The sequence below is a fragment of the Schistosoma mansoni genome (assembly GCF_000237925.1).
Source record: "Schistosoma mansoni, WGS project CABG00000000 data, chromosome 1 unplaced supercontig 0094, strain Puerto Rico, whole genome shotgun sequence".
Taxonomy (NCBI): Eukaryota; Metazoa; Platyhelminthes; class Trematoda; order Strigeidida; family Schistosomatidae; genus Schistosoma; species Schistosoma mansoni.
In genome coordinates this window covers 985,978-1,058,066 of record NW_017385991.1, presented here as the reverse complement: position 1 = coordinate 1,058,066, position 72,089 = coordinate 985,978, and the positions used below count along the sequence as shown (strand labels likewise).

The 72,089-nt window shown below is 36.0% G+C and overlaps 3 protein-coding genes across 3 annotated transcripts in view; 2 read left to right on the top strand and 1 right to left on the bottom strand.

Moving 5' to 3' along the window:
* Nucleotides 1–7,353: 7,353 nt before the first annotated feature.
* Nucleotides 7,354–19,448, top strand: Smp_140980 (ectopic virus integration site, putative; the record flags this gene model as incomplete). Its single annotated transcript, XM_018791738.1, has 3 exons — nucleotides 7,354–7,640; nucleotides 8,112–8,422; nucleotides 19,234–19,448. The coding sequence occupies 3 exons, from the start codon at nucleotides 7,354–7,356 to the stop codon at nucleotides 19,446–19,448; spliced, it is 813 nt and encodes a 270-aa protein (XP_018645153.1).
* A 1,858-nt stretch (nucleotides 19,449–21,306) lies between these two features.
* Nucleotides 21,307–52,784, bottom strand: Smp_197190 (SEC23-interacting protein (p125),putative; the record flags this gene model as incomplete). Its single annotated transcript, XM_018791737.1, has 12 exons — nucleotides 21,307–21,617; nucleotides 24,160–24,793; nucleotides 25,947–26,137; nucleotides 33,119–33,360; nucleotides 33,862–34,280; nucleotides 36,629–36,923; nucleotides 38,873–39,164; nucleotides 41,308–41,402; nucleotides 43,948–44,083; nucleotides 44,153–44,275; nucleotides 48,761–49,067; nucleotides 52,512–52,784. 12 exons carry the CDS (start codon nucleotides 52,782–52,784, stop codon nucleotides 21,307–21,309), a joined length of 3,318 nt encoding a protein of 1,105 aa, XP_018645152.1.
* Nucleotides 52,785–62,560: 9,776 nt separating this feature from the next.
* Nucleotides 62,561–72,089, top strand: part of Smp_168450 (core 1 udp-galactose:n-acetylgalactosamine-alpha-r beta 1,3-galactosyltransferase, putative) — a gene marked incomplete at both ends in the record, with an annotated part of 15,052 nt that continues 5,523 nt past the window's right edge. The window contains 4 exons of the mRNA XM_018791736.1: nucleotides 62,561–62,629; nucleotides 67,899–68,088; nucleotides 68,152–68,196; nucleotides 71,076–71,249. Of these exons, the coding sequence (XP_018645151.1) occupies nucleotides 62,561–62,629; nucleotides 67,899–68,088; nucleotides 68,152–68,196; nucleotides 71,076–71,249 (478 nt within the window). The remainder of the gene's footprint in view (nucleotides 62,630–67,898; nucleotides 68,089–68,151; nucleotides 68,197–71,075; nucleotides 71,250–72,089) is intronic.

Sequence of the window (72,089 nt, the reverse complement as noted above, 5' to 3'; positions counted from 1 at the left end):
ATAAACACTTTCTTGATGTACAGTAAATTTGAAAACCTACTTTAGCTAAACAACAGTAAGTTGTTCACTTATGACTTTACCTTGAACAAAAATTTTTGAAGATCGAATGAATTCTTTCAATTGGTCACGTTTAGCCATGTATGAGAAAGGAAGGTAAAAAACAAATCATCTGTTGCACTGGCCGGTTGCCACTTTCTCTATAGAGATTAACTAAAATTGAAGAATAAGAACTATTTACTTTCAAATATGTGGTATGTATTTATCGTGTTCACCACGACATTTCACGGTTTCCTGTTCAATACTGATAATTAAATATCCATAATTGGTTTTCAATGTCTTACTTCAATTAATTGTACCGTTTTCGATCCTCAAGTATCTACGCAATGTACTCATTGACATAATTTGAAATAAGAAAATAATGAGGAAAATATTTCATAACACTAAATAGAAACAAAAATATAGTTGATAAACAATTCATTTGGCTTTTGGTGGTTTGTTTGAATATCTGGGCTACCTGTTCCTAATATACATTTCAACAAGTTACCCAATTCTGTTTGTTTCAACAAGTCATTATGTCTATTTATCGAATAACCTAATCAGATACATTTATCGAAAGTCTACGACTTTCCGCTTTACAAAGTACGAAAATGTACTATCTGAAACATCGTGTTGACTGGGAGTATGCTCCGAAAAGAATGAAACTTAATCAGATGTCGATTCCTGAACCACTAACTTTCAAATGTCGATCACCAATTGTCAAGGTAGACTAGCTTCAATTTCTACAAAGTCTAAATATATATCCTCATTGTGAATTATTCACAATTCAAAAACTCTGATTAAATGATTTACAAGAGGATTGTTTAGTATCACTACATGTCTCCATTAGGTTATCTGTCGTCACTATAGAACAAACAATAAGAATGTGGTGGCGGCGACGGTGTATCTACATTTGCAAATGTGAAATGGTGGCAATGGGATTTTGCATGTTTTAAGTCTTCGAATGACTTTATAGACTGCTTAACTTTACAATGCCTTCCAAAACACTTGAACAAATACAATCATGTACATGCTACTAAGATTTACGTGACTCCAGACTTCACGTAATCTACACTATGTTTTCATGAATGAATTCACAGGACATGCTGTTACTGTATTCTATGGTTCTTTTTCAATTATATGTGACTCTAAATTCCCTTCATCGCTTGGTCACTAAAATGTAGTAGATCTTCCCACTTGTTTGGTTGCCCATTTAGACTTAGTTTTCATCAATGAGTTGTGTACAAATGGGACTGGTGAACGTGCTCCATTGTCTAGTTTGGATCACTATACCATTCGTGTTCTACATGAAGTATATGGCTAGCTTGGAGAGAGTAAGCTCTTACATCAAACAAATAAAGTCAAATACAGAAATTACTCAGAAGAAAACATCCAAAATATATAAAAACGTGTTGCGGACGACTAAATGGGAATCACTTACACAGGACCCACTGGGAAATACTGTTGGTGTTGACACTTGTCATATTAAATTATGTTTTGATATATGCTGTACCACTAAAACCATTTTTGTAAGTTTTGATCGACCTACATCTCCACAAATAACACGATTACGGAGGGTTTTGAGAAGGTAAGAGGTATGTGCGATGGACATTTCCAAAATATACTTCCACCTTTGACCCTATTGCAAGACAATGTCTAATTAAAGAGTTAATCAGCGTGAACACTGACAGCCGGATTACCAACTGGTTATGTTCGTTTCTCTCTGGAAGGGACCAGTACACTGTGCTTGAAGGATAGTGTCAAACGCCACTACTTACTCATGATGTGCCACATGGAGCTATTCTCTCACGAATGATCTTCTCTCTATTTCTCGACATATCAGTCAGTTCTGCATGAGAAGCAATTTACTTAAGTATACGGTCGAGCTCACAATACACATATCGATTTCTACATTAAAGAATGAGTTCTTATCTCGTATTGAATGGTGGTCTGTTATTAATGGTCTCAAACTCCATCTTTCCAAATATCAAACTGTTAAGTTTGGATTGAGATATGAACAGCAATTAAACATCCAATTGGAATTTCATGAGGTTTGTACTATTGGAGATTCGTGAATAATAACAGTGTCAAATGTCAATTATTTCGGTGTAACTTTTTTCTCTGATCTCTCTTGATCTTCTAATGTTTTGTTAATGTCAACCGAAGTTTTTCGTCTGACTTACTACATGAGGAGGCTACATACTTTTGGTATTACTGTAAATTCAGTTGAATAGAGTATTAGACACTAACGGTTCAATACTATTTACCTAAGTTTTATGTCCGCTTAAATTTTTTTTCAAATTCTCATAAAATCTAGTAAATTGAAAAATGTAAATATTAAATAATATTCATTATTTTACTACCACCCACCGATAGTCAGTTTGTTATTCTGACACTGAAAACATTAAATTTTTGAACTAAACTATTTACAGAAGGATAACTCCTAAGAAATATTTTATCACTCCATTAGAGTCTGTTGACTGTACATTTGGTTTTCTTTTACTTCGACTTATATATCGATAGCTATGATCATTTAAGGTGGTAAAGGTCAATTTTGGGAAAGATGGACAATAGGAGAAAAGCGTTGTCGAAAGCTTTCTTGTTTTTCTACTCTCTCTTATCTGAAGTTAGTTAGGGGAAATTCTGAGGCTGATATCACGAGGTAAGCCCCAACTTGGAATCTTGAAGGGAAACAGAAAAGCGGAAGACCGAAGAACACTACGTCAGGATATAGAAGGAAATATGGAAAGGATGAATAACAACTGGAAAGGCTTGCCCAGAACAGGGTTGAATAAAGAGTGCTGGTGGGCGGCCTATGCTCCTCCAAGAGGGGTAATGGGAGTAATTAGTAGTAGTAGTTGAACAGAGCTTAGAGTTATCAATTTCCGATGCATAACAGTTGCTTCATTAATATTATTCAGCTATGAAAGCGAAACCTCTTTTTAGCAATCAGTCATTCCACCGATGTCTCCCTCTCATTTTCTTTGTTAAGGTCATATGAGTTAAAAACTATTTCACCAATAAACTCAAATAACCTACTAACATACTTATGATCGGTCAATGTTAACAGATACATAATAATACTATGATGGGGGGTATTAAATTTATGTTAACAGTGATTTTGGTCTAAAAGATATTATTAAATCAAGGAATACTAATGTTATATCTAGAGCTTTGGTTCTTTCTATGCCGCGTACTACTAGACTACTTGAACGATAGAACCCTCAACGTCGCAAGAGAGAAGACAGAAGACTAGTAAGTAGGAAGTTTATTCCCCAAATCAGTGTCAAAATATAGTACAGAAATCTCATGTATTTATAGCTATCGGCTGAATGTAAATCATCAACCAATAGGTACATAGGGGTCCTTCTTATTCATCCAATGGGGAAGCTACACATCGACATTCTAAAATATTCCCCTAGCAATGATTGGAGGGAATATGTTCGGCTCTTTCTGGGTTTCTTAAGGCTTCCTAGAGTTTACCAACGAGCCGTCCTTACAACTAATTTTATTAAAAGTATCTACTTTAAAATTATTTTCTTTTTTTCATGAGATGTAAATCAGAAGGAGACATTGAAAACAAAGAGGGAATGGAATGGTGTCAGAAGTGTAATAAAAATGATAAAAATGAACTTTAATTATAGTTCATTTGGTGTGTGTGGTTCGATGTACGTCCGGATATTTTAGGGAAAAAAGGCAGAAGTAACTCTGTAATAATATAATAGTTTAGAGAATTGAAACAAACGCAACAAATGAGAATTCTGAATAATAATGAGAAGAAAAACATATATTTATAGATACATATAAGAGGTGTAAGTTATGTATTCTCCTCACTACTCATACATGACTCTCAGAAAGTCTCACTACCAACATCACTTCCGTAGACAATATAAAGAAAACAACCATCCCGGATTTGATTTAACTAATTGGCGTGAATTTCATGATGAACATGCGCTTATTTATGGAGAAATTTTAAAGTGTAAAACAAACAGTAAATGAGAACAAGAGAGAAATGAAACTAAGTGATATTAAGGAGAGATCATCATTAGTGAAATTCTCATTGCTCAGTTGTTATTGTTGTGATTTTTTTCAACAGAAAATTTATTTTCAGGAAAGCAAACAAAAGAGATAACACACACTTTTCTTTCCTGTAATTACTCTTATCATTATATTATTATTGCTACTAATATCATTAATACTCTGATACTCAGTACCGGAAATGAAGAAAAAAAAATTTTCTCAAGTATTCTTTTACTTGTTCTTGAGGCATGCCAACTAATCAGACAGTAAACCACCTGAGCAATAAGTTAGTTAGGTTGGTAGACGAGTAGTAAGGTGGATAAATACAAACACACACGCACACACACACACACCAGATAAACGTATCTCAAAATGCTGGTACTTCATTTAAATATACTCCTTATTTAATATAGCCCTTATCCATCAAAGTGATAATAACAATTTTTTTTTATTACATTTAATAACTTCCTCATTGAAAAACTGCATACCGGAACCGTGATGGCTAATTTGTGTCTTAATGAGTCGGTCTGAAAATACTTGTGTATATCCTTCAGTCTTATCTCTAACATATTTGTCTACACTGTATACAATAATGATCTTCAGTCATTTACGTAAATAATTACTATCTAATCGCCTGTTGTTCAATGATCATTCTAAGTGATAGGTCAGGCTAAAATTAATAATATTTAGAAAAGAGGAAGTCGGTAAGTTTTTTCTTTTTTTGTTTTTTGTTTTAAGGGGTATGTACTGGTGAATCAGATAAACATTAAAATTTATTATTATTATTTTAAAAGTAAAGAATTTTGAATGAAATGAGTCTTATTGAAAAGACACAAAGAAAAGAACATTGTAATTACAACATTGGATGACATTTCAGGTCATTTATCACTCTGTCATTGAAGTTTACTATCTGACATTTTCAAGTAGAGAAATGGATAGATTATTTTATAAGATGGTTGTCATCATCCAGTGATGAATACATATATATACACTTACATAGACAAACATTCAGATATACACAACTATTTATCAAGTATTAGATAATGAATAATATGTGAATGATTTACATAGTACATTGGAAGATGAGATTCAGTAAAAACGGAAAACAGTAACACCTAAGTACCTTTATATATAAACATTGACCTGAATCAGTTATCAACAATTTATTCGTTAGGTGAATTCTTTTCTTCCAAAAAAAACAAAAGTTTTTTTTAATTCCGTTTGAATTATGCTTAGTTGTACATAAAACATCAAAGGGTGTTCTATTGATATCAATATTATTCTTTTCATCTTATTAAATTACGCAGAAAATCAGTGTAATCTTATTATCGTTCTGCAATGAAACAAAAAAAAAGGGAAACCCAATACAAAACCAGGAAGTAGATGATCATTTTTTTGGCAAAGAAACACGAAATTATCTTTCCCCCCCCCCAAATTGCCTAAAAATATATCAGGGTTACTATTATTGACACGACCTAAAAAGTAATTTATACATATATATATATATATGTGTAATTATTTAATCTTTTTAACCTGAGAAAATAAGTATTTTCCTTCCTTTTATCATAGTGAATGTGTAAAAATGTGTTTTTTTGGTTTTATGTTAAAGAAGAAAAAAAGAAGGTAGAAAGATTTGAGCTAGGTGTGAGAAGAATTTGGGCGGATATATAACAAAGTGTAATACAGTATTTATAGTCGGAATATCATTATAAGCAGTGACCTATTTATAAAATTTAATTTTTTTATTATAAACTTGACTAGTACACATTTTGATAATAGTGTTTATGCTTGCCTATGTATCAGTGATTCTGTTTTGGTAGAAATGAAGATAGAATTTAGACAAGAACTATTTCTGTAATGATTTTAGTTTTTCGCTAATAACTGAGTAGATCTAGTATGAGAACATGGACAAGGATTACAACATGTGACACTGAAGACATTTTGGTTCACCTTGAGAACATCAACAATCTATCACTGTTCACCTGGACACGGTGACAATTCATCTGAAAGCAGACTTCCAATAAAAAGAATTTATATTTAATCCCCTGAAACATCCATGAAATACTATATACAAAATGGTAAATATCACATCACAGTTACTTAATTAAGTTTTACGAGATAAAATAGTACTATCGAAGATACAATACTGTGAATTTATCAACCAAAAAATATACTGTAGTGACTTGTATGCGCTTAATAATAAGACCAAGAAAAAGTGCACATACTGTAATCAAGGAGTGATCAACATACTTCTGAGAAAGATAAACTGTATTAAATCACAGTGTCAGGTACGTAAATCAATGTTACAGTTTTCTAAATTCATTAGTGAATAACTCTGGAAAACAACATTAAACAAACCCATTGATTTTATGCATTTCAACGTTGATGAAATCAGTTTCTATCTAACTACATTCTTATTGTTTGACTAAGATTTAAATAACTTTTAACGTAACTAATTGTGAATAATATTTTCCAGTTAATTTAAGTGTTCAAACTGAAATTTCCCTCATAAAACTGATACTAACATTCTAATTTCCATAATTGAAATCACCAGTCAATTGAATCTAGACAACCATCGAAAACCTGGAAGCACTGGATGGCCGTTTCGTCCTATTGTGGGACTCCTCAACAGTGAGCATCCACGATTCCGCCTCTCGAACGAGATTCGAACCCAGGACCTATCAGTCTCGCGCCAGAGCACTCAGCCGATAGAAAAATGAGCCGGTATCCAACGATGTTAATGTCTAACTTCAACCAATTCACAAAGTTGAGAAACCGTTCATCAATTGCCTTCAGTGAGTTCCTATCTCACAACAGACCTGGTTGAACTCCACTGGTCACTGCTTCTCATTAGAACTCCAGAAAATAGCTCTTGAAGTCAGTCATGCGCACTGCTGAGAAGTCCCACAATATGATGAAACGGCAGTACAGTGCTTCCAGGTTTTCCACGATTGTCTAGCTTCAATTGACTAATAATTTCAACTATGAAAAAAAATACTGAAATCTTCACAAAACCCCTTCTCATTTTAATTTTATAATGTTTATATACTATTTAACTGAATATCATATATGAGAATCATTCATGTTTTTTTTCTTTCTTTTATATAACATTTATAGAATAACAATATTACTGATTTCCATTCACTTATCTTCTACATTATACAAACATTCTGAATAAAAATAGTACACATGGTTACAGAAGAAATCAATAAAACTTTAATTGATGATCAATTACTTCAACCTTTACCATTAGATTTATCTTATCATTCATCAATTTCAAATGAATCAAATTTAACCATGACAACATCGATACCAATTAAAACAACACAATTCAATAATCATAATAATAATGATAAACATTCATTCTATTTATCAAATTCATCTTTTATTGAACAAATGAAATCAAATTTAGATAAATTACAAATGTTTTATACATTTAAAAAAAATCAATTAAAATCAATAACTGATTTATATAATTTACCATTATTAACTATACCACCACCTGAACAATTATTAACATTTATTATGTTACATAATCATAAAACAATTAAATTTTCCCCAATAATTAATAATAATGATTTATTGTTACCAAGGCAACTAAATCAAAATAATAAAAATGATACATTTTTACATTATAATCAATTGATTAATTTAAATAATAATCATAATAATCAATATAATAATAATCAATATAATAATAATAATTTAATTCCATTTGAATTTATATCGATTTATTTAAAAATGTTAGAAAAATCAAAAAATTATTTAAAATTATTAAATTCAAATTTAAATTTAAACTACAAAAATAATAATAATAATAATAATAATGATAATAAATGGTTGTCATTATCCTTACGAAAGAATATTTATACAACAATAAATAAAGATTTAAATAATGTCTCTTCAAATTGTTCAATTAAAACAAAATTATCACAAACCATAGTGAACATTGATAATAATAATAATAATAATAATAATAATAATAGTAATAATAAGAATATTCATAAGAAACATAAAACACTAAAAAATGTTTATAATGTATTACCAACAGATAGTATTAATGTAGTAGAAGGATTATTATCAACATGTGTAAATCATTTAACATCAAAACATGAACGTTATACATGTCATTATTGTGGTAAATTATTTCCTAGATCAGCTAATCTTACTCGACATATACGTACACATACAGGTGAACAACCATATAAATGTATACATTGTCCAAGATCATTTAGTATTAGTTCTAATTTACAACGTCATATACGTAATATACATCAAAAAGAAAGACCATTTCATTGTAATATTTGTTTAAAACGTTTTGGACAACGAGCTAATTTAGAAAGACATATTCGAAATCATTTAATTAGTAAATATCATCATCAACAACAACAACAACATCAATATAAATCATTATTATCACCGACATGGTCATCATCATAATCATTTTTCATGTCTTCGATAGTGATAACAATTTTCCCATAGAACAATATGATATTGTATTCAGTAGAATGTCCATAATTAAAACAGAGTTTATCCTATTACACTCCATCATTCAAACAGACATTTCTCTCTCTATATATATTCTTATTTCATACTTTTATTGTTAGTTATTTTGTAACCTTTTTTCTCAAACTCAACTTTTGGTTTTTAGAAATTTCTTGAGTTATCATCCACTTATGGGAATTGAGTTTCTGGGAATGATTTGTGTTATTCCCTTTGTGTTCATCATATATATACACATACATTCACATATATATGATATAGTTTCTTATTTTCAAGTCATTTATGTTCTTTTTGATCACCATTGATCACCATGATGTTTTGATTGATTTCATCAATCAATGATGTATATCTTGTCTTCTTTTCTTTCTTTTTTTCCGTTATTGTTGTTAAAATAGTAATAATCGGATGATGTACTCACTTCCTTTAGTTGTTTTACATATAATACACCCTGTGTAGTGTATATCGTCTGTTATCTGTCATATACATGCAAATATATACACACAGTTTGAAAACGTATATACATATATATAACAAGATAAGGAAAAGACTTCACATTGTTGGTGATAAGTTGTTTTTTTTTCCTCTTTAGATAATCCTGTAGTTATTAACAACCAACCAATCAACCCAAAAAAGAAACGACAAGCCAACGAACAATCAAACAAAAGTATCCTATATTTATCACATCTTTAAATAACATGGATAAATAAATAAATAACTACCGGAAAGCAAAATTTCTTCTTTCTTTCCTTCTTTCTTTCGGCAACAATCAGTTGTATTACATTCATTCTGTTGACATGATGATAGGCTAAGTGTGTCTGTGTACGCATGTTTACATCCTAGTGAGAGCTCATTAACAATTGTGACTATCTGATTTCTCTTATGTCCTTATCATTGTTGTTGTTGTTGTTGTTAATTTGTTGGGTATTTTAAGTTGGAAAAATTTGCAAATTTAATTAAATTCTCAGAGAGGGTTATCAATTGAGATGTCAGTTGAATTGCTTGCCCTGTGAAAATTCTAAAAAAAAATGTTATTACTGTAAAGAAGGAGAGGGTAAATTTAATACTAATCTAGTTGCTTAGGAATAGGCGACTTCAATGAAATTACATTATTCGACCTCAATGGTTTGATTATCCAGATAATGTAAGTATGAGCTTAAAAACTATTGGATATAGTTCGTGATGAAAAATAAAGCTTTAGCAAAGTGAATGACTTCAGGAATAAGAATAATTAAATTTAAATTCAGTATTTTAACGACATATGTGGTGTTTGTTAAGCCCGAAGTTTGAGAATGAAATCCCATGAACACTTATGGGTACCAATTCCATTGAGTCGCCTCATACAAAAACAAACAATAACTAGTTGTGTGTGGCTCTCACTCATCATCCTAATGACACTTACTCATAGTGAAATCCCTCTTCACAGTTTCAGAAAAGTTGATCATATTTCTAAGGGAATTTGTAGCATCACAAGACTTCCGTTTTCCAAACCTATTTTTTCATAGAGGAATTAAGAATCACGCAGTTGGTGGAAAATATTTACGTTAGATTTGGAGTAAAACAGTGTTCCGTTGACTGAAGAAACTGTTATACATTAATTAAATGAATGATTCTCTATGTAATGATGAGGAAAATATTTTTCAGTTGAAAGGAAGGTTCGTCCAATCTTACAGATAGTTAACCTTACGAATTGACTATAGCTACATAATCATTGGAAACTGGGGAACTTTGGGCAACTGTTCCATCCTACTTTGTGGCTTCTCAGTATAGCAAACGCAAAACCAGTCCTCCTTCCAAATGCTCAACTTTCATACCAACGAAATGGTTCACATTTGTAACTGTCTTAAATTAGGGGCACAGCACGACTGTTATCCGGTATCATTCATGTTATCTGTCTAGTAATTGACAGGATTGAAATCTATCGACAACGCTTAAACTCACGGAATTCCCATAGTCATAGAACAAAAGATATCTTTCATCTCTCTCAACCACTAACTAACGAAGTTAAAATACATATTTATAAAATAGTCGACCTAGTTTTCAATATTGATTTATGAACTTGTAATGTTTATAGTAACTCCGCCTGTAGCTCCTCCCCGGCCCCAAGCCCAGGTAAAGGAGGAGGGTTGGGAATGAGGTTAGCGACCCCATACCGTAGAAAACCAACTCGCTAAAAAAGACGCTCACCAGAAAAAAATTAATGTTTATATCATTAAATAGTTTGGAATGTCTGGTACTATTGAAATAATCATATACTATAAGATTCAGTGAGATTCACAACTAACATGAACATTGTAAGCAGAGATGGATAGTGGTTAGCAGTGGAATCCAGAACGCGCGTTTCGTCCTATTTAGGACTCGTCAGCTGGATGTACCATCTCTGCTTACCATGCTTGTGAATTAAGGCTATATCGAAGCAATACGCACAGTATGCACATATGCCAATTAGAGACTGACCAGTTGGGAAGATTCAAACAAACAGTACTAAATGAATTTAACATGAACATTGTTATAAAAATAGCTTCAGTTGCTACTACGTTTGTCACAGTAAGCAACTATCAGTGAAAATTATAAAATGACTCAAAAAAATTTCATTTTGAATTAGTGGCTTGAATACTTTATAACGTCTATGAGATCTACAACTCCTTAATTCTATCGAATGTGTCACGGTATGTGTAGTTGTGGTTATCCACTGTTGAATTGCCTGAAATTAAAAACAACTACTCAAAATCTTCCTTGATTTCCAAATAATTTTTTAATTAATGATTATCATTTAAACTTGTGTAAAAATCCATAGAATCAAATGATTAAAACTGATTAATCAGTTCAAGAATTAATCACTACCTTCTTATGAGGTTGAATCATGATTTAAATTCAGGATTCAAATACCTGACAAGCAGTACTAAAACTAAACTTCATTGAATCTAAACAGTGAAAGTAGCCTTGAAATAAAGAAAGGAAATGTATAGTTGTTGGTACGTACACCATTTTTAAAAATTTCAGCCGGAATCAGCCTCCAACGCATTTTTAGGATTATTATTAAAAATTTTTTAAACTCCGTACATGCAGTGGAATTCAACTCTATAAACTCTTTTTCTAAATGGCTGATTCTTAAGAACACCATAAATAATCTCACAAACACTAAAGTGTTTTTTTCGGTTCCACTGTCAATTGAAGAGAGGAAAGAATTGCGTTCTTTTGCCCTTCCAATTGTTGTGATCTGGTTAAGAAGTCTTTGGGGATGTAGTTAAAGTTCGACTGAAAGCTATTTTACGTTTGCTGTCGCTTTTGCATTTAGTATTTAGGTGTCCCTGAGAAATACGTAGCTTGACATGTATTATAAAAATGATATGATGGATTATATTCTGTTGATTTGACCTTGCGTTACGAACTGCCAAATGGTTCACTGAATGGGACAATTTATCTCAACCAACCTACGAGAAAACAGGTTCCATCTATAGTTTACAAAGATTTTCGGAGTGACTTCAGGATATAACTGGTCTAAATCATACACCCACGGACAGGTCTGGTACTAAGAATATTAACTAATGATGATTACTTCTTTAATAAATTTCGGTTAAGATGATCAACTTGTTCATATCTGGCCTCTTTATTCCTCAGCACGTTGAATACAGAATGTAGAATTTTTAATGCCAGTTAGTTTGAGACAATCGTCATAAACCTATAGATCTCGGATATGTGATAGTCAGTACTCGTCAGTGAACGAATTTGGAGCTTCTAGTTAACTGGTGCCTCCACAACACAACTTTACAGTAAATACGATCCCTGATATAGGCAGTTTGGTAAATTTGTATTGATTTATTTGTCTACTTGTGAGTAGCTTAATTGTTGGTAAATAAATTTAGGTTATAAGCAAAGTTTATTTTATTGTAGAAGCGGACATCTACAGAGGAAATAAGGTCAGACTTTTTCTACGTCTATAGATGGCTGAGATCTGAGCTTAAATTACCCAGTCCAGAACTTTCTCAGCTATATATATTCACCAACAGAATTAACTCATAAAAGTATTCTATCTATTCAGTAAGTCACGTTCCGAAACGTCAAACTTAGAGGAAATCAGGTAATCGAACCTAACACTTGTCCCTCCATTTTCAACATTTTCTTTATTTTCTAACTATACCCCACAATAGTTGGTTTGCAGTGATTTTCCAAGTAGTCTTTCCTTCAAATGAAAGAGGTTTTGTCATATTAGACTTTCTTCATGAGAATATTTCAAGTATTGTTTGAACAATTTGAATGTCCTTACAGTGGTAATCAATCATTATACAATATTATAACTACAGAAAACATCCTGCTTTTAATCTCATCTAGGATCATGTATGAACACCACCGAAGAGCAAGATTAAAAAGAAACCTAGTTTTCCCTCGTTTCCGCTGGTTTCACAGTTCCTATGAGTTACTGATGACAATGACTTTTTGTCTTTCTTGTAACGGTAGATTAAAGTGTCTTGACCATCCACAGCTGTCAAGATAAAGTATACGTGAAATTTGGCCAGCTGTCGAACCCAGGATGCATCTGCTGTCCTGATTGGGAATTATCAGTCGTATGTAACTGAATCTAAGTAGCAATATTTAAACATAGGATAGTAAGTGATCCTATACTCAATTTTCCTGTCTTGGCACCATCGTCTTAGCTTCTGCTCCCGTAGAAGCGATAGCACATTAAAACGAACCGAAGGCATGCAACCAAACAGCATTCTGATTGCGTGTAACACAAAGAACTTAATAGTGCCTCTATACGTTTCTTAGAACTCCCACTTTTGGATATTTACCTCTTCATATAAATCTATCACCCCCAGATCAGTGCTGTCTTGTTTCTGTCAATTATAGGTTAGAATAACGTATAAGCGAACAATATTGTTTTCAACTAGATCCTCATCAGGCTTCATTTGAATATACATGAATATTTATATGCATAGATGAAATTATTAAACCGATTAAGGCAGTTTATAAGTCATTGATGACAGTGGAATAGATTACATTGATAAACAATAAATAAAAATTACCAACTGAATGTGTATTCATAAGAAATTCTTAACGTAGTCATTTCTTCCTCAACTGATTTAGCCTCAACAAACGGTTTGTTATTAAGCAGAGATGGACAGTGGCTAGCAGTGGAATCCAGGATGCAGGTTTCGTCCTATTTGGTATTCGTCAGCTGGATATACCTGCACAAGCGAGTGGCTATCAGAACTCAGTAGCTAAGTGGATAACGCAATGGCGTTTGAAGTGAAAGGTACTGGGTTCAAGTCCAAGAGCGGACATCAACTCTGTGATGCAGTTGTAGTGACCGGCCAGTCTCGATAAGAACACGATTGGAATAACAGAAACAATTATTATTATTGTAACCAATTGTACCAGAGATTGTTTTACTATATTTGTTTAACTGTATCAGTTTCACTTCTTGTTTCGCTCTCCGCCTTGTCTGGTTCGAACTTGCTCACGCACTGCTCATTTTGCCTGTACTCTTTGGCACGTCTCGGTATTATTTCGATACCACGAGATCGCCAATAAATATACTTGATCTGGATTAATAAAGCCTTCTGATTTACGAGCTATCAAAGGAACCAAGTCGTTTTTGGGCGCGTAATCGAATTGTAGTGGTGATCATAGTCCGTCCTCGACTCGACATCGCACTACACAGTTACATCCAACTGACGTATCACAAATAAGACGAAACGAGCGTCCTGGAATTCCACTGCTAGCCACTATCCATCTTTGCTTATAATGCTTGTGAATTAAGGCCATATAGAGCAATACGCACAGTATGCACATATGCCAATAAGAGACTGACCAGTTTCAGTCCTAAAACATCAATGGGAAGATTCAAACAAACAACACCAAGTGAATTCAAACGATTTGTTTATTATTTCCCACGCTATTTATTCATTTATTTTTTAAACCTATTTTCTTCACTGTCCAATTATCTGAGGACCTCTGATTGCGTAATTTCATAATTTTTAATGAATCTCAATTCAGTGTCTATTTTTTAAAGTCGTTAACCTATTTCCCATTGTGTAACATTGATTCAAGCCCTTATTATTGTTATCACAACTAGTACACCTATCATCACACCACCGATTTGAACTTTCTACTTACTGTTTATTACTTATGTAATCTATTCCACTGTTATCAATGACTTATAAACTGCCTTAATCGGTTTAACGATTTTATCAATGCATATAAATATTCATGTATATTCAAATGAAGCCTGACGAGGATCTAGTTGAAAACAATATTGTTCGCACTTCAAAATTGTTTTAATTAACAATATAAAAATTTTTGAAACTGCAGCTTGATCATAAAACGAAACTGTGGGTACATGGGGCAGAAGACTTAGTATCACTGTAGTTAGACCCTAACACAGTCGTCTTTTGAAATTGCTGATTTGACGAAAACTGTGAATAAGTTTAATGTATAATATACAATTTTGTATATTATTTCACACTCACAGGACAACGGGCGTTTGATACAGCATGCTGATGAGCACTATAAACGCAGAGAACTCAGAAAAACGAAACCAAGAATATAGTCTCCTAAGGAATTATGCAAACCTTAAACAATTTGTGAGAATCTCTCTTACAAATGATTTCCTAACAAGCGATGATCTGTGTTCAACTGAAAACGCCGTCAATACAACCTTTTACAAGGGTTTTATGCAAATGAAAAACAAATCAAATTCAACGATTTGGTTAAGGTTGATCATGATAACATTTACGAAACAGTTGCTAAAGAAATGTTACCCGTAGGCTATAACTCAGTATAAACATCTCATGGTATACTGATCAGATAGAGAAATCTGATTCATCTTATACTAATGAGTAAATAAATTCTGACAGTAACAAGGGTTCTTAGAATTTGTTACTATATATATAGCTTCAACACAATCTTCTACTTTTTACTTATCAACCACGGTGAATGTATTCAGTAAAAGACAACAAATTTTAGGCACGACAAAACAAGACCAATAGGGTTAATATGTAAACTCCACGGACAGGGTGATTATCTGAAGACATCACCACAAGAGATATAAAGAGTAGATTCTTGAAATTTTGGTCGGTGCAATAAATAATTGAGAAATAGTGCACCCATGAAACTGTTAGCAATTTAAAGTATCGTGTATTCCATGAGTGAATGTTTTAAAAACTTGAAATACTTACAACTTTAGTTCATTTCAAAACAAAATTACCAATTTTAATGCAGGGAAACAACAATCATTGTTTTCCACTTGTCCGTTGGTCATCTTGAAATTGAAAGGTAAATTAACTAAACTAGCTATCTCTTTCTGTATCTATCAACTCTAATGTTCTTGTGGAACAAGTTATATTGGCAGGTGTTCTAGGAATTTATATTTTTGTGATCGCGAGCACCCCCCAGTGCGTTCAAGCATAGATGTAGGTAGATTTGTTAACAGTTCATTTCTAGCTCATTTAGTGTAAATGGTTCATACAGCAAGCATAGACCAGTCATTTAAAGTAATATATCGTATTAACAGCAAATCCATCAGACTGAAAGTCCTTCAAGCGACTGAATTATTAGCTATTCGGATCAAAAGGCCGTAGCTTTACGTCCAGAAGAATTATATTCATCCATTCCTTTTACCTTGATCAACTTCTGACTTAATTAGTCAGTGATTATTCGATGATATGGTGAGGTATTACTACATTACTATTCATACAACGTTACTCACATCTAATGTATATTATTTCACATATTATTTGAATACTGATCTTTATTTTATTTATTTATTTAAACACATAAATATTGGTACAAAGGGGTACCAGATATATATGCACCACACAAATCTCATTCGATTTGTGTGAGGGCTGTGATACTGCCCAGGTGCCCAGACTGAAGCAGGTGGTTTTCTTAGGGGGCCACACCCGTAGCCTTTGACCTAAAGGTCTGATCCACAAGGCAGTGGAGCATCGTGAGGAGATGCAGTCCCATGGTAGCCGGTGAGCAACGATTGATTCATACGTCATTTGTTCCATCAGGATCCTGGAGCGCATGTGCACCATAGGTTAAGAATCAGGGTTTTCCAACTCCCCCAGGTGGACTTTCCGTGTCCACGAACCCGGTTAAAGCACCGGACATTCGCTTTTCGTCCTCTCAATTTCGTAAACAACACCCGTGGTGTGAGAAGGCAGTGAGTAGGACTTCCCTGGCAGAGGCTATATCTTTATTTACACTATTATTAATGGCCTAATTCAGTATTATATCTTTGGTACAAGGTATTTCACAAAAAAGGAGTGGAAGAAACTGATGACCGCATACATAGATACATAAATCAATTAAATAAACTACATGTAATTTGATATTTTTCTAAGATTTAAATTTTTAAAACTTTTTTTCAATTAAAAACATATTAGAGAATAAAAAATTATTGACTAAGTCAACTTTAACAACCTGTTCTTCATATAATATATTTCCTAGGTAAGAGGTATTATACAACTTTTATAGATTTGCTTGTGTACATAGACTTTAATGTATTGACGTCTAGCTCAACCAGAAGATATACAAAAAATAAGAAATGGATGAAGTGGATGGTTAGCATTGCACAACATAACACCTACAAAAGGGTTTGCAAGACTTTAGATGTATATCTGAATCACATTATTAATGACCTAGACAGATTTTCCACACACCCTGCTAACCGCCTTCAGTACTCTCTGCAACACAGTAAAGTATTTTCTCAAAATTACGGTAAAAGAATAATGAAAAACAGTTTGACATTTGGAAAGATGGAGTTTGAGACCATTAATAACAGACCACCATTCAATACGAGATAAGAACTCATTCTTTAAAGTAGAAATCGATATGTATATTGTGAGATCATCTATATACTTAATAAAAGTGCTTTTTATGGAGAATAACAGATAATGTAGAGAAATAAAGAGAAAATAATAGGTGAGAGAATAGCTCCATGTGGCACATCATGAGTAAGTAGTGGCGTTGAACACTATCCTCCAAGCACAGTGTACTGGTCCCTTCCAGAGAGAAACGAACATAACCAGTTGGTAATCCGGCTGTCAGTGTTCACGCTGATTAACTCTTTAATTAGACATTGTCTTGCAATAGAGTCAAAAGTGGAAGTATATTCTGAAAATGTCCATCGCACATACCTCTTACCTTCTCAAAACCCTCCGTAATCGTGTTATTTGTGGAGATGTAGGTCGATCAAAACTTACAAAAATGGTTTTAGTGGTACAGTATATATCAAAACATAATTTAATATGACAAGTGTCAACACCAAAAGTATTTCCCAATGAGTCATCTGTAAGTGACTCCCATATAGTCGTACGCAACACGTTTTTATATATTTTGGATGTTTTCCCATATGTACACACCTCATTGATGAAAACTAAGTCTAAATGGGCAACCAAACGAGTGGGAAGATCTACTGCATTTTAGTGACCAAGCGGTGAAGGAAATTTAGAGTCACATATAATTGAAAAAGAACCATAAAATACAGTAACAGCATGTCCTGTGAATTCATTCATGAAAATATAGTGTAGATTACGTGAAGTCTGTAGTCACGTAAATCTTAGTAGCATGTACATGATTGTATTTGTTCAAGTATTTTGGACGGCATCTTGAAGTTAGGCAGTCGATAATGTTAGCATCATTACCAAGTTTTGATTTGATAATCTCGAATAAATTGAGCATTGGTAGATTGTTATAAATAAATAATGTATTTGTAATATCCCAATGAGTAGAAAAATTAAATTTCCTGACGTTTCATTACTCAGTGTAACCCACTTATTCAGAGAATAAATAACCAAAAGAAATAGCTCACACCGAGTCACGAAACGTCAGAAAACTTCGATAAAGTTATTTGAAAACTTAAAACATGCAAAATTTCATGGCCACCATTTCACATTTGCAAATGTAGATACACCGTCGCCGCCACCACATTCTTATTGTTTGTTCTATAGTGACGACAGATAACCTAATGGAGACATGTAGTGACACTAAACAATCTTTCTGTAAATCATTTCATCAGGATTCCTGAATTGTGAATAATCCACAATGAGGTTTATGTTTAGACTTAGTAGGAATTGAAGTTAGTCTACCTTGCCAATTAGTGATCGACATTTGAAAGTTAGTGGTTCAGGAATCGACATCTGATTAAGTTTCATTCTTTTCGGAGCATACTCCCAGTCAACACGATGTTTCAGATAGTACATTTTTGTACTTTGTAAAGCGGAAAGTCGTAGACTTTCGATAAATGTATCTGATTAGGTTATTCGATAAATAGACATAATGACTTGTCGAAACAAACAGAATTGGGTAACTTATTGAAATGTATATTAGGAACAGGTAGTCCAGATATTTAAGCACGCCAAAGAGAAGAGACCTACCACCTCCGTCAACTGATGCTAACCAGATTTATTCTTACATATACTTCCCGTTATAGTCTTGAAGAAATTAAAAACAAAGATTCGAGTGGAACAGTATGAATTCGCTTTTGTTCAGTTGGTTATGGTTAGCTGCTCACAACCTGTGATATTTAAAATTCCCGATCACAAAATGGGTTTATATTACTTACATGAAAGTTCTTTTTATGACACCAGTATAATATAGCTAGGGCATAATCAAATTTAATACACTATAGGAGGCAAATTTCGGCTAACACATCCACTTCGCGCCTAGTGAACAATGAGACTCAGTCTTGTGAATCAACGCAAGCGGCATATCGGGTGGTAGTTATCAAGCAAATATCCAACTCAACTGATACTCCCAAAATGACTACAGAGTATACACAGAAGCGCAGTACAATCATAAAATGTGGAGATAGTGCACAGAGAAAGTCACCACCTGTCCTTATTACACCCACTAAGTCTGTAAAACAACAAAAAATGTTGTAAAATCTAAAAAAATCTTAAATATGGCCTCTGGAATGTCTGGTTGCCCTAAAGAAAGCAAACTCCATCGGATTGTAGAACATATAGTTGAACGTATCACATGATAGTTATCACAGAAACGCGTATGACCCGTAAAGCCACTGATAAAGATAATAATACTATATTCTACAATTCAAATCCTTATATTAACGACTACCGAAACGATGAAGTGGGATTCATCATCAACAGACAAACAGTAATAGGAGCAACAGACTTCACTGAGATAAGTGGCAGAATAGCTACAATTAAAGTGTATCGTACAACCACCAAGTAAACCATTATTCTAGTAGGATATTATGCCCCAACTGAATCCTCCAATCGCGACAATAAGAAAGAACAGTTCTATTTAACTTTCAAACAAACAATCAAAGACCTAAACATACATAAAACCACTAAAGTAATATTAGGTAACTTTAACTGTAGGTTACTCCAAGATCTACATATTTCTTACCCTCACATTATAGAAAATCCTTTAGAATTTGAACCTGATACATCACCAAGTGACTTAAGACTAATAAACTTATGCGAAATACGAAACTTACATATTATGGACATCTTTATTGCTGAACTGAAAGACAAAACCATCACCTGGACACATCTAAACACCTGGACTAACCAAATGTTAGACTTTGTAATTATAGAAACTCCAACATACTAATTATGTGGCATACACAACAGTCGATATATGGATGCTCATATGGTAAACTCCGCCTGTAGCTCCTCCGGGGGCAACTGCCGGTCCCAAGCACGGATAAAGGAGGAGGGTTAGGCATGGGGTTAGCGACCCCATCCCGTAGAACACTAACTCGCTAAAAAAGCACTAATCAGGAAAAATAATTCAAACCATTTAAACTCTGCCCTGGGAGTTAGATCTTCATTTAGAAGAATTATTACGTCTCATGATGAAAGCCAAGTTCCTTCAGAAGTCACCAGGCCGATGCCCCTTCTGACAATCAAAGCACCAAAGCCTTAAACACCCTGCAAAAATGCTTAAAATGTAAAGGAATGGGAATATCCATTCCAGAAACAAATCTTAGTAATCAACAAGCAAGACAACCATTGAAAAATCACTATCGATAAAAGTCAAACAGAAGTTAACACATTTCACTATTTTGGCTCAACAATCTATAATATACAGACTTGTTATCCTTGACACATAAGTATCTGATGACTCGCTTAACAGCAAGAACATAACCTATATTATTACTGAGTAAAAGAACAGCACTTTGTATATATATATAATGAATGAATAGGTAACGTTAATTGCTTGTCCGATATAAATATTTATAACACAAAGCAGCATTATTCAAAAAAATAGAATGGGACAATCTAAACATTATCAAGTGACAGAGTGAAATGTTGATCTTTAATTTGCGAGTTGGGTTGAAAGTCAGGTACCTTATTATCTCACACTACAACTGATATTCATCGGTTAGTAACATTATGGAAAAAAGTTAGTCAAAATCCGTCTGACGTAAATTCTCTTATTTAATAAATACAATACAAATAAAAACGGTCCTCTCTTCATCTAGCATTACAGTTCAAACGAAAAGGAATCGAAAAAAAACAGATAAGTAATGAGTAAAAAAAACTAGTGGAATAAAGTTAATCACAGCTATTTTGATTATGAAGAAGCTGAGTAAAGGTAAGTTAGCAACAAAACAGAAATAACTAAAGATTTTTAGATTAGATCTTGTGTACCCGTATAAAAAGATTGTTAGCCTAAAAAGCAACCGTAATCATAAAAATTCACATAAATCCTCTTCTTTTGACAATATAAGCTAGATAGCTGAAAACAAACTCATAGCAGTGATTGTTGCTGTTATTGAGATACTGGTGGAAACATTTGAGACGATGAACAAAACGTATTTTCCCCTATTGTTGATGCTGGCATAAATATATTAGTAGGTGTACAAAGTGGACCAGGGATAATAGATGGTACGACAGACATTGGATGATTAACAAAAGCGGATGAGGTTGGCGGTGTTGTTGGACGAAATGGAAGTATGGAAGGTGTAAAAGAACTAGTAGTTGGATTAGTGACAGAAATTTGTTTACGATGAGCATAAGCTGGTATATTTGAATATTGTTGTTTTTGCGTTTGTAAATAATTTCCAGCGGTATTTGAAAACTCTAAAAAGGAAAAAAATCAAGCTACATGAAACTAAATAAATCCCAGTCGCTAAAAAACTCCCATCATCATTAGAACACATATATATGGACAAAGAATATTCTTTCAATAAATTTTCCTCAGGTTTTACAGTTAAATATCCAAATAAATAATCTAATTAGTGGCCAGGTTTAAGGCCAAATATGTCGTTTAAAATTATAATGTTTGAAGTTAAGATAAATTCGCTAATGCTAATTTCGTTCGGTTCTTTCTTTCAATTTATTGCACCATTACTTCTTTTCTTTCGACTGCCTTTTAGATTAGTAATCTTATTTTGATACACTGAGCCTTGCTCGTTTTATCCTACTTGTTGTCAGAGCTTACTCATTAAATAAGCACTTGCATCTAACTTGTCCCCAAATGCCCTGGTACGGCCGAGAGTGGGGAGAGGCCGCTCTCCCTCTCCAAATGCTTTCATATGGTCACGCGTATATAGCCTCTCCAAGGGAAGTCCTACTCACTGCCTTGTTTACGAAAGTGAGAGGACGAAAAGCGAATGTCCGGTGCTTTAACCGGGTTGGTGGACACGGAAAGTCCAACTAGGGGAGTTGGAAAACCCTCATTTTAAACCAATGGTGCACATGGGCTCCAGGATCCTGATGGAACAAATGACGTATGAATCAATCGTTGCTCACCGGCTACCATGGGACTGCATCTCCTCACGATGCTCCACTGCCTTGTGGATCAGACCTTTAGGTCAAAGGCTACGGGTGTGGCCCCCTAAGAAAACCACCTGCTTCAGTCTGGGCACCTGGGCAGTATCACAGCCCTCACACAAATCGAATGAGATTTGTGTGGCGCATATGTATCTGGTGCCCCCTTGTACCAATATTTATGTGTTCAAATAAATAAATAGATAAATAATGCGTTTTTTGACATCAATGTTATAGATTACTCTTTTACTTAAGGTATATATTTTACGCAGTCAATTGTTTCTTCTAGTCAAATTTAGTTGGTGATCCGGTCAAGCCTTCTGGAGAAGAGGTGCGCTTAGAAAAAAGGCACAACTACCGGAACACCTTAAGCGTTTTATGACGATGAATAAGATACGAAGTTTGTAAATAAATAGTAAAATCACAAACATGTAAAATGTTTACTTTGTCTCATAAACGATAGGGAATGAAGTAGCTGAGCGTGTTGATCGCTTCACTTATCTTGAGAGTCTCATCAGCCTTTGTGATATGGTGTGACGAAATTTTAGCACGGATACAGAAGGTTCGACTAGCTTTTGCGAGCTTGCGTCATTTATGGCGTAAACGAGATATACGTCTACCAACCAAAAGGCCGGTTTACTACGAAGCACCTCGTTCCATCCTACTTTATGGACGAGACAAGAGTAGAGGATATTTGTAGGCTACTAGTATTCGATCATAGGTGTCTTCAAAGCATTGCTCGTATATCCTGGGACCACCGAGCTCAGATAGGCAGGTCCAACCACCATGTCAAGGTAGCAGCTACGGTCGGAGTATATGATGTGACCACTTTACAAAACGGACTGTACATACCGATTGTTTTGCACGACCGATAACCGAAAAGCTTTCTCCTCTCATTGGTTAAAGTTAAGAGTAGAGTTGGCTGTGATACAAGGAAAGTTAACGAACGAGAAGGTTTTCTTTTTCACTTATTTTGATATCAACATTCACTATTTAAAGAAAATACTGTGTAAAACTACCGTTCATCGATGTTTTTTTTTGTATTTTGGGTTTGACAAATGTACTTTAACTTCTTTCGGAAAAACAGATTATGGCAAACTACATGTGAACGTTTACAGACAATACAATGATAAGATCACTAAGACAAATAACAGTGGAATCATCAAAGAAGTAAATTGTGGACAGAAATGATATGATAAAATTAGGAGGAAACAGTGATAAAAAATATGTATTCAATTTGGTTAGACACTCTTTTTGATACCCTAAAATACCGACTCCTTCATGGAAATCAGCTGATGTTCTCGCCAAGCATTCATAAACTAGTCTCGGTGAATCGCATTAATAGGTAAACGACTACATTCAAAATCAACATTTCAGATTGTTGGTAGAAAGTTCGTTAACTGCGATTTGAATTCAAGCTGTTACCCGGTTTGAATAATCTTATGGGATATTTCAGTCTGTCATTGTACTAATCGGTATAAATCATCCAGTTATTATCCGATTTGTAATTTTAAGTTGGTGGAAAATATACATAAATCATGATACATTTGCCAAGTAATAGCTCCTCAAATCTGAAGACCAGATGCTATTAAACGTGTTATGCATTAAGCTACCACTTTAAGGGGTTGGAAATAATACTCGACTGTCTAGATCGAACCTGAGAAAAAAACGGCTGAAATCTAAAACACAGCTCCACTAATATGTAAAACTAGTCAGTTATCTGTAAGGCAAAAAGATTGTTTGCCTACAAATCTACTCCTCACGCAAACACACACTTAGATGCAAACAATCTCACAGTTGGGTATGAGAGACAACAACCAAAAAAAACAGTGGAAACATTGAAAGCACTCACCTTGTGACATACAAACAGAGATTTGTGGAGATATATATTTTTGAGTTAAACAGTCAGAGGGGATATGAGATGATAGTGGATCTGCAGAGGAATAAAGCTGACTAATTGGTGCCTGGTAGTACGAATCGGTAACCATAGTTTGTATATAATGAGTATTATTATCATTGGTAGTGGTAAGAATGACTGGGGGAGGTGTCATGTATGATAAGGATGGTGGCAGTTGACCTTGAATATTGGAAATCGTGGAAATAGAAGAAACAGTACTAGCTACAGCAGTTGTAGCAAGATAAGGTTGATTTTGGTTGATAGCAGATAAGGAAACCAAATGATCGAATTGTTGAGATGCAGACATTTGATGACCACTATTTACATTTTCAAAAGAATCACCTATTACAGAAGGTGGATTAGGCACAGAATGAACAGAAGTTGAGCCGGCAGAAGTAAGAGAAGGTGATAATGCTCTTACATGGATTGTATTTTGAGGCATATTCTTTTGACCAGGCATTATAGGAGCTATACCTTTTTCGGAATATGCTTCTGTTAGTATAAATAACACAGTGTCCACTGAATCCCAATAGGTTGCATGACTTGTAAGAGCAAAAAGGTACTCATTGAAACTTTCCAAAGTAGCTTCCTAGTTTACGAAAAAAATTTTATCAGAAAAGAAATTAGATTGGAGAAAATAACATAAAATATCTCCAAGTTTGTAGGTCAAGCGCACTTTAAGTGAACGCCACATAACTTTTGTCATAAATATTTATAGCTTACTAAACATAATATACACATTCGTGATTGAAAGCGTTGGGTGTATTATCACTCAAAATTGATTGTAACAGCGTACAGTGGTAATTACTCTTTATCTTACTTAGTAGTTTGAGCTTAACATATTTGCAGACATTTTATTTTTGTTATACCTGTACTTATTAAGTAAGTTACTTTCTAATGAATACTTTATTTATAAGAGTGACACAGTGGGATCGCACTGAACTCATAACTAATTGATCCATGGATTGACACGTAACTCCGTTAATAGCACTGGGTCATAAGTAGGGCACTCGAGTTTGAATCAATAGATTGCAAGTTCGAACTCTGTTTCAGCTACTTCAACTTAGAAAATTAGTTATTATTATCAGGCCTTGCACGTACACTGTAGGCCGGAGCTGATTACATAAAACTAGGTAATGTACATTCTCTTTCTTTCTTCTCCAAATCAAATACTTCAGACTGTAAACTCATAAGGATTATAAAGTCTGTTGTATCCCGAAGAGAATTGTGAATGGTAACTTTTAGGACTATTTATGGACATATGTGATATGTATATTTCTATTGTATAGTTGTTAAATAACTAACCTAATCGTATTCATGTTCCTCTTATCATTAGCTTTATTTTGACCTTTAAACTATTATTATACGATTCTTGAATTATCATCAGTCTATTGATTACTTTCCCCCTATCCACAGTCACATTTGGCCAATTATTGTACAAATGTTATTTTCTATTTTATGGTACGATGTGGTCTGTTTAGTTGGTATATAAACCCAGTATGTTTGTGAATAACGATTCATATTGCCGAGGCTGTTATTGGTGTTCTGGACTTAACTGGCTGGGCTAGGCAGATAGCAGGACCGAGTAGTAATCAAGACTGCTCGTACGATTTTATGTATCATTGCTCCGATCGATAATTCACTCCTCTCTAATTGGGTGTTCATATATTAAAGAGGGCACGCACTCAATCGATATAACAACTGGACACTCACACGTTATAACAAAGTCATTAATCAGTTACCTGTAAAACATAATCCATACGTCTACCTTGATTAAGTCGACTGTTAAAAGATAAATCCTGAGTTGTTAAATTACGATAAGTTGTTGTAACAACATCATTACGATTGTCAGTGATATTACAAACATTTTCATAATCTTCTAGTCCATCTTCATTTGAACTGCTACCACAAGTATATGCAGTGGAAACAGATCCTAATTCATCGGGGGCACTAATAAATCTACAATATAATCATAATGAATAAACAGAAATTTGAGATAATTAATTTGTTTCCATTAAAAAAGTAGATAATATCAAGATAAATAGACTTTTAATTGGCAAATTCAAATTTTCGACTGATTAATTAATAAGGGGTTTTGTGGAGATTTCAGTATTTTTCAAAGTTTAAATCATGAGTCGATTGAAGCTAGAACACCATGGAAAACCTGGAAGGCCGTTTCGTCCTATTATTATGGGACTCCTCAACAGTGCGCACCCACGATCCCGCACTAGCGAGATTCGAACCCAGAACCTACCAGCTTCGCGCCGGAGCACTTGTTTTTATTTTTATCATTTTATTTTATCATTTAAACACGAATAAACATTTCTGGTCATTTTGATCCAAATTTTTTTAATTGTTTGTAAACTTTGATTTTTTCCATTGTAATAATTTGTTATCTAATTCATGTTTGAACTTGTTATTTACATAATATTACCGGGGTGGTGGGGTATTTTTGAACCTGTTCATTTTAGTCCCTTCTCGTTATTTGTTCACTATACAATCTTTTTAGTATTATTATTATTATTATTATTATTATTACATGACTGAATGAATCAATTTTGTTTTCTTTCTTGCTCAGATAACCATTATTTTTTCCTTGTCCATACAAATGTTTTGTAAAGAAAAAATAACTTCCTTGACAACATTTTTTTTAAAAAGCTTTTACATACATAGATCATGTAAGATGTTTCAGGCTAAATGTTTTGTTTACATTGACATAAAATAAAATTTACATTAATTAGTCCTTGAGATATAAAGATACAAAGATGGTTTATTTTGTAAAATAAAACTGGATGATGCATAATTGTCAGAAGGGGGTTTTGTGAAGATTTGAGTAATTTGATAGACTGGTAGGTCCTGCGTTCGAATCTCGCGAGGCGGGATCGTGGATGCGCACTGTTGAGGAGTCCCATAATAGGACGAAACGGCCGTCCAGTGCTTCCAGGTTTTCCATGGTAGTCTAGCTTCAATTGACTCATGATTTCAACTTTGATTAATTCATGTTATTAAATAGTCTAATAGTCTATTAAATAGTCTAAGCTTATTGGATGAAACTATCCTCTTATTAGACTAATCAGAGTAAATTATTTCGACAAGTTTTGTATAAGACATTTCAGACTGGGAACATAACATAGATAATTAATCGCAGTTACACATTAAATCTTTTATTCTGATATTTCTATCACCGTTAAACGTGATGTACTTGAAAAGGAAACAGTCACCATTGCTATCAAAATATGTTCTGTGTAGTCTGTTTCATTATTATGGCACTAATTCACTCAATCATTGAGAAACATAACAAAAAAACATACTAAGATAGAGACACTTTTCAGAAAGATGATTGTAATGGATATTACATTTGTTTTACTTCAGAGATAACCTGAAAAGTTCAACGCGAGATATAATTTACTACAATTTAAAAGTGAATATTATCGATATTCAGTCATATAACATCAGAGCAACGAGATGAAATCAACAAGATGATTAACAAAGAAGTAATTGAATTAATGACGGTAAATATAACACTTACAGAGGATAAAGAATAAAAAAGGAGTTGATTGGATAAGAAATCTTAAATTACAGCGAAACTAAAGATACAAATAAAGATAAAAAACGAATACATCAGTGCCACTACGAACTACTTTGAGCTATGTTACCTAACATTTCCAACCACTTATCAAGTGTCTTGAGTGGATGACAACTAGAAAGTCTGTAAATCTCTATACAGCTCAATACAACAACCGATAACGTGACGGACCGATGATATATATATTAATATACAATGTCCCTAGCTTTCTTCTGAACTGATTAGTACCCTAAGTTAAACTTCAACATTTCTCACTTGGTTGATTCGACACTAGGTAATTATGTTTCAAAGGTAGTTATGCTACGATGCCAGTAAAATATCCATGTTTTCCACCTCCAAATGTCACGCTTCGCATTCATAAAGCGAAACAACGAGAATTGCTGAGTAATATACTTGCTCTTTGATATGCACACAGATATATAGCCTACGACATACGTGATGAAATCTAGCGAAAACTGAATGAACTTTTTGAATGCATGCCAAGATTTTATCAGCCACCTATTCATCATAGCTAATGAGCGGAGAATACTAAGTGGTATGGAAAATAAGAGGACAAACTCAATAATTACAGTCTTTAAAATCTACAGTAACAAAAGGAGGCAATATATTTGCGTTACACTGATAGATTCAAAGCCATGTAGAGTTTCCCAGACACTGATATAAACTAGCTGTCTTATAAAACAAATATGGGATGTTTATCACACCATTTACCGACGATTACTGTGAGCTTTCCTAAATTACACTTTTAACATAATTAAGGATGGTGACTTGGGCGAGGCCATGGCTCAGGACTTATGATGTATACGCCAACATATATACTTGATTCTATTTACGTAATCTACCAGTAATCTATCAGTAAACTTTAGATGGATAATATCACTGACTCTCAGACAATATTTGCACCTCATAGTTTTGTATAGGAATTAGCACATAGAATAAACTGGGGAAAACCACATTAGTGAGTCGAATGCAAATACAGGTGACCTGTACTGAGTAAATGGAGTGTTTGTTATAACCCTGTCTAACATAACGTGGCAAACCATCAATCAGAATATCGCTTTCCATGACTTTGTACCTGAGCTAATCGATGACAAGGCAACCAAAACTAGTAGCTTTAAGTTAACTATAAATCCTTATTGGTCCTCGACACAGTGGCTTCCCACCCTGTCCTAACCGTTGAGGCCAGAACACAATAAACACATTCTACTGTATGAATATTATATTTCAAAAAATAAGTAGTCTATAAACAAGCAAACCAGACCAGGAGTTTCTGCTCAATATGCACTAGTTAACCTTGTCTCGAAAATTGCTTTCTCTTATTTGAAATGATTGTTAACACCATAATACGTTCATGGCTTGTGCTAATAATTTGCAACTCAGACTTTAGTACCGTGAACAACACTCATCCTTCTGTCTCACTAACTTAAGTACAAAGACTGTCTTGGTAGTTGAAGCTTTATTGATGTCAACCCAAGCATCACCGATCAAAAGATAAATTTTGTCATCGATTATATACCGATTCAAAATGAGTAGAATTCGAGAATTGACTTTGTCCGGAACACAAATCATTGTAAAGATGTATTGCAATTCCTTAAACAGAGTTCACACAGCATAATTATGTACATAAATACTAAACTTTGGTAGTTGTGAACATGACGTTTAGTGTATCCTCGTTATCAGTTTGCTCACTGAAAAACATGAATTCTGGGTAAATCATGCATCTTTGGGTCTCATTAAATCCAAATTGTCAAGATGTATGAACGTGAATAACAATTGAACCAGATAGTAAAACCCCACACAATGCTATTGATGGCTTATGTGGTTTCATTTGCACGAAATTAGCATATTACATATAATAAATTTGTATTCATTCTGCATACACAATTTCACTTACTTATGAGCCAATGCAAATTCATGTAGACTGCGCCAAGTAGATTGAACTGAATTGTAAAATTTACTTTTTAATTCAGAACCAACCCAGGCTAAATTATCTTTCAATTGTAGGTGTATACGTTTGCGACCTTTATGATGTGGAATGAGGACAGATTTTTGCTGAAAAACAACGATAACTGTGAAGATTCATCTTTAAGAAAAAATCGAAATCGAACAAATGGCTAAAAAGAAGTTATTAAAGCGTATCAAGGCATTAACATAATCGCTCTGTATAAAGTTTCAATACATAACATAGAGAATCATGCAAAGGTGTGTACGAGTTATCGGGTAGAGTATTTACAGCTCACTAACGCAGACAAACTTATTGGGAAATCTGAATAGTAAGATAGTCATGACATGAGTATGTATATGCATGTAGCAGTTACAGAAATAGGTAGTAAAACTTAGACATACAAAAACACATGAACTCGTAATTCGTATAACAAACACCCAATTTACTAAACCAGGTATACTACAAGGACAAATAGATACTACTATCAATTGAATTTGATTTGCGAAATAAAAGTTACATTTCACAAGATTTTAATGTTGAAAAAAATCTTTTAGATACAATTTCGAGAAAAGTAACACGGTAAAATCTGAGTTAAAATAAACAAAAAAAGATCAAGATAAATGTGCGATATTAATGAGTAACCGGACTATTGCTCTAGCCTAGATCAACCTCTACATGTCTCTGCCTAGATCCGTTCTGCAAGACAGCTGCTTCCCATACACTATATATCTACTTAGTCTGCATACCTGACTGGAAAGGTGTTAGGAAGCATGCATTGTCATTACATTGGACCGTAGAACAAAATATAGCCTGACGGTCTAATACTCAAATACTAATCGTGTGTCTGATGAGGGACAGATAGTTGGGAAAAATACTACAGAAACTTGCAAGAAAGTGTGTCGATTCTCAAATTACATTGACTCTATCAGTCAGATCAGTAGATTCATTCATCACATAACAAGAATAACTGAAAATAACAGAGAATTCTTGTGAATAATTTTTTTAACATTGTAGCACATGGTTACAACCATAAGTCTTTTTAGCTAAATATAATGCTCATAGATTTGGGCTTTTATTTTTGTGATCACTTTGAAATTATCCTTTTCGCCTAAATACGATAATACTAAATTAGATAAATCAACCAGTAATATCAGTCAATACGAGCGTAAGATTGTTGAAATGAAGTGAATATAATGACAAGAACCACTGTTAAATACAAAAACAAGAATAAACAATTCCAATTATTATCAGGTTTCTGAATACAAGTCAACTTTCTTCACCTTGTTCAGGCAATTAGATGTTCTATGCATATACTCACTATGATGCACAGGTTTAGTCATATAGCAAGCATTTTGTATGAGTGGAATTAAATTAAAAGCATCCCTAGTCTTGCTGTGACAAATGATATTATATAAAACATTTTGCCTTTATAAACATCGGGTACATATAAATGAAGATACAGATTGTAGCTGCTAACTTGAATTGGTAGTCCAGCTTGTTTACTGTTATAACTTAATCGGATTACACACAAACGAAACCAGATAGCTAGATATTCTGTGAACATTTGATCAGGTTCAGAGATCGATGAGCTTACTAATTAATACAAATTTATCAACAGTGTGGGTAGCTGGGAAATCTCAGTCACCCATACATCAACAGTATTCGAGTGTGCCAACACATATGAATATGCTAGTAAGAAAACATGCACTCATGACTACTAACACTAATTGGATTTAAATAAAGACTTAGCTGATAAGTCGTTCTCAGACAACGCAGTTGAACATACATCTAAGTGTTATAGGCAGAGGCTAATACTGTCTATGAGTCAGATTAGTTTTAACGCCCAGAGAACTGTCTATATTATGGGAGGCTAAACTCACTCAGTGGTATTTATTCTGATTGAATAATCATAACAACCAGATAGTTAACTAAGTGCATATCGGGTGATGCACTGAAAAGCAAGTTCGGTTCAACACAATCAAGGTTATTTCGTTGAAGGAATTATGACACGGTGGAAAAAAAGGTGAGAAGCATGTACGAAATAAGTAATGTATAGAAGACGAACCTATGGTCAATAGTCATAATCAAAATAGAATTGATTAAAGGTGTGCTAGCTCAAATTGCCCAACAACCTAAGCACAAGATGGAACTAACAAAACTAAAGGAATAAAACTCATTTAAACTCAATATTTAGGGGAAGAAATAGACCTATTTGTGCTACTGCAACAGATTCTGAGTCACTTCATCAACCACTGATTGCCCAGACACAAACCAGGCAGACTGAAGCCATCAGAATCACTTTCACCAGTAGTCGATGAAGTTAGTTTGGTCGTCTCTTCTTTTCCAAAGAACTTCCTTGTCGGTTGACATCGCACGTCGAAGTAGACGGTGATCAAACATGTTTGATACTGTTATATCCCGATAAAAATAGTGAATGGTAACTTTGGGTTCCATTTATGGACCAATATTATGCATATAATGTTTATCGTATATTTGCTAAATAATTAAACTACTCATATTCATGTTCCTTTCATTGTGAGCTTTATTTTGACCCTTGGACTATTATTGAACGATTTACCATTCCCGAGTTATACCCAGTCTATTAATTACTGCTCCCCTTATTCACAACCACATTGGGCTGACTCTTGTACAAATGATATTTTCTATTTTATTGGTACGATGTGGTCAGTCTGTTTGGTATATAAACTCAGTATGTTTGAAAGATAAGGATTCATACCACAGAGGCTGTTATTGGTGTTCCGAACTTAACTGGCTGGGCTAGGCAGGAGCAGGGTCGATAAGCACTCTAGACTGCTCGTACGGTCTTCGTGTGTTACTGTTCCAATCGATAATTCGCTGCTCCATGATTGGCGGTCTTATCACGTCATACATTAACTAGGCATCTACTCAGCCACAAGATATAACAGATACATGTCCCAGTAAATCCAATCGAAAGAGATTTACAACCTCATCAACTGATTCGCCCTATTCAGATAACACCTTGAGTCTGACCTCAGCACTGCTCACTCAGTGGTCCCAATACACACGAAAAATGCTTCGAAGATATTTAAAATAAAAAAAACATGCAGCCTACGTACGTTTTCTTTTTTCACAGGGCATGTTTCCCAGACAGTAGTACTGACAAGACTGCTGCTGGTTGACAGACGGACATCTCGCTTACACTACAAGTAGATCAAGCTGACAAGAGCTAAACAAGCTTTCTAAATCCATGGGGAAATTTCGTCAAACACCAACGAACCCCCAAGGTTTAATGAGAGGTTAAAATTGGGGATTACTTCAAAATTAAACCAGCAAGTTCGCTTAATAGTAATCACAACAATATTATTAAATAGTCTCAACTAAATAGGAATAGTAAGTACAACTCATAATCTTTACCTGGAATTCTGAATCAATCAATGTTTCCATACGATAGGCAACTGGGTCAAATGGATGAAATATGTTATAAAATGTTGAACATGTTGGCAAGTGAAATTCGCTACTCAACGTTTTAATGCCGCGTGCAGTTAAAAACAGTGGTATCGGTGAGCCTAATGTATATAGGCCAGATATAGTAAAGCCTAACTGAGGATAGTTAGGCAATGTAATACCAAATCCAGCATTATTACTGTTGCACTGGTTTGCATAGAAACAATGATTTTCCAACCAAAATGACGTCAGTATTGAATTTGAAGTTGTGACAATGTTTGGTAAAATTTGCCCAGTAATGATACTTGAATTGACCGTAGATGAATTGGCCAACATACCGTGATAATTATTTTTCTTTTCTAAATCTTCGACAGATTCGCTTTCAAATTGATTAATTTTATTCAATTTTATAATTGATTGAAGTATACTACGTGTTTGGTCAACATTTAGTCCATTTTGTAATAAGATTTCGTTAAGTTGACTGATGTTATTCAGAGAAAGAATAGGCATTGGCTCTGATTGGCTTTTATTTGTATTATTATTACCATCATTATTGAACTTGGATTTTGAACGGTTACGCTGATGGCAATCATCAATAATAGACCATTCACCCATATCATTTTGTCCCGCATCTGACGTAGTGGTACTATGTTCACTTTTATTTTCATCATTAGCATGATCTTTCAATGGACAAGTTGACGATGATGAGGCAGATGATAATGATGAAATATTCATAGAAGTGTTCGTATCAGTCACCATAGTTGTAGAACCATTACTACCGCTACTAATGCTACTAGTAACACTCGTTATCGTAGCAGCAGGAAAAGAAGTTGCTGTTATTTTGGAAGAACTCACATCATCTGTAAACTGGTCGACCTTTACTTCACTAAGGAGTTTATTAACATAATTCACATCATTGATTGTTCTCGATTGTGAATCTGTATCTGTAATAAAAGTACTACCAATTGTTCTAGTATTATTATTATGTACTGTAGACGACGATACTATAGGAGGTTGATCAGTTGTGGTAGTATATGATGGATTATAAGCGGTTTGATGGCATAATAAATCAAATGATATGACAGCTCCTAAACTATGACCGATAATAGAGATATTACCCTGAAATTTAAACATAAACACATGATGGATATAATTACAATTTCCTTACAACAGTTTCAAGTAAACTATATGAGAAAGTCAAACTAAATACATTCTTTTCTCACTAACTATGGATATATGTGACTTATCAAGGACAACAAGCGTGTATGTACTTATTTTGAGTAATAACATAGTTTTGTGAAGTTTAATGATACCATCCGATTGCCCAGACATGGTCGTACCGAATTATTATTATTTAAACACATAAACATTGGTACAATGAGGCACCAAATACATATGCACCACAAAATAACAATGAGGCCAGTAGCAGTTATCATTGATTTGTGCGAGTGCTGTGATGCTGCCTGTGTGCCCAAACCGAAGCAGGTGGTGTTCTCAGGGGGAGGCACACTCCGAGCCTTTGACCTGAAGGTCTAATCCACAAGGCAGTGGAGCATCGTTGGAAGATGCAGTCCCATGGTAGCTGGTAATCAACAATTGGTTCATACGCTTTTTGTTCCTCCAGGATCCTGGAGCCCATGTACACCATTGGTTTGGAATCAAGGTTTTCCAACAACAGTAATGCCGCGAGAGGGCAGAGAGTAGGACTTCCCTGGAGGTGGCGATATACGCGTGGCCATGTGAGAGCATTATAGAGAGAGAGAACCGACTTTCCCCCTCTCTTGGACATACCGGGGCATTTGGGGGCTGTAACCGAATGAGTTTTGTGGTTAATGATTTTGTGGTGTTAACCACAAATCAACAACACCACATAATCATTATAGTGTTTCACCACATATAATAAATAGAATGTTAAATAGCATATAGTTGTCACTTTAGGATAGCTCGATAGCAAAGTAAAAACGAAACCTATGTGCATCAATGTTACAAGTTATTGATTCTGTTAAAATACTCAATGGATTGAGGCTTAGTGGTAAAGAATGAAGACGTAGTTAGATTACTTATTTTACAGTAATGCTCAAGCGCGTAACTGCTCGCCTTTAAAAACAAAATCTTGTGCTTGGTTTTACTTTGCCTTACAATCGGCGAGAAGAAATTAAAACCATAATTATTGCAAGAGGACCCCACCTATTTCGGTTTAGTAAGCAAGAGGAATTAAATTCTCATAAAAGTGAAGCAGTGGTTAGGTAGTCAGAAAATCAGACAATTAAAACCTTAGTTGCAAACTCGAAACCGAGCCTGTTTATGACAGTTCAAACAGTTGGGTAGTATTACTGGGTACCAAACAAAGAGTGTAGAGAGAATCCATGAACATGTGCATCATTAGTTGACGATAATAGAAGTCAAGCTGATCGATAACCTGAGAGGTCCAGTTTCCAGTTTCGCAAGAAAAAAATCAGCAAGAATAAGACTTAGAGGTGAACCCATCTCTATCCCATCAATTTGTCTATGATATGTATTATTAAAGGCAAAATGGACATTCATTGTACATTTCAGAAGTAATTCTTTGAGGTTAACCTCGGGAATTCCAATATTGATCTGTTTTTCAAGTAGTTGTTGGCACACAACGCCACTAGTCTCAGTTAATGGTACATTGGTGAAAAAGGAAGCAACATCTAGAGATATCACCCGTTTCCCATTTCAGTTTGTATGTCCCACCTTGGAAATGCAAATGAAAACGTCTTGAACACTTCTGGTGACTACCAGTTTGTGTAAGGGACCTAGGATTCGAACTAACCACTTTGCCGTTTCGTGGACTTTGGATGAACCAAAAAGTCACGGTGTGTTTGATCCAGTGGATTTAAGTGAATCCTGAATGGTTAGAGTAACTTCTGACTTATTTTTTTAATTCTTTAAGTGAGTTATTCAGTGGTTTCTCTGCTTTTATATTTATATCCCAACAGCGAGTCATGAAGGACCACCAGATACCATTCTTACACAAACTTTTTATTGACAATCGAATTTCCGTTTGTTTGTGGTTGAACCGTTCAATGAAAACAAAACAACTTAAATAATCTGATTACTAGAGACAATCTCTGAAATAGATTCCTATAGACCTAAAATGAGAAGCTGTGACAAGAGCAGTTCAACTACGCTAGGAACAAAACAAATACCACCGACGACAGTGAATAACGATCACAACAATTGAATGGATTTGGAATTGTAGAAAATTGGACTCCAGCTCAGTATTTCAAATGGTATGACACTCTTTAGAAGACACAATGGTTTTGGTACGCAATGATAAGGAATAAAAAACTGAAAATAAGCAATCACTCCAAAGGTCTCCAGTTTCCAACGGTTCTCTGACTTACTTTAGCCTATTATGAAAACTAACCTAAGAGCCAAACCATTTTTACAAACACCTTTAATAACTTTACAAAAATTAAAAAAAAGGAGCAACAGCTTACACTAAAGTTTGGATTACGTGAAAGAAATAATTCACGTAATCTAGTAATCTCTCTAGCCACTGTATTTACAATTAGTTGTGAATATCTAGAACTTGTATAAAACAATATATCCATTAATGAATCATTAGTAAATTGTCTTAATTTCGGTATACTACCAAGAGTGATTTGTTCCAACTGTTTGTCTAAACCAGTCACAGTATCTGAATGTAATTCATCATGCCATAGAATCGGTAAAAATTCCACACGATACGGATGATATGGAAAATGCGTTTGACCCAACTGTTTAGCTGTTCTTCTAAAATAAGATAATACACAAATCCACAGGTGATTGGAATATATCAACTAACGAAATAAAAAGACACCGAAAATTAAGGTCAACTGTTTAGAAAAAATTTCCGGGTTAGCGGATACGGTGGATCCACCCAGAGTTGGTAAACCCTGACTACAAACCAATGGTGCATATGGGCTAAATGATCCTGGAGTAACAAATGGCTAATGAACCTATTATTAGTCCCCGGCTACCATGAGTATGGATCTCGTAACGTTCCTTCACCGTCCTGCGGATTAGACCTTTAGGTCAATGGATCGAGGAGTGGATCCCGAAGTAAACAAACTGGTTCAATTCGGGCATCTGTGAATAATCTTAGTCTACATACAAACCAGATGATGACTACAAATAGGAAAATTGTTCTCGCTTCAATCCCCATTCCCACAATCATGCACACAACTATTCGGTAACATAAGTTTCCATTTTACATTGTATCACTTATATATTCCCTTTTATTTCCAATTCGTGAATTCGTTTATTTTTCAACTCAAACAGCACATCCCCTATCCAGACGATTTCAACTCGTCGACTAGTTGGAAGTTGAATGCTACCACCGAATGTGAGTTCTGAATCAACGCTTCTGAAACAATGTGTACCGTTCAAACTGCCTCACTTCAACGTTCGCATACTAGTTTAAATGTTAAAACACGTCATACTTATTGCAGGTCAACAATCGTTGTGCTTCTTGATACCAGGGAAGACTTCCATTCGTTGGACAGGAATGTTCTCTGGGATTGTCTATCGAAGAAGCCTGTGGTTGGGAGGTTCATTAACACCTTTAGGACTATCTAAATTTATCTTTCAGGCTGAATGGTCTCTCAGAATTGAGAAAGTTGAGCGACTCTCTGTGTTTGATTATCGTAGTCTATAAAGGATTATCGTTATTCCGTGACAACACCATATTAGTGATGCTGAGGTTCAGGTACAATGACAGCAATTCAATTAGTGTAAACATCTTGAAACAGTGAATTAGGTGATTTGAGCATGTACTACGAATGTCATTACAACGAATTCCACATCGTACATTATTTGCCGATTCTAGAACTGGTTGGAAAAGATAGAGGGGTGGTTGGTGTATAACATGGTATGAAGAAGAGCTGAACAGGACCGACAGCTTCAGGTTCCACAAAATTCCCTAGTGCGATTCTGGAAATAGTGGGACACAGTGGTCTGAAACATTGTCAAATATGGCTCAAAATAGAAGCCAGTGCTGGTCCCGATGTAACATCTTTACCTCCTTAATAAAAATGAGAGGAAGTTCTTTGACTGGAAAATCTCCTGGCTGAACCCTTCTTAACGGAACTGCTTCTTCCATTATATTCATATTATCATAAACTTGTATCCATTTAATTGCTGCTTTTTTAACAATGTTCATTTTCTGCTATCACTTCCCAGTCTCTTATTTTCTAATTGTATGGCGCATATTTATTTGGTCTCTCTTAGTAGCAATACTTACGTGTCTCACATAAACAATGTTCGAAACAGGTTACTCTTACCATTTATTACATCCTTTTCTATCAAACTTGTATATTTGATGTTTCGCTCCTACAAATTATGATCATTTATGAAGCAGGTGTAGATCAGTTATAAGGTATACATTTACTAAAGTCTCTGTTATCTGTCGAGAATACCTCATTTAGCAAATATCTAGATAAAACTACATAAGGTTTCAATACCAGTTAACTGGTAAAACCTTGAGAAATTTGGTATCTCTTGACAAATTTACCAGAGTCATCTGTCTTCATAATATGATATTCAAAGTTTAACATTTGTACCAAAGAAAACATGTGAAATTATAATGCAGTATGACTGATATATGTTGGCTGTATGAACCGTTAACAAACCTACCTACATCTATGCTTGCACGCACTGGGAGGTGCTCGCGAGCACCTGCTCAACACATGTGTACTACTCACCTCATATCATTAACACATTCTATCAAACCTTGTCCTTTTAAATTATATATTGAGCCAATACCATGTACAATGAAAAATAACTGGTCAATTGGTTTATAATCTCCTTCATCAATCTGTTCCATCAACTGTTCATTTAAACCACGATGTAGGTAACACACACGTCCTTCGAATAATTGACCAGTTAAAGACATTTCTTGGGATATTTGACTTGAATCTAAATGAATAAGTGGTGATGATGTACCGGCAACAACATTTCCCGAGTTCGTTGTGGAAGATAAATCATATGGCCAGGCTAAATATTGAATCATCGACTAAGAGCAAAACAGAAGTGTGATATGGAAAAAAAGGGAAATAAGGAACAATTTCTATCAGTAGAAATGAGAATAAATAAAGTGTCAGGCAAAAATTAAAAATATATTTGACAATATAAACGGTGGAAAACCATATTCTTGTAACCTTGATTGAATACATCTCATTCATGCAACATTGATCACAAATGCCCCGGTACGTCCAAGAGAGGGGGAAAGTCGGTTCTCTCTCTTTATAATGCTCTCACATGGCCACGCGTATATCGCCACCTCCAGGGAAGTCCTACTCTCTGCCCTCTCGCGGCATTACTGTTGTTGGAAAACCTTGATTCCAAACCAATGGTGTACATGGGCTCCAGGATCCTGGAGGAACAAAAAGCGTATGAACCAATTGTTGATTACCAGCTACCATGGGACTGCATCTTCCAACGATGCTCCACTGCCTTGTGGATTAGACCTTCAGGTCAAAGGCTCGGAGTGTGCCTCCCCCTGAGAACACCACCTGCTTCGGTTTGGGCACACAGGCAGCATCACAGCACTCGCACAAATCAATGATAACTGCTACTGGCCTCATTGTTATTTTGTGGTGCATATGTATTTGGTGCCTCATTGTACCAATGTTTATGTGTTCAAATAAATAACATGCAACATTTGTACTTTATGGGGATCATCAAGAACATTATTGTGAAATGAAAATATACTTTTATACTGCTATCTGATTATGAAAGCAATAACTCCATCTATCATATACTAACTTGTGCCATAACTGGCTATATTGAGGCAATCTGCATAGAAATCACATATGCCAACTGAGACTGGTCAAAATTCAGACAAAAATATCAACAACAGGGTAATCCATTGCACAATTAAGTGACTATCTGAAATTAGTAGTTAAGCAGATGATGTGTGAGTGTTCGAAGAAAATGATACTCAGTTCAAGTCTCGGAGCGAACATCAAATCTGAGATGCGAGTAAATCCAGTTGATGAATACCAAATAAGACAAAACCCGCATCCTGCATTCCACTGTAACTATCAATCAAACAATTAGTCTCTTTGACAAATTTCGATAGTGTAGTAAGAAGATGAAGACTATCATAACTGTGATGATATATTAGTGCAATACATTTCGAACATTCTGATTACATATACACTTGTCAGACCTACTCTGACAACATTGGTTTATTATCCAGCATGAGTCTTCACATTTTTCATATTATTGTCTTTATTACCTTTCTTTACTGAGACCATGAATTGATTAGTGTTAGACCACCATTGAAAACCTAAAAGCACTAGGCAGCTGTTTCGTCCCGGTATGGAACTTCTCAGCAATGAGCAACCACGACCCTGCTCGCATGACTCGAACTCAAGACCTTTGATCCCGCGCGCAAATCCTTATCCTTTAGACAACTGAGTCAGTATCCAACGGCGTTAATGTCTAACTTCAACCAATTATCTTTGTCCCCTCTTACCCTCTAACTGTCTAGTTGACCTTTTATTTTCATATATAAATGTTCTTGATAAGTATACGTGTGATCGGATCGTTCGAAATATATTGCGCTAATATATCATCACATAGTTCTGATAATCTTCGTCTTCCTATTACATTATACAAATTATGGGTAACTTTTAAAGTTCTGGTTGGTGAAACATTTGACCTTATCAACAATTTTTAATCACTTTTCCATGTACATTCTGAGAAACAGTCATTTGGCGCCTAATTAGTAGCCATGAAACTTGAGATGGATAAAATTTATTTAGGTTAATTTCATCAACTCATTTACCAGCTAATTAGATATGAGCTATGCTATAAGTTTGAAGGCTAAGGAGTAGAATTCGAACTTAGGACTTAGAGACTGGACAAAATTTTATTATCGAATAAATTATTAAGTATATATAAAAAAATACAGCATAACGTAATTCAATCGTCATGCTGCAATCCTACTAATAAAAATTATCAATATTTATGATGAGTTAAAACTTTGCAATACGTTCAATACTCAACAATGATAAGAAAATATAAACAAATAGGAATAATATTGCCAATTAGTAAATTACTTGTGGGCTATTAAAGATAAATACATCACTACCACCACGTCTATCTTCTGATGGTAAATCAAAACGTTTACCCCATTGTCCTTGTTCGACACTTAATTTGTATTGGGCTTCTAGTAAGTCACATGTCCGTTCAGAAAAAGGAAGTACACGTGATTCACCTTGTGGTCTGAAGTTATGGAAAGAAAAAGAAGAGATATTAATTAATAGAGTCATTAGAAATTTATTAAGTATGAAAGTGGATTTATACAGAATTACTACGTTTCAGTGTTCTGTATACCTAAAATGAATAAAATCAGCTGATTTAAATCTGTTATAGCACCTGAATTGATTTTTTGAAATTTTGGAAACAAAATCACATAGGACAGGCAACACTGGTATAAAGGATTAGTGGAGATTGTTCAATTCAAAGTTAGACCGAAATCCCAAAAACTGGCATCCAAATCAGGATACATACTAATACATACGTACTACTTCTCTGACTGATGTCAGTCGGTAATGAGCTGTTTCAAGTCAAAAAGGATCAGAAGTTTAGTGCGATTTATTTGAAGACGAGGTCAATGTAAAAGTGGTCTCCATCAAGGAACGACAATAGGTGAGGATTACTGGGAACAAGAGAACATACGATCGTTGCTTTTTCCTACAATGGTTTACTTTCTATCCTTTTTGTAAAGTGTTATATCTTGTGGCCGAGTGGATGCCCTGTTAATGTATGACGTGATAAGACCGCCAATCAGAGAGCAGCGAATTATCGATTGGAACAGTAACACACGAAAACCGTACGAGCAGTCTAGAGTGCTTATCGACCCTGCTCCTGCCTAGCCCAGCCAGTTAAGTTCAGAACACCAATAACAGCCTCTGTGGTATGAATCCTTATCTTTCAAACATACTGAGTTTATATACCAAACAGACTGACCACATCGTACCAATAAAATAGAAAATATCATTTGTACAAGAGTCAGCCCAATGTGGTTGTGAATAAGGGGAGCAGTAATTAATAGACTGGGTATAACTCGGGAATGGTAAATCGTTCAATAATAGTCCAAGGGTCAAAATAAAGCTCACAATGAAAGGAACATGAATATGAGTAGTTTAATTATTTAGCAAATATACGATAAACATTATATGCATAATATTGGTCCATAAATGGAACCCAAAGTTACCATTCACTATTGTTATCGAGATATAACATAAAGCCTAATTCAGTAATGTCTAGGTAGATTTACTAAGCTATGAACTACATGAACAGTAATAAATCAACCTGAGCATCTAAACCTTTTACGACCTACACCTTTATAAATTTGTATCGATCCTAGCTGTTATGCTTCACAACAATACGACGTTAAGAAGTAAACAAGATGAAATATGGAAGAAGTCAACAGAATAATAACAATAACAGCTTAACCGCAGGCCATTAAGAAGCCTACGCAATGATCGCAAACAGTGATGGGTAGCGAAAGAGAGATGGAAAAGGCAGCGCAATAAGTAGCAGCAGGCAACTGTTCAGACTTGTCAAGGAAACCAATATTAGGAATCCAACTGTTAGCGAAACTATCTCGGAAAAAGATGGATATATTATTCACTCTTAATCCAGGAGGTTAGATCGATGGGCAGAACGCTTTAGGGACCAGTCCAACTGGCCTTCAGTCACATTTCGGTTTACCATGATCTCCAGTCTAACTGGATGGCAAGCTAAGGTAAGTCATCCAACACTTTAAGAAGTTGTAAAGGTTTAGGAAATCTGAAGCGAGGGAGAGCAGCAGGCGCTGACAGGTTTACCCCTGAGATTTTTAAGGATGGCGATCCAGTACTAGAAGTGAGATTGACTGAGGTCTTAGGTAGAATCCGGAAACAGGACGTAATTCCATCTGACTGGTCCCAATCACTGATTGTGCCAGTCTATAAGAAGGGACAAAAATCCTCTTGTGACAATCACAGAGGAATCACCTTGACTAATATAGTGTCTGAAATATTAGCTTCAATAATACTTCGATGCCTAACCAAAGCTCGTGAAGAGCAGACTAGAAAAAACCATTGGGATATTACAAATATATTAATTTATTTATAACAATCTACCCGATGCTCAATTTATTCAAAATTATCAAATCAAAACTTGGTAATGATACCTACAAAAGCATCTTATGTTATTTTACTACGCAAAATACATATTACTCTAGTTAGTAGTCTTGTCTTTTCACATAAGTTTATTCGGCCGTTTTCATCAGAAATTTGGCCTTATGAGCAGTTATCATTCGGTTGTATAGTATCATAGCTCATCAACTGGTCTACATTCTATTACCTCTTTTAAAAGTCTTCAAAGGTCCGACAGGCAAAGACGTTTAAAGTTTTTCAAATTAGTTAGCTTAAATTATAAATCCAACTACACTACAACAATATTTTATAGATGATTTTGCCGCAGAGGCGTTAGCAGTTCATCAAGTGAAAGCTCTCATCATATCACGACTTTAATACCTAATTTTTCACACACAGACAATTGCTTATTGATACTTTAATGCCTTTAATTTTTAGTCATTTGTTATTACCATCTTCATGTTCTTAACTAATTCTTCATCTTTCTCATACTCGTTAAGAGGACAATTATCTTTCACACATAGTTTTCGACTTTAGAAATTTTCCTTTTACTAATCGGTCGTTACACAACCTTATTTTGACATAAGTTGTGTACTAACGTTATTATAACAAATATAGCTTACTTATAAAACCACGTAGCCCGTCTAACTTGACCTGGTGATTCGTCCCAGTAGACTGAACGACGTTCTCTTTTTGTTAAATGAACATCGTAACGACCTCCATCAACTTGGACTACAATTTCATGAGTTCCAATTGTTGCTTTCATATCCGATGTATTATTAGTAATGGAAGAAGCTAGTGAATTTTCTGATGTAGACTGTAAATAACATGATCGGAAAAACTCAGTTTCAATTTGGTAAGAATCATGACGTGAAAATGGCCACCAAACGGATATCTTTTCAAAAGTCGTAGAATAGAACCAATGGGCTCCAACTGGATGATAAATGGTCCCTGAAAAGAAGATATTGGTAAGATAACAGAAATCAGAGATATTTATGCAAGTACATTAACTGCTAAAATCTTCTGATGTAGATAATTGTAAGTTAAAGATGGTTTTCGTCACCAAAAGACACTACACAAAGTACTAACGATAACTGGGGAGTACTGGACAGTTGTTTTGTCCCTGTCACTCCACAGAAGTGTGGGCCCATGAATCAACACAGAAGCGATCTCAAAACTTTTCGGTCTCACTATAATTACGATATTACTGAGTAGGAACGCAGTAATTTACATTTAACTACAACTGATTTGTGAAATTGTAGTACCATTACCTAATGTCATGGCGAGCATATTATTCACATCTAACATAGTTGGTTACACAAGTAATGGCTTTTTAAACCTAATCACTACCTAAAATACTATTGGTAACTAATTAGTTGTTTACTGGATTATGTCATTACTTGGTAAACCATGAAATGAAGAAACACTTCTGGTTCATAGTTCTGTCGTAATTTCTTATCCGTGTTCTTGTGTGATCAAGTAGTTAATACACATTAAAATGTGAAAAAGATATTCACTTGCTAATTTCTGACTGAATATCGGGTTTAACAACCCAATGATTAATAGGTGTTAAGTTCTCTAGTTAATGGCCTGATTACACGGACCCAAATACGATAAGTTATTTTCACAGTTGAACTCACGAGTCGATTTAAGCTAGAACAACACTGGAAAACTGAAAGCATTGGACGACCGCTCCTTCCCAGTATGGGACTCCTTAGCAATGCGCATCCACGATCCCGCGCGCGGGACTCGAACCAAAGACCTTCAATTTCGCGTGCGAACGCTTAACCTCTAGACAACTGGACCGGCATCAAACGGAATCACGTCCAGAAAAATTGTCAGTATGTAACTCTAGAATGCAACTCCGTACGTAATCCTTCTACAGCTATTTATGGTCTAAAACCCGCGTAATGGAAAACAATTTGGCATGGGATTAGCAACACCACTTCGTAAGGAAGAACCTAGCTACAAAACCGCCGACCACAAAACATCATTTCAAACATCTGAACTCTGTTTCGGAAACTGAGGGGTTTTCAAAAATGTAGAGAAATTGTCTTATGATGAAAGACAAAATATCGCAGAAACGAAAAGACACATATTCAGTCAGTCAGCTACAACGTAGGAATAGACACATACATGCATCGGGATGCCACTCACTAACATCAACCGGCGTCTTAGATGATGGGCAGAATCCATTGAAGAACAGTTCAATTGGTCTGCTGCCCCGGTAACATTGATCAGACTGCTCTGACCTCCATGGTCTGTGACGACTGGCCCACCTAACGAGGCGGAAGTTCGCAAGGAATTCCGAATCTTGAAGCTCCATAGATCACCAGACCCTTTTTAAAGATAGTGGTGACTTTCAGGTTAAGAAACTGACTGAGTTGTTTATAAACATCTGGCAATTGGACAGTGTTCCAACGTCATGCAATGAGTTGATAGTTGTTCTTATATTTCAAAAGGGTTCACATTATTTCGGTGACAACTATCGGGGGATAGGTCTACTTCCGATTGCGCCCAAACTATTGGCTTCCGTTATACATCATAGGTTGTTCAAAACCCGAGAAAGTTTGACTTGCGAAGAGCAGGCTGGCTTTCATTCTAGTCGAGGATGTACTGATCATATCTTCACCCTCCGCCAAATGTTAAAACACAGTCATACTTATCACAGGCCAACAATCGTAGTGTTTCTTGATATTAGGACCGCCTTCGACTCGTTGGATAGGACTGTCTTCTGGGATTGTCTATTGAAGAAGGGTGTGTCTGGGGAGTTTATTAACATCTTAAATGCCTTATATATTAACACCTCGAGTAAAGTGACGGTATACAACCACCTCTCTCCACTGTTCCATTCAAGCAGTGGGGTTGAACGAGGTTGCCCGATCTCACCATTTCTCTTCAACTTTGCTATCGATGACGTTCTGGAAACAGCTCTGATGGATGTAGGTAATGGTAGTATGGATCAGTTGTCTGGAGAAAGACTTTTCAACATTGAGTATGCGGATGATGTTGTCTTACGATGATACCTAGGTCATGTAATCCGCACTTAATCAGTTGGCAATCAGTGTCCGTAGGTATGGCATGTGCTTTGTACCTTATAATAGAAAAGTATTTCTACAAGACTGCCAGGACCATGATCCTGCACTCACCTTGGGTAGTGAGCGGATAGTAGTAGTCGAGAATTCCGTGTATCTGGGTCGCTGCACAACTTCTTTATTTGAAAGAATTTTTTATGGTTATATTTTTGCTAACTGAACTGTTCCTCCCATTATTATTATTACTATTATTATTTCACTCTCATACACTAATTTCTATTCGTTGTTGTTCTTTTATTATATGCACTTTACATTCTCTATCTCTTCACAACCCGATTGTTATTTCACGGAGCATATGTATTTGGTGTCCCCTTGTAACAATGTTTGTGTTCAAATAATAATAATAATAAAGTGTAACAACGGCCTCAGCACTAGTGGGCCTCAACATTCAAAAGTGAAGAAACAAAATCTTGAAGTACAATACAACAAGCACTAGCTAAATCATGCTTGATGGGAGAGCTCTAGAAGAGGTGGAAGCCATTACGTACCTGAGAATCATCATAGATGAACGACGAAAACCCCGTAGAGATGTCAAGGCACGAATCGGAAAGGCAAGAAAAGAATCCCAACAATTAGAGAATATCTAGAACTCAGTTATAACTTGTGGCCGAGTGGATGCCCTGTTAGTGTATGACGTGATAAGACCGCCAATCAGAGAGCAGCGAATTATCGATTGGAACAGTAACACACGAAGACCGTACGAGCAGTCTAGAGTGCTTATCGACCCTGCTCCTGCCTAGCCCAGCCAGTTAAGTTCAGAACACCAATAACAGCCTCTGTGGTATGAATCCTTATCTTTCAAACATACTGAGTTTATATACCAATCAAACAGACCACATCGCAATAATAAAATAGAAAATAACATTTGTACAAGATTCAGCCAAATGTGGCTGTGAATGTGGGAGGTAGTAATTAGTAGACTAAGGATAACTCAAAAATGGTAAATCGCATAGCAATAATTTATAGTTCAAAATAAAGCTCATGATACGGGGAACATGAATATGAATAGTTTAGTTATTTAGCGATTATACGATAAAAAATATATGCATAATACTGGTTCATAAACGGATCCCAAAGTTATCATTCATTATTCTTATCGGAACGATAACAAACTCAAAACACCCGTCACAACAACTGCCAGAATTTTCAACACTAACGTTAGGACTTTTCTTTTTTATGGAGATGATACTTCCATAACTACCACAACCATTACCGAAGGCGTAAAAGCATTCATTAAATAGCTGTTTATCCACGATACTCCAAGTACATTGTTCGACCAATATCGATTAAAAAAACCTACTCTGGCAGAAAAAACCAACTGCCAATCGAGGAAATTAGGACACTATGATGGATGTGAATGGAACACACTAGGAGGGGACCATCGGACTTATCACAAAACAGGCTCCAACTTAGAATCTTCAAGGCAAAAGGTAAGGTGGCAAATCAAAGAACACATGGGGCCAAGAGTTAGAGGCAGACATCATTATCATAGATAGAACATAACAACAAATAGAAAGCATAGACCAGAACAGGGTTGCTTGGAGATACTTGGTCTGCAGCTTATAAGTCTCAAGAGGGGTGAACATGCTTAAGTAACTCCAGAATTTGATAAATGTTATCGACATGACAACAATTACAAAGTAATGTGTGATTAATTAATCGATCACAACAAAGTAATTCGAATAAAGAACATGTGACAGGTTACAATATTATTATATTAGTACGAAAAAATTGTAGTAAAACCTCATCAGATTTCCGGTGCGCCTATATGAATCGATTATCAAATTGATATTCAATTTTGCTCCCTTTTGCTATCCATTTTATCGTTTCAACCTGCTGTGCTAATTAGGCAATGGCAACTTGGGTCAACGTACATCTGTATTATGTTCTATGTTAATGATAGATGTCTGTTTAACACGAAAATCTATAGGTGGCCTTGATTAACTGAGAAAATCTCCCATCCAAGAAGTTTACTAAGTCTATTGCCATTCGAATTACCATACAGAAAACAAATTATGTAGATGCCCGATAGAGGGCATAAAACATGCTAATTTTTTCTTATATCTTAGAATAATTAAGCACGCACAGAATAGCATGCTTCTAGATACACGAAATTATGACAACTATGGACACCTGTATGAATTAACAATGTCTAGATAGTATTTGTGAGAGTCCAACACAACCATTTTCAAAATATTCTAACTGGTTTAGAAAACCACCCCACTTGGTTTGAGCAATATCACTAACCCCCATACTGTGTTTTAAAGTTCAGTACACAAGATTGTAATAAGTAAATCAGTAACGTTACAGTTTATCTCGACGAAAATATAAATAAACTCACTCATCGATACGGAAGATGAGATTGTTGAAGTTGGATCAATATTCTGATTGGTACACTGCGTTTGTTGATCTACTGTTTCCATCAGTACGGGAAGTTGTTCAGTTTGTATGTTATTTTGTGGATTACTTGGGGGAAATGGAGGAAGTAATTGGTTTGGTTTAAAGGTTGAAGATGGTTTGAGTGAAGAATTGGGAGGTATGTTGGTAACGCTGGTCGGAGTGTTAGATGCAAAAGTGTTTATATCCGGTGGTAAAACATAACGAGGTCGCTGACTTGGCTTGACTGTTGTGGAAGCGATCGGTTTGAACTTGAGATAAAATACAGAAATGTTTAAAAGCGACTGTACTTAGAATTGTTACAAGTCAATCAACTGTTTAAAAAATAACCAAGATGAAGTGATATTTAGACAAATCATGCTCTGTGCCGAGCTACACAGTAAGCACTTTTATACTCTAAATCAAAATTCAAACAAAAGTCAGGAGACTATACGGATGGAATTCTAGTCGATATTCCTTGTACTAATATACATAGCAAACAATGAAGCCCATTTTTAGGATAGGTGATAAGTAACAGACTCGTAAACAAGCACTAGGAGACCTATTCCTCTAGGTATACACATGAGAACAACAACTTACAATTTAATTGCAGTGAAATTTTCAAATACTCGAAAATGATCCTCTTAGAAAATAGATTGTTTTCAAAAAAACCATTTACATAATTACGACAAGGTGTAAATAGATGCTTTCATCTTTAATTGATTAATGCCTCCACTCACAGTTCAGAGTGGATGTTTAGTTTAAAGCCAAGTTAACATGTAAACATTTTCGTAAATCCTTACAACTTCTTAAACTGAGAAATTTAAATTTTATCTAGAACAACACATGTAAGCGAACAATCGTTTTCAATTAGATCGTCATCAGGCTTTACTCTAATATATATGAATATTTATACAAAAGTGGTAAACCAATCAAGGTAATTTGAGTCAGTAATCACAATGAAATAGATTACGTCACCATACATAATAGGTAAAAGTAAAATGAGAATCCTTAATATAGTAAATTTATTTGTAGTGTTTAATGACAGGTTTAAAATTCTAATAAAAATTTGCTGTAACTGGAGACCAATAAATAACTTGTGATAGGAGGACAACTCAAGCAATAAGATTAAGTGATTATCAAGTTCCTAAGCTACAATATACCAAATGGTAAAAATGCAACCTACATTCCGATTAAAAAAGCTTGATGACAGATCTGTGTCAAAAGAAATATCGTCATAAATACCTATGCATAAATCGTAATAAATATGACGAAATATGAGATAAATTAGTATTCATGAACAAAATGTCGTGATAATACTATCCAGCTTTCCATAGAGAGCATGAAAGTCATTTAACTTTACCACAGGAGTCAGTCGGGAGAAACTGAATTATACTGTTATTTTGTCCGAGTCTAATTTCTGAATATCTAAAGATACAGACTATCCTTAAACCCGTAAACCATGAATTTGTGTGTCGAGAACTAAGCCTACGTAAACAATCATTTAATATTTATTAGTGTATTAAGAGTAGTATATGCTACCTGATTACACTGTGTATGTGTATCCTAAACCTAAACAGAATAATTCAGTTCAAACAAAAAGACAGAAACATGTTAGCGACTGAACCTAACAAGCTCTCCATAGTATAGATTACACCAGTATTGTAGCTTCAGACTTAGTGAGGCGAAAATGTTCTTCATCTACATACCTTAACAGAATTATTAAATTTCAGTCCTCAAGTTGAAACAATGGAAAATAATAAATTGAAGAGAATGAAACTCAAATGTATGCGAATGATTCCGACTGTTGCTGCTACCTTGACGTGATAGTCGGGCTTCCCCATTATGATAAACCAATCGAGCTACACTGGTTGAGACAATCGTCCCCCAAGGTCTTACCATGCCAGTCAGGCAGGTCGGTTGAAGAGCGGCAAGCCTAAAAAACAGAAAACCCAAGGTCCGAGAGTGAAGTCGTACTTCTGACTGTACAGAGGTGTGACGGGAGTAATGTGTTTCCTTCAGACAACCAGCGTAACAGCAATGCTGCCTTCCCACAAGGTAAGGTGGAGTTAGAAAAGGTCAACCCTAAAAATGCACACCTCACCTTATCCCACGGATCTCCATCTTCGGTGGTAAAGTCCCAACAAGTATGGAGCCAACACGAAAATTACTCACTAAAAGGTCGTATGTGACCACCCTTAAGCAGTTGTCCCTTGGGCACTGCGGTCACACTCTCAGGTCACTAAGACCACCTCTAACCCTATTTTCTTTGCAGGTACCTCTAGAAGAACCCTTCCACGTTGTGGGCAACCGGGAAGTGATAACTGCCCTCATACCTCTAACAGCACTTAAGATTATTGTATTCATAATCAATCTCCTTCAATTCCTACTACTCCTTCTACCTCGACTTTCAGCACTGAACTTCCTCTTTCGGTTTCCTCCTCAAGTGTCACCATGGCCAACGATTCTAGTGCGCGAAACACTGTCCCAGGTCTACTAAAACCTCGCTCAAAACTACACATTGGAGCCTTCAATGTAAACACCCTATGTCGAATCGGCCAGCAGACCTTCTTGGCTAAGACCCTAGAATCTCGTACCACTGGTGTATGCTGTCTCCGAGACACGCATACAGGATCCTAGTGTGGTCATTCACTTGACCACACCTCGCCAAAACGGGAAGCCAATGAGATACACACCCCGTTTATCTGGCGACCCGATGGCTAGTTCTCGTGGACTGGCGGGTGTAGGCATAGCACTAAGTACGAGGGTAGAACAAGTGCTATTAGAATGGACTCATGTTAACAGTCACCTATGTGCTGTTCGGCTAAACGGTTCCGTAAGAACTCGGAAGGATACGGACACACGTCGTTGCCTTTTCGTCGTTTCTGCCTATGCTCCCACTGACTGAAGCCCGGATAAAATGAAAGATGAAGTTCACAGAAAGCTTGCTGAACTTCCTTGAAAAGTTAAGCACTCAAGACATAATACTCGTAGTGGGTGACTTTAATACCCAAGTAGATAGCTTATACCAAACAGAACGACATTTAAGTGGGTATTTTAGTATCCGGGCTCAGCGAACAGATAATGGTGATCGTCTGCTGCACCTGTGCTCAGACAATCGTTTGTTTTTAGCAAACAATGGTTGGAGACTCTTGGTGACATGGCTCAGAATCGATCACAATGGCGTAAGTGTATACACTCCTTGTCTTCTCTTTAACCGTAAATTAAAATTGCTTTATATCATGCTTTCTACGAATTAATTCTACCTTCCTGTACTATATCCTTATACGCAATCTTTAAAATAATACTACCATTGAAGTAACTACTTCTATGAACTTGGTGATCATATTATTGTGCTAATGAGGTGTGACAACTTGGACCGATGCATATATGTGCCTACGTTTTAGCTGACTGACTGAATGTGAATGATGCTAGCGTGAACCTCCTAGTAGGAGGAGAACGACATGGCACTGAACAAGTGCAGAAAACTAGTGGATCTAGAATTTTACAAGTTGCCAGTAGGATATTTTGGCATCTTTAAGGTCGGTAGGTTTAAGAAAACTAATCGTCGTATAATATGGCTGCCGAGATTCCTGATAAATGAAGGATGAAAATCTACATGAACCTCGGGAGATATTGACTTATGTGGCAGTTTTAGTTCCTTTGAATATTGAAACACTGTAATATACATGAATTAGTTACCAAAGTAAACCTACGGAGCAGGCTGCGGACGATGATACTTCCAAGATATTGATGTTTTTTGCAAGACTTGATCCAGAGTCGAGAGATTTCTCTTCACTTCCTGGTATAGATGTCGTTGTATTTACTGGATTTTCTCCAATGAAAGACGATAATTCATCAGCTCTAGGAGAAATAAATTGTGGAAGAAGAATCGGTCCAGTTGGTATTGACGCCTGAGATAGATTTAGCGCCAAACCAGATAGGCTGGGATTGGAGATCGTTGAGTTGGACTGTCTTTCATAACTCATTCTACGAGGTTGTTTGAACTTAATGTAAACGTCCTTAACACAGACTTTGCCCAGAGAAAATATGACTCTAAGTCGTTAATAAATTTATGTTGGGCTTATAATATACTGTTATGATTATGTTAGGTAAGTGTCAAAGATTTTCATAAGCTTGGAGGTGGAAGTTCCCTTAGCCAGAATGGAAATCTGAAAGAAAAAAGAAAACTATTTCGAAGTGAAAGCGGATAGTCATAAACTAAACAATATATTTAAGACAATTCAGTAATCAAAACCAGTGAACTAAATTTGATAATATAACTGCCGAGGTGCTGAACAAGATCATTTATATGTTCTACATAAACAGGGGAGAAACGACCCAGTAACTAAGAAATACTGTTTTAGAGTCCGTCCCATTTGAATGACAAACATTGCGAGAGAAAACTGGGCTACAACTAGGGACGGCAACACTAACACAAAACTTATCAATATAACTCCAGACGTAAGCGATTTGACTTCATGCCTTGAACATCCTTAGAATATCCTCTCAGATGGTCAGTCTCAGACGTTAATAAAAAAAATATCAATACCAACATCATTGTTCAGTATACAACAAGCCAGTATTAGATCACCCGTGGACGGTAATATAACGGAAATTGGTTAAGGCGTCTGTCTGTTTCTATAAGACAGGTTAGTGAGAACGTTCATCATTTTGGTTTCTCGCCGTTGTTCTAGCATATCCACCTCATACTCGAAACAAGCATTCACTGCTTGAATCCAATATTCCAAATGCGGTCTCACACAAGCTGAGTATAATACCCTAAACATTTCTGCGTTCAGTTAATGGAATAAATTACGAACCTTTCGGGACTACTTTCACAATCCCCAAGTAATTGTTTTTCATATGGGTATCTAGCCTTACTTATCAAGGCTTTGCAAGCATCCCTATTCTTACAATACATAAATCTGTGCTGTACAGATAAACATATTCCATTGCTTTTTCCTACGTCTAGGAAGTTTCTTGACCTGTTTTTTATCCATGGTAGGCAGTAGTTTAGTCTACATGGTATAAAGCACGGTATAAATGGGGAGGTAACTAAGCTAAGCTTATCATTAAATATGGGCTATGCTTCGACTGACGAGCTAGTGTTTACTGACCAGCGCACTCCTGGATGGCCGATATTTTGCTTCCCACACATTTGGTCGTGGTTTAACCTGATCGCATATAATGTCACAAGCTCTAGACACAAACGACAGAACAGTATGATCGCCATTAGCTAACAGTGGGAGGATATTTAGACAGACAATATCCTCGGTCGCATGAGTGATTGCTAAGTCTAACAAAGATTTTTGGTTCGGATCAGAATGTGTAGGTTCGGATACATACTGTACTAAGGCATGCTACTTTACCCGCGTCAGGAGCCTACTATCGAAGGTTTTCAGATCCTACAGCAGCTATCTCTGTTCAACCAAGTGCATTGACCTAATACCAGGTATCCGTTATTTTCACTCCATAGCTGAATGGGCTCTAAAATAAAGTCATCAGCTAAGCAGATTGAGCAACGATAGATGACACCGAGTATAAATGCTCAACCTTCAAAAGCGAGTTCACAGCTAGCGACTTCACTGGTTCCACTATAATGGGATTCACAAATAAAGAGACGGATTTTTATACTGTTAGCTATGTATATAAGGACTCCATCCCCCTTCTTGCACCTAATCCTAGCACTTCTTAAATAGTAGTATCCCAATAATTTATTTGTTTATTTAAACACGTAAATATTGATACAAAGGGACACCGAAAACATATACGCCACACAAGTCAACTGATTTGTGTATGGGCTATGATACTTCCCGGGTGCCCGAACCGAAGCGGGGAGTTTTCTAAGGAGGCCATAATTGGAGCCTTCGATCTAAAGGTCTGATCCACAAGGCAGTGGAGCAACGCTGGGAGATGCAGTCCCATGGTAGCCGGTGACCAATGACTGGTTCATACGCCATTTGTTCCTTTACGATAGTGTAGCCCATGTGTATCACTGGTTTAGAATCAGGGTTTCCCAACTTCCCTAGGTGGGTCCTCTGTGTCCATGGACCTGGCTGATGCCCCGGACATTCGCTTCTCGTCCTCTTAATTTCGTAAACAAAAGTAATGCCGCAAGAACGCAGTGAGGACTTCCCTGACAGTGGCTGTATACGCGTGGCCATTTGAGAGTATTTCGAGAGGAAGAGCTGACTCTCCCCACTCTAGACTACGAGCATTTGTACATAAAACGCATAAAGAGAACGACCGACCCATACAGGCCCTGGCAGAATTCGCTTCCAAGAACTGACTACCCAAAAACTCACAAAGCGGAGACTTCCTTCTCCACTTTGTCGACGTGTTTCTAGTTCAGCTAATCCCGCCTTCCTTTTATTTTATCTACTAAACACGTGTGAGGTCTCGCTCGAATGTCAGTAATGTCGTGACTTTGAGCACAAGTTAACAAAAGATTTCGTTGTTTTTCCGACCCTAAGATTACGTTAAGGAGTATATACGGGCACGATTCAACAGTTCCGTTGGTCCTCTTACCTATTCTTATCAATTTTATTGTCTGAACTCTGATAGAGTTATCAGATAGGTTGCTAAGAATAAATATTCCGACCTTTACCAAGTTATATGCATGCCCAGTTATTGGATCAGGGTCACTTGATTCTAGTAAATTACTCGCAACAACATTCGGTCACATCAAGGTTTTTCCAACTATGTTAGGTCTTACTTAGGAACATTGGCGACGTATCCTGCGACTCAGAATAAGAGCATAACATAGACTCATAAAACAATCGTGTTATTTGTGGTAAAGTTTTTTTCTTTGTTTCCACACTACTGTCCATTTCCCATCACTCGAGGCAGCCACATAGGGACTACTCGAAACAGTGATGGTCTTATCCGGGTCTTCTGGTGCGACTTTAGGATCGTGACCACCAACATCCAGTGGTATTTCAATCCTTGTTTGCTTAAGAGGCGATGCTCCTCTCCTATGTTCCGCAAACGGGTGTTTGACACGCTTCGTAAAAGCACGTAACACACTGACACATTCCTTGCTGTCAGTACTCATGTTACCAGTGCAGCCACTATAAACTTTCTTACTGACCGACGGCAGAAAGACCATCGCCTCCTGGATAATTAATGTCTCTCTAGAACAGCCAAATATACAAAGCGAATGGGAGTTAGGTTTCGAGCATCTTTTTATGCGGTGGGTTCAAACAGGAACACATCTGGTGGAGCCAGTTGTCACACTTATCATACTGCACTTTTGTCACTACACTGAAGAAATAATACACAAAGTCGATTCACAACAAGTACGAAAACACGGCGAGACTATAATTTATGGACGAGACAATCAAAAGCGTTTAACGGATTTTAATGTTATGGTACCAATTTCAAATAGCTTGAAGACCTTGTGCAGACTGCCGCGATGTTGTCCTTCGACGTAACATATGTTGGAGGATGACGTCTGCTAGAATAGGAACTTCTTTCGCTTGATCCAGATTGAGACTAAGACAAATTATAATAATTGCCGCGAACTGTATGATAAAAGCACCAGTAACACTGGCTGCAATAATCGCAGATGTTACTGAACCTTCGGCTGTTCAGTGGTCCGAGCATTGTAAGGATATATGCGTAATAAAAATGACAAACTTACACAACCGGAGTACACACAAACAATATTGAAGCCATGTGGTCGAGGCTGAGTTTTTGCGACCTTGTCATAGCATCAGAGACTGACTATTATGGAGCTACATGGATGAGTTCTTCTACCTAATGCATTACGATTTTAGAACCTTTAAACCTCTTTCTAACCATGACAAGTTTTTAAACCACGTAAAATAAGTGTATCCAATCCAGTTCTTTGGTATTGTGATATATTTTTACGCTATACTGTTTCCTGATTAGCTAATATCCTTGAACGTCACTTCAGATCCGTTCAAATGTCGTCCATAAATTAAAGTCTCGTCGATAACACTGCCCGATTTTTCAGACACACACTCCGATCTCTAGCACCTGTTCCTAAATATTTAGGGTATCAATACTTATCAGGACCTAAATACCACTGCAAATCATGATATTGTGAGTTACCCTACTACAAATAACGAGATTTGGAAGATCTACAAAGCTTTGATAAAAATATATTTCATACTTAGAAAGTATTGAACCACAGTCAGAATATTAAACCTGGTCAAAAACAATAAACTTAATTTATCACTGACGTTAATCGAAAGCATATAACAACACGAAAGTGTGAACTAGAGATCATTAAGAAACCTCAAGAATAATTACGAAGACTAAGATTTGAAAAGCCACACAGACCTAGATTCTAAACCACCCTCCACCGATCTTTTTGCGTATGATTGGATCTTTAATCTTTCTGAAGATTTACGCACTTTTTTCAAAAAAATTATATTTCTCTAACAGCCTAAAATGGGAACCCCAGTTAGAATGTTTTAAAATATAAATTCTCACTTTCTTAAAACAACACAACTTGTCTATGTGTTTAGTAAGGACGGTACGGCAGAAAAGTACTTTTGGATGATTTTGCATGTGCAAAACGTTACTTCGTGTTCTTCAGACTTTATCTCTCGCAGGCTTAAGCTAAATTTATGCTGTTTTGTTAATATCATGGCACTTTGAACACTTTTACTTCATACTTTACGGCAAATTATCGTTATCTGTTTGATGATTTGTGCTTTATGTGTGGGAATGTCAAATCAATCTTGTATTACAAGTCAACCGAATGAGGCACAATTATAAACTCACTGTTAAACAAGTTCAGGCTCACGTTTTTTCAGACTTTGAACTGAATTATTAGGCACCAAACACCTACTAAGTCTTTTTTGTTACTAGAGGTAAAGTTGATAGCGAGGAGAATAATGCGGACTCAAATTGTTGTCCTCGGTCAATCGTGACAGTCGATGGACGACCGTACAGAGCTATCCATTGTTCTACGAAGCGGTGAGCAAGTGTCCCCGCCGTAATAGACATGATGGGAATAGCTTCGAGCCATCTTGCGAAACGATCAATGCACGTGAGTATGTGATCATACCCTAGCGATGGTGGCAATGATCCTACAATATCTATGTGAACGTGATCGAAGCGAGCATCAGGCGTGGCGAAAGTGCCAATGGGGGTGGCTACGTGCCTGTGCACTTTTGACGGTTGACATTGTAAAGATTGCTTTACCCACATACGGACATCTTTATTCATGGACGGTCAGACATATCGTGCAGCGATGAAGCGTAGTGTGGCTGCGATACCTAGGTGAGATAGACCATGAAGGGCATCAAAAACGAGACGACGGTAAGCAAAGGGTATGATGGGTCGAGTGAGACCCGTAAAAGTATCGCATGGGATAGTACCTGAGCTAGTAGCTAGGGGTACTTCCCGGCACTGAAGGGACGTAAACTGTCGCGCTTTCGTTCATGAACGATCATTTGCTTGGGTGGCGGCCATAGCAGGTAGATCGAGCACTGGCAAAGTAACTGCAGTCACTAGGATACGTGACAAAGCATCGGAAACACAGTTCGACTCGCCTTTGACGTGATGAAGGTCTGTCGTGAACTGAGAAATATAGTCCAAATATCTGCACTCTAGTGTTGATAGCGGTCAGACTTGGTACGCAGAGCATACGTTAAGGGCTTATGGTCGGTGAATAGGATAAAATTACGACCTTCTACAGCGTGCCTGAAGTGTTCGATGGCACAGTAGGCTGCTAGCAGTTCGCGACCAAAAGCGCTATGTCTCGTCCCCGTAGGAGTGAGGCTTCGTGAGAAAAATTTGAGGAGTTTCCAACTCCCAGAAATATTGTGTTGCATAACGGCTCCTATGGCGAAATCCGATGCATAAACCGCTATGCTAAGCGTGGTTGATGGGTCAGGATGGGCGAGGAGTGTCATTTGAGCTAGGGCCGTTTTGATCTCTGAAAATGCAGTACGTACGACATCGTTTAATCCCAGTTTGCGTGGACTACCGCGAAGTAGATCGATTGATGGTCGTAACCCTTCTGCCGCGTGCAGGATGAAGCGTCGGTAGAAGTTGACCAAACTGAGAAATGCCTTCAGTTCCTTGAGTGTGGACAGTACAGTGTATTCTGTTGATGCACATACTTTATCCTCACAAGGTAGAATAGCCTCTTGCTTAATAACATGAGCTAAGAATTTTATTCCCGTTCTCCCAAGTTCACACTTGTCGGGGTCGACTATTATTCCGTTATCCGAAAGGCGCTGGAATAGTAGCGTTAGGTGCTGATGATGTTCATCTACGTTTGATGATGCGATTAACAGGTAATCAATATAGACGTGAACAAAATCTAGGTCTCGTACTATGCTATCGATAAATCTTTGGAAAGTTTGAGCAGCATTCCGTAATCCAAATGGCATTCGTATGAATTCAAACAGACCGAAAGCAGTCGTGATGGCAGTTTTCTCGATGTATTCAGGAGCGACTGGAATCTGGCGATATGCTCGTACCAGATCGATCTTGGATAAAATAGTCGTGCCCTTGAGTGGTGCCGTGATGTCATGTATGTGGGGGATTGGGTAGCTATCGAAATGTGTAACTACGTTTAATTCTCGGTAGTCTCCACATGGTCCCCAACTAACCACATCCTTTTTCCGCACCATGTGGAGAGGTGTGACCCAGGAACTGTGAGAAGGACGAATGATACCAGTAGCTAGTAAATTGTCAAACTCACGTTTAGTGAAAGATAATTTGTCCGGTGCCAGTCGGCGGGGTTTCGCCATGACTGGGGTTAGCGGTTGACCACGATTGGTCGCCGATGGAGTCTCCTCGAGATGTTTAGTTAGTTTGGGGATTTTCTGAAATGAAGCGTAGAATAAATCGTCACGCGAATGAAATACGCCTGTGATTCGGCACGCGTTTGTGTGGGCTTTAAAGCCCATGAATTTGCTGTTCCACGAAGTATCGATTAGCTTCAGCCTACGTGAATCGACTAGCGATTCATAGTGCTTTAGCAAACCGATACCGAATATGGTTGTGGGAAACTCGGCAATGATGAACGTCTACAGATATTGTCGTCGGTTGATCAGGTTGACCGTAAGTTGTCGTGTACCATAGGTGGGAATGACTGAGCTATTCGCAGCGCGTAGTCGAAGCATGGTATGACAGAGATTTTGGCACCTATATCCACAAGGTATCTAGCGTTAGTGCAAAAATCGTGCACATAAAATAAACGGCCAACCTGAAGTGAAGGGCCGGCAAGTACGGCCGCATTTACTCGCCAGCTCGGGAAGTTCCCGCCTTGTATGGGCAGGGAGATCGACAATGGCGGGCAGCGGCCTCGTAGGCACGGCGGAACCACCACCAACTCGAACTCGCTTCCGAAGCCGCCTTTTTGGCGTGGCTTGGAAGATGCTCGTTTAGGGCGAGTCGTTACGGCTCTACGAGAACGTGACCTGTGTCGGGGGACTCAGGGTTCTGGCACATTAGATCGGTCTCGGAAGCTGAGACGAGTGTGGGTGCACTTATCCCTATCCCCATTTCTTGAAGGTCGTCTAGCATCGAAATCCATGTTTGAACGGGAAGTAGAGGCAACAATATAGTTGTCTTTGGCGCTAGCGCGTGCTAGAATTTTGTCTGCTATGAGGGCCACCTTGTTGAGTGAGGTGTCGTCGAGCAGAGCCGTAAGGGTAGGTTGGATACTAGTTGGCAGAAAATCGAGCCACAGTTCTTTGACAATCTCTGAGTCAGATGTCGTATTTCCTGCAAGAGATTGAAGGAGCGCGAGGTGGTGGCTCGGTTTAGCATCACCTATAGGGTGACGTGCTAACAATGTCCTAAATCGTTCCTCTCTTGACGGGAGGAAATGTCTCAGGATTACTTCCTTAAGACGATTGCAAAAGTTTGGTGCATTTGAATTGAGGACGATCTCACGAACAGCGGTTAAGTGATCCCTAGGTAAAGGTTCCAGAGCGTAGGCATATTTTTGCCGTTGGTTGGTTATGTGGCGGATCTCGAATTGAGATTCCAGTGCCGCGAACCAAACTTCTGCATCGTGGGGGATAAAAGGAACCGGTCGAAAGCTAATTGCCTGTACTTCCGAGTCTATTATATTAATACTATACTTATCGTTATCCACCATATCAAGTTGTTGCCAGAATATTATATATTGAAAAATACCAATACGAATACGTGCAACAGAAGTGGATAGACAAATAATAGACTCACCATCGTGATCTTCTTAAGAAGATTTGCCGAAGGTTTAAATGTGTTCGAAGATTTGGCTTACCAGATGATTTTGATACAGTTGAACAAAAACGAGTACAGTAAAACAATCACTGGTACAATTGGTCATAATAATAATTGTTTCCATTATACTAATCGCGTTCTTGTCGAAAAAAGCAGGTCACTACAGACTTACCAGCCACCTTAGCAACACTATCTAACACCAGTCTCACTTTCCTTGGTTTCCTGTGGTTGTTCACAGCATGATAAGGCAAATACCATCGTGATTGGCAACTCGAATTGAGTTGCACCTTTGTTTGTCGTTGAATCTTTGGTTAGACGCAGCGGTTCCCATATTTGTTTGCTTTTGTTTCCCCTTTTTGCTGTTGGTAAACTGTTATCAAGATTAGACACAGCTATCAGCCATCATTTACACTGTCATGTATAGTATATATTCTTTGTGTCATTACTGCAGGAGGCCCTTTTTCTTCCAGAACTACCGACTTGCTAAGCGCCACAGAATCCTCAGAAGTTGAGATGTGTGACTGATTTATGTCTATTCCACAATAAACAACCGCTTTTAAGACAAATTGCCGTTTTTCTAACTTCGGTTTCGCTCGTATCCCAATCGTGTGATTAGACGCTTCGGCAGATTTGACGCTCAGTGCAACTCCTAGAGTATGTGATGAGTTTTTGTGGTGTTTGAATAAACCATTGATTCCCTTGTATTGATGACTGTTTTGATTTTGGATTCCAAATACAGTACATTCGTGCTCATCTAATACTTCTTGATTAAATTGCGTTATTGCTGGGATTACTAGTTTATACTATAATTCAAATACTCTTAAACATCACAGTTTTCTTCGTGACCAGAGCAAAACAGCACCTCTCCCCAAGCTAATCTGTAAAGCTTGAGTCAAATGGGTTTCAATTATTCAAAACACCGCCAGGTTAAATCTTTTCATTTCCGCAGCTACTTGACTAGTCCTTATGACCTACCACTTTCTGCGGACATTCCATTCACCTCCAATAAATGTTTTCCTGGTTGTCAGAGTTTTGAAGAAACTCGCCATTCACCATGAAGCGTGATAACCATTTGTGATAATTTGAAGTATTTGGATTATAGTATAAGCTAGTAATCCCAGAAACAACGCAACTTAAACAAGAAGTATTAGATGAGCACGAACGAATGTATTATATTTAGAATTCAAAATCAAGCAGTCATCAATACAAGGAAATCATTGATCCACATAAACGCCACACCACTCCAAATGAAGACCCTTCAACTCCCAGAGCAAAGTTTAAATGGTTAAAATGACTTTTGCCTGTGTTAGTTTTTTTATCAAGGTTCTTCTCTACAGGTTAGGGTTATAATAATAATAATAATAATAATGTTGATTACACAGAATATGCACCAGAAGTTTAATGAATTTATCACATATTAGTAAATCATATATTGACCCAGTTATTTAAACTAATCAATAATGGTACCAAGTAAAGATAGGTAGAGTGACGGTCCTATCAACAAGATGCGAATGATGACCAATCATTAACTCACTCAAATGTATATATATGTATATAAATAATGATGGTGATATATAATGAGAGTCAAATAAAACTTAGAACGTGTCGTCTAATGAGGAAGATTTTAGCTGTAAGTTTATATGTCAACATTTCTATCTTTTGTAAATACGTATTTACGGATAAATAGTATGCTAAGAAGGTCACTGCACATTTGAATTGGTAAATAACATTGAGTACTTTACATAAAATGAGTCTAACTTTTATTGAAGAGGTTATTATACTTAATCAGGATAACTTATTTGTAACTTTTTATTGCGGAATACTGATTGAGATACAAATACATAATAGATATTTTCAATAAAAAGGATCCTTTAAAAGTCGGAAAATACTGAAATAATAACGAATTAAGTAAAATTAAAGATACTTTTCCTTGACTGACTAACAATGAATGTCACCTCTGGAATTATACACATATTCACGCATGTATATTGTAAATACCATCAACTCTATTTAGACTAGTAGAATAATATCTGCAACTGTTTAAACATTCGAACATTATTCTGTAGGGGGTTGTGGACATTGACGACTTTTATAGAAATCCTGAACACCGACCCAGCTCTAAAAAACCGGACCTAGGACCTTCGGTTTCATGCACGAATGTCTAAAGTCCAGACCAATTAACAGGGATCCAACAATGTTAATGTCTAACTTCAATCAATCCACGATATTGTTCAGTCACTTTCAATTGTCTTTAGAGAGCAACTGCCTCACATCCAACACGGTTAGATTCCACTACTCACGGCTTCTCATCAGAACTCCGGAAATTTTCTTTCGGAGATGAACATTTAGTCAAGATTACAACTAAACATTGAATGTCTAAACAATAGAATACTATCAACCGTAATGACATCACTCTACTTAGTGTACTTAGTGTTTTAAAAAGTACTGATGCTGGATATTTTAGTTTTTGCTATATTAGTAGTAGTACCTAATTTGTATTTGATATCTGATATTTTTTCCCTTTATGTATTTATATCTATTGTGTAAGGGTTTGAAATACCAGGAAAATCTGTCAACCATATTACTGATAGTTAGACTGGTAAATATGAGACTTTTGTTATTGCAATGGTTTCATGTGTTCATTTTCCTTACGCGGAAATTACCATATTTTGACTGAGACGTTTTGTTGAGACTATTTCAATCCATTGATGTGTTTTTTGTAACAGGCTAACATCAACTGGGACGTCATTCAAAGCTTGGTAACACCAGATTACACTTTTATCTTGGTTAGGAATTTGTCAATAAAATTATGAAATATTTGAATAGCAGGGCTGGAATCAAATGATTCCCATTTCCAACTCTAATCACTTCTCTAAATAACGTGACAATCGCCCAGTCCCATCGCCGGAAATGAAGCAGTTGTTAACATTGTGAATGCAGTTTAGAGATACAAATAGTTTAATTCCAATTCAGTAATATAAAGATAAGATGCTCACTCTGAAGCCTGAATACCACGGTCCGATCGCTAGTAGATTCGTGTGTACGTACTGCCTAGAATTTCCGAGCTTAGGCAAACCAGTTGTCCAGTACTCTGTAGTTTTCAGTAATACCACATATGATGATAATCCGTGACAAATACCATCTAATCTATCCGTAACATATCTCACTATGATGATTGATTACATATATCAAAATTTCATATGTGAAAGTTATGAGTAAATGATAAAATGGTTTTATACTACCCAGAAAACCAGGATCAATACAGATACCCTTAGTTTTTTTTTAAAGGTACAAAGATTAACGCCAGATACCACCCATGCTATGAAAAGTTTGTCGCAGGAAACCCGTATTAGTGCTCAAATCTTTTGATAGTGATAAGAAACAGAACCGTGACATAATGAAGTGACAGTATCGTGCTATCAAAATTACATAGATTTCTTACTGCTTCAACATATTCTACCCAAAGCATAATTTAACGAAAGTCTATTCTTTTACCCTTATCTTAGAGAAAACTCTTCACTCATTCATATTATTAGTGATACATTGGATAATAAGATTCATTGTCATAACGATTGCTTAACAAGTTTATGGATTTCATCCATTTGGTTCGCAGGTCTTTGGGTGTGAAGTTAACCATTATTTTTGAATATTGAATAGAAGTACCATGTCTAGTACATCCGAGCATTTTTCTGTTCATTTAGTTAGTTAAAGCTGTGTAGAAAAGAATAATTATCGCTAGGCTTTCATTTTATTAATTAAAAGCTATTTACATAAATCTTCTGAGGAAACGACTTCGTACCGCATCTCAACTTACCGGATGGAGAAAGCAAATAAAGTGAAAGTTAGAACATGAAAAGAAATCCTTAGCAAAATCATGCTCTCATTTACAGCAATCACCCAATAAACGAACGTAAAAATGTCTTCAAATGCCTGATACCGCACTAATATTGAATGATGAAAAATGGATGCGTTTGTAGCGACTAGAATTTTTACACGCCTACACAATTCTAATCTTCCCCAAGACATTTTGTTGCTCATATGTAACCTTGATCATGTGTGTGTAATTGTACGTATGTATCTATGTGCTTACTTGTATCCTTCATGCTCATAAATGTTACTTCATATTTTATTGAAATTGAGTTAGCCATTTCTACCACTCCATTTCACATGCGTTTCTCTTAATCTCTCATCACTCGTCTACATTAATGAATGTCTGAAATATACGTTCCTCAACTAATTACGTATTCGATCTTTTATATCTACGTTGCTATTAACGGGATTAGTCGACAAAATTTATATGAAATAGATAGGATGTAAATATTTCGTTGACATCAATTTCATTCAATCATTATAAAGTCAAGCATAAGGTCATAAATGTTATGAATTCACAAACAACTATCATATCTGGGTCCTATGTGGAGATTTTTAGTAATTTTTTATATGTACTTGAAATCATGAGTCAATTGAAGCTAGACCACTATGGAAAACCTGGAAGCACTGGACGGCTGTTTCGTCCTATTGTGGGACTCTTCAACAGTGAGCATCCACGATCCCGCCTCTCGAGATTCGAACCCAGGACCTATAAGTCTCGTGCCAGAGCACTTAACCGATAGACCACTGAGAAGCAGCAACCAATAGAGTTCAACCACGTCTGTTGGGAGATATCAACTCACTGAAGACATTGGTGAATGGTTGCTGAACTTCGTGGATTGGTTGAAGTTAGACATTAACACCGTTGGATGCCGGCTCAGTGAACTACCATATCTCCTAATAATTATGTAAAATTCGAATTTAAAAGAATATCATAATTTCACTTTTAAAGAATTCAGCTGAAGATATTAATAAAACTACGTTAGAACTAATGCTTATAAGGTGAAGTTTACTATATTATATTTCGACAGTCTCATGTTCTAACTAATGCTATACGGTATCATTGGATCTGAATAAAAAGAAGACAGACGTTTATTTTGTACATAAAGTACGTATAATTCTTAGGAGCGAAGTAAAATTTATTGATCCATAACCGTTATTTTGATTACTCAGTAAAAATTTGTTTACTCATTAACAAAAATACTATTTCAGTTGTAATATTGTTTACATTCATTTAGTATTGTTTGTTTGAATCTTCCCATCAATGTGTTAGGACTGCAACTGGTCAGTCTCTAATTGGCATATGTGCATACTGTGCGTATTGCCTCAATATAGCCTTAATTCACAAGCATGGTAAGCCGAGATGGATAGTGACTAGCAGTGGAATCCAGTTTGACGCGCGTTTCGTCCTATTTGAGACTCGTCAGCTGGATGTACCTGCATCTCAGAATTGATGTTCACTCTGGAACTCGAACCCAGTACCCTCGCTTGAAACGCCATCGCGTTATCCACTCGGCCATTGAGTCCTGATAGACACTTGCTTGTGCGATGGGGTGAAGTTTAAATTCATTAAGTATTGTTTGTTTGAGTCCCAAATAGGACGAAACGCGCGTCCTGGATTCCATTGCTAGCCACTATCCATCTCTGCTTACCATTCTTTACATTAGTTACAATTAGTTATATACATGATACTACATATTACCTAACTTCAATTTTTTCTTCACAAAACCTTTTAACTGATGTATGTAACTGTCATCATCTTTTCTAAATATTAACATTGTGAATAGTTTTAAAGTAGATCAATAAATGCTGTCACTGTGTACACCATCATTGTGATACTGTTTACAAAGTAACAGCCAATTGAACTCTGATAAGATTACCAGTTGACATAACTATATTTGGACACTAGGAATTTGAAAATGATTTTAATTGTAGGATGAATTCAACTTAACAAACAAGAAGAAATTAGTGTATAACAGGATAATTGGTTTAAATTTAGGTCTGAGGTTTCACAACACAACTGAACAATCACAATCCCACACAATAGAGTTTGTATAGGATGTCTGGAATCCACTTGAAACTGATCATTGATGGAGACATAATTATTATTTACATGAGTTCATTATGTGAATATGTTTAGTCTCTACTTGGTTTATGTCACGGTATGACATTAATGAGGTGAAACAGATAATTTCGATAGCATTAGAAAGAGTTTTTGCCTTCGTCTCGAAGTTGCCAAAGTACATCTCGATCATACACTTCAAGAATGGTGTTAAAAGCATCTGGTTTATTAGATATTATTGATGTTGGTTGACAAGATGCATCAGGAGAAGGGCAGAGGTCAAATGGTTCTGTAACACGTCCATAAATAATTATTGGTGATTTATGACAATTTTTGTTCTGTGTATCAAAAACGTCCGCTTTACACAAGTTAGATAGTAATGAAAAGAACATTGTATTCCTAATCGATACTTATTCAACTTTGGATCAAGAAATTCAATATGGCAATTCATGTATGCGACATATTGATTCAATGAACCGCAGGTTGACGTTGATTAACGATCGTCGATTATATGTAAACACGATTTTGGCAAAAATCTATACTACCTCAGAGATTCAGATTGATATCAACCAATGTCGCAATCAGATGTGTATATGTGAACATATTCTGTTCTAAATTTGGTCTATTAATCCTCATACGTTTAAACAAAAACGGTAGAAATCGTAGTAGTACATTTCGCATGGAAAATACACAAAATCAAACTCCTCTATTCACCGAAGTTGAATGGATCCAATTAACTGGTACTGTAGTAAACAAGTATAATATTAAAAAGGATGCTTAGAGATTTACTGAACCACATAGCACTCAGGCATACATACATACACAAGAATAAGGTTTACAACTTGTTCATTACTTCACATGAAGCAGTGATATGATTATAACACTTCCACAACAATTCGCTGATTGGAATTGTATTGAAAAGTAGATTCTGTCAGATGGTACTAACACTCTCTCATTTTGATCTTAGCAATTTCAGGTCTTTATGCAATTATCACCATTCTTTCGTATGCTTCTTATATACACGATCGGTATGTTTGGTGGCGGACTAATTGTCCACTTCTACTATGCACAACATGAAGAGGATTTATATACAGCAACACTGTTTGCAGCCAAGTCACCCAAATTGGCAGCAAACGATGATGCATATAAACAGTTGAGTAGGTTAGATTTACCTTAAAATGACTATCAATTTCACTATCGTGTTCCCCTGAAAATTACAGTTATTTCGAACGATTCAATACACGAACATGCATTACAACATTTAGGTAAGTGTATTGGTTTTGATTTAAAGTGGGAAACCATAGTTGTTATTTATGCTTTCAATGATTATTCTAGAAATTACTTTCAATTAAAGCAACAGTCGAGATATTCACACATGATTTAGACTGTAGTTTCCGAATTCTATCTAAATATTAATGGACTAAGTCGTTATATATGTGAATCCTTTTTTCAGTCACAATGGATAAATACTAGTGGTTTTACTAAGTAGTGGAATTGTGTGGATGATTTGTCGTACATCAATCCTATCCATTCTTAAGTTACTTCCCATTTATGGAAGTGCACTTGCCCTGTATTACTTCCCACTGTTGAAAACATTTCTGAACCTCTCCGAATTCATACCCTTCAGTTGTCTCGTCTCACATTTTACTCCATATATCCTAAGTGACTTGGTTGGACCAAATAGGAAGAGAAATTTCTTAAATTCATACTAACATTCATCATCCAGAGAGTGAATCGGAAACGCAAAAGCTGGAAATTCTACAGTCAGTCACAACGTAGAACTTCGTACGTACGTACATCAGTTCGAGTTGCCATACCACATTAGCACAGAGATGCAGTTGCGGATTCAAATCCCATAGTGGTAGGAGTAGTAAGAGTATAAGCATTATTTGAAAGATTAGGGTTTGAAGATGTCATTGAAGGAGTATAATACAATGAAATAAATTTGGAAGGAGAAAATAAATTCGGAAACACTACAGACGTTTGTGGTCTTTATCAACCCGGGTATTCAATGACAATGTTGAGCTTTCATCATCGTTTTAGTAGTATTGATAGCCCTCACTGAGGTCTTTGATCCATTTGAAATAACTTGTTTCCTTCAGTCTTTAGCTCCACAAACAACCCTCCACGTCTCAACAATTTCCTCAAAGACTTTCCTAAATTTCTTCGGAAACCTCAGGAATTCACTTCACATCTTTCTTAGGCACGGATTGAATATAGCATAAAAATGAAATTGGTATCGAAGAAACAAGAGAAGTTATCGTGATTACAATCGATCATTGTTATTTATTTACAAAATTTCCATTCGCAGTTGAAGGCATTTCACTGGTTTGGAAATGAAAGTAGTTGAGTAACCTGTAGACTGATAATCATAGTTTACACACTTTCACCATAATGTGGTCAGTCGTTTCTCTATAACTGAGTTAAATGTAACGTGTAAAAAGTAGCAAGAATGTGAAGTAGGGTGCACTTCTCATAGGTAGTGCTGTCATATCTTGTGTTCTGTTCATTCGGAAATGAAGATTGAACATTGTGGTGTCTATAAGATCTCAAAGCTATTTCCTATGAATAAATATTAGCCAGTGGATGGCTAACATAGAGTACACGGTTATCTATCATCCTCATTAGTGTTCTCTTAAATAAAATGTAAACAGAATAGAATCCAGAATCACTAAATTTCATGATGAATGTCCCATTGTTTGTTCATGAAGTTGAAATATATAGTATTCAGTGATCGTCAACATTTGGAGGAATATTTGTGATGTGATGGAGTGTGTCTTCAAATGAAACCAAAACATACTTGCCAACTACACAAGTTACTACAGTGTGATGAGGTTTATTGAAATTGCCATTAACCGAAATACGACATGGAATCCATACAGAAATGATTTTCGTGATGGCATTGATGTATTGACGTGGAAGATCGAGAACAAAAATTTGTTGAGAGTCCGGCGAAAATTTTGATGAAACAATCAAGTGTGAAATGTTTTCTGTGGGTGTGCAACCCTTGGCAGAAGATCTTTTGCTAGATAATTTCTAGCTGATAGTTTCGCAAATATTCATGGAGAAGAAGAGCAAGTTGATTGCCTTACTCTGTGATAAGTTGCAATGTTGTGGTTATATCTAGAGAGTGTGTTGATTTATGAATTAATGGATTGGAAATGTTTGAAAACCTTTAGTTTTACAGGATTGATGATATTTACTATTTGTAATGAAACGGTTTCTTAATCAAGGACATGAGAGATGACACAGGAGAAGTGACAGCACCGACAGAGTAGTTCGAGTTTAGGAACTTCAGAAAATAATCCACGTACAATATGAGTAAAATGTCAAAAAAGTGGAATGTCTGATCAATAGCTCACAAAAATGGAATAATAATATTTTCAGCATATCCTTAAAAAGATGATGAGTTTCAAATTGTTCCCTTAGATTTTCTTGAGTTTTCTGACAGCCGAGATTCGGAGGTGTAAATCATGTTTATTGTGGTAGTTCAGTTGCGCCACCTGGCTTCTGACGATGAGCTGTTCAAACACTGAGCCTTAGACGTAGATGCATGTTTAAGATTTTCATCATTTCTTCTCTTCGTTTCCGCTTAGCCGATTAGGGTCACAAATATGTCGTCTCCAATTTTTCCACAAATGCAAGTAGAGTATTCTGGAAAGATGTCTTGTTTCATTTTTGTATTTAAGTTGTTTTCGGATTTCCGATTGACTAGGTGTGTTGGTGTCGATTGTGAATCAATGCACAGAATCTATTCCACTGTTGAAGTTATGCTGATTCGTGAAGTAACTAACTCTTTTTATCAGTTGTGTAAACGAACGGGTACCTTTGAAATGTGGTCAGCATAACACGAGACTTGTAGATTCAAAACTCGTACTAACACGTATGAGTCAGTTCAGGTGATACAGATGCATTACCTACATTTTGTCTTCACTGAAAATCCATTGAACATCATTTTGATTGTTCTCATTGTTTTAGTTAACTTGCTTGACTAACTCAGTCAGTCAACTTCTCAGTTTATACGAATTGATTTACTTTATTCAGACAAACGGTGGCAGTCTCGAATGCCAAATTAATTTTCCTCGTCTGAGAGGAGGAATTAGACTTTATTTCTATTCTTATATACTTTTCTTTCTACCTGTAGCTGAAGCAACATTGGCCAACGTATTGGCTAAACAAGTACGCGTATTCTGTTGGATACTAACAATGCCAACAAATCATAAATCAAAAGCTGTTCATGTGAAAGCTACATGGGCTGGTCGATGTAATAAGTACTTATTCATTAGTAGTGAAACTGATGAGCGTCTTCCTTCAATAGGTAAGTGACTCATCTTCCAGTTGTCAGAGTCGTTATTATTATTATTATTATTATTATTATTATTATTACTGTTGCATGTTTTTGTGATCAATATGACCAGACTTTAAACGTGTATCTAGTCGATCTGCCACGCACCGTATTAGCATGATTAGACAATAATAACTAGATAGCGAGACAGTCGAAACCATAGTAATATCAATGATAGTAAGCATCAAGAAAATGATCTCAAAAAGGGGATAAATTGGTGGAATAGAAATTGTGGAGAAGTACTGGAATTCAAAATCTAAGGAAAGATTAGAAAATGCATATATCTGTCCCAATGCATCAGATTTCCAGCCATACCACTCACCATCTCCAAATGTTGTAAGTGATTATCACAGGAACACTAATCCGGTAAATTGGACTTACTAAAGTGGCTCACGTCAACATTCATTAACTTCTGTGATTGATACCTCGTCTCAGTCTTTATACCCCTTATTTCATGCAAATTCCTCCTCAACTAACCAGCATTGAGTATCAAGTCAAACCGTAGTAATTATTGTGTAACGCATTATCGACATTAATTCAATTTAGAATGGAAATGAATAATGATTAGATCAGTAGAAACTCACCTTAACTCTTGTGTAACTTTTAAGGTTCTATTATCTACTCTGAGATCATTGGATACACTATATTATCTCACAATTAGATTCTTGTTCAAATTGAGGCTTCTGAGAGTACTGTATACATTGGAATAAACAGGGACATTAGGTTCCATTCTTAAACGTTTTATGTATCTACTCATGTGGGTGTTTGGGAAAGAAGTGTTTACTTTAAACTCTATACTGAATACGGAAACGT